We start from the raw sequence: 60948 nt of genomic DNA on the forward strand, positions 1-60948 counted from the left end.
ATGGGGTTTTTATGTTGCGCTCGCGCTGCTGTCTCGTTAAACCGAGCTGGGTGAATATCCATTATCCAACACTTCACCACGGTAAACGCTACGTTCATGTTCACTGCGTTAAAGTAAGCTACAAGCAAGTTACATGTTCACGTAATGTTACAGGCTTTACACGCTTATTTGCAGTGGCGTGCACAGACATTTTGAGGGGCAGGTGCTCAAGTAAATCATACTTTTTTTTGTTTACTTGGTCTGCTCTTTTTCCCTCTACACCTATACCTCTTTGCCAAAAATAGCCGATCTACAAGCCCACAACGCCTCGCGCTGCGAGGCGTTGCGGGCTTGTAGATCGGCTATTTTTGGCTAAAGTTCTCCTCAGAAAAGGGATGCTAGGTTTCGAGTGGTTATTGTAAAAAGAAAAATCATATCACATAAAGATTTGGCGGACCCCCTGTAGTAACTCTGAGGACCCCCTAGGGGTCCCGGACCCCCTGTTGAAGACCCCTGCTGTAAACTGAAAAATGTTGTAGTGCCCTTTTTTTCAAAAGGAAACTTCTGGTCAAGAGGGCAAAGGGCAGGTGCTCTAGCACCACCTAGAGTCTATGTGTGCACGTCCCTGCTTATTTGGTTTCCAAAATGCTTAAGTGTTGTATACTCCGTTGCGCCTCATTGTTTATGCTGCCCAAGATAACAGATCTGCAAGCTGTCGACACTCCATGACCCGGTGAGTTGATAGCTTGTATGTCTGTTCTTCTTTTTGGGTAGGCGACGCACAGACATTACGCGTCGTAGCAAATGTATCTGGGGTTGAGAAGCTATGATGTAAACTTACAGTAAACTACTAGATTATAGCTGTCAGTTGTCACAATATTATGATTATAATGATATAATGAGTATTATAATTAGGAACAAAGTCTACCGGTGCACCTCAGCCTAACGGCCAGTCCGGTGCGTCACAGGGGGGGCAGGGACAACAGATGCAGACGTCTGAGTATTATAATTCATGTTATTGTCTCCGCCAGGAGACATTGTTTTCACTTTCCACATGTCAAGCTAACATTGGTCAAGCCTCACGTGACACGTGACAATACGGTGAAATAGTGTGATCTGATTGGCTAGTGACGTATAGCGGCCTATAAATACATGTGTCACTTTGAAAGAGTCTGTGCCTCTTTCAAAGTGAGGTAAGACAGGAATAATCACGAAATGGCTGAGAAATGGCGGATACTGTAACAATTGGATAGGACACTTACACAGACAGGACAGATAGGACACTTACATGGGACACTTACATAGACAGGACGGATAGGACACTTATACAGACAGGACGGATAGGACACTTATACAGACAGGACGGATAGGACACTTATACAGACAGGACGGATAGGACACTTATACAGACGGATAGGACACTTGTGTCATGTTACTATGACACAGTAACATGTTCTATTTTTTTTAAGAATTAGAACATAAGAAGTAGAACATTCCCAACATTCCCAAGTCTGCTGGCGGAGACTTGTGCTCCGAGGAGCACTTTTTCTAGTTATTAATTGTCTCCGCCAGGAGACTATGTTTTCACTTTCCGTCCACTTTCCTTTTCCGTCCCCCCCCCCTCGGCCAAGCTAACATTGGTCAAGCCTCACGTGACACGTGACAATACGGTGAAATAGTGTGATCTGATTGGCTAGTGACGTATAGCGGCCTATAAATACATGTGTCACTTTGAAAGAGTCTTAGCCTCTTTCAAAGTGAGGTAAGACATGAATAATCACGAAATGGCTGAGAAATGGCGGAGCAATACATTATGTAGACACACTGGTGTCATCACAATATGTAATATAAATAGCTTAGACAGGATTTATCAAGAACAGTACATTCCAGTACAAACTGAGATCACAGTTAATGACACAGTTCAACTAACTCTTATTATGCAAACTGAAGAAGCTAATCATTGTCTGCAAACCGATGAACCGATTACACAGACAGGACGGATAGGACACTTACACAGACAGGACGGATAGGACACTTACACAGACAGGACGGATAGAACACTTACACAGACAGGACAGATAGGACACTTACACAGACAGGACAGATAGGACTTACATAGACAGGACGGATAGGACACTTATACAGACAGGACGGATAGGACACTTATACAGACATTGTGTCATGTTACTATGACACAGTGACATGTTCTATTTTTTGTAAGAATTAGAACATAAGAATTAGAACATTCCCAACATTCCCAACACAAGTCTGCTGGCGGAGACTTGTGCTCCGAGGAGCACTTTTTCTAGTTATTATTATTATTATTAGTAGTATTACATTAATACTGAGGGTGTCACTTTAAGGATAAATGTAAAAACTGTTCAAAAATGAAAAATGTTCGTATATTTGACTTTCCAATGAACACCCCAGGGCTAAAAAAAAAGTTTGATGACCCCCCCCCCTCTTCTGGGCCATACCAACCTCCGGTGAATAACGTCCAGTCCCTAATGACTAAATTATAACGTAACATTTTCAGTATAGATTTGAAGGTTATTTTAGTTTTTTGGATACGTCTTTTTCTCTTAAAATAATCACATTTTAAAAGGATGATATTTTCTGTTTGCTGTAATCATCTGTATGGGACCATGAATTGCTTTTGAGGTAAAGCCCTTCCGACTGTTTGAGCGTGAACCTCTCTCTACTGTGTTCCATAACCAAAGCGTGGACCTTCTCTCTCCTACCTGCGAGGCAGGTTCATCCCAGAGTCTCCTCGGTGGCTGGTCTCCCAGGGAAGAATAGAGGAGGCTGAGGCCGTACTGAGAGAAGCTGCTAAGAAGAACAACGTAGAGGCTCCACAGGTCATCCTTAAAGGTTATGATGTAAGTTGACTTTAAGTCATAGTATTTAACCTTTTAAATTACATTTATTTATAATATTATATAATTCTTCACTTGCATATTTTTCACAATAACCATTCCACATACATGTGTTGTGTGAACACTTCCCTAAACACTATAAAATACTATTTGTAATCCCAATGTTCAGGCCCCAACACTGGGAATCGCATTTCATTTTTATATATATATATATATATATTTTGTATGCCTTTATTTGACAGGACAGTAGGCTGTCAGGAAATGGGGAGAGATATGGGGGGGTGACACACAGCAAAGGTCGTCGGGATCGGGAGTCGAACCCGCGACACGCTGTCAAGCTGGATTACCAGCATATGTGGTATGTGCCTGTACCGCTAGGCCAGCAGGCACCCCCAGGAATCACATTTCTAACGGATGTTTTAATGACCACGTAGCATCTACATCTAACATTATGTTCACAAATAGACAGCGACCCTTATAATTGGCTTCACATTTGTCTTTGATGACAGCCGTAGACATAACATTTTGGCATGGAGGGAGAATACACAATGAACTGAGAGGGAGGCTGATGCTTTGTGTCCTGTAGAGCGGTGGTGTAAAGTAACTAAGTACATTTACTTAAGTACTGTACTTAAAGGGGAAGACCACTCATTGTCAACATTGAACTATGTCTTTAATACACCTTAGAGCTGTTGTGTGGAAATAAGAAAAATGAACTAAAAACTAAAAACAAAATCGCGCGCGCGCACAGGAGGTCCTCATGCACGCGCGCGTGCGCAGCGCGCACGCGTGCATGTGTCCCGCGGAACGGGTACGTCTGTCCCTCAATGGGTCTGTTTGAAGGTGGTCACCCTACGCGCAGCGGATAGCGCCCCGACCCCCCCCCCCCCGACAATTTTGAGGCATTTTTACATAACATAACAATAACCACTTAAGCTCTATATATATGTTGGCTATTTGAAAATAGCCGATCTACAAACTCACAATGCGTCGCGATGCGACGCGTTGTGAGCTTGTAGATCTGCTATTTTCCAAAGATTTTTTAAACAGACTTTTACTTGTAACAGAATATTTCTACATTGCAGTATTGATACTTTTACTTTTCCACCACTGCTGCAGAGTGACATGGCAAAGGACAGATGTGACCCAGAGAAGCGTCACAGCTTTCTAGACCTGCTAAGGTTCACCAAAACCAGAAACACAACACTCATACTCTTCCTAGTGTGGTGAGTATCCACAGGTTGTTTTGCACTCACCTTATCACACATACTGTAGAAGGGTATGTCTATAAGTATGTGCTTCTTTTGCATGTCTTAAGACACAATGCAGTGGTGTAAAGTTACATTGCAGTGTTGATACTTTTACTTAAGTAACACATTTTGATGATGGAGAGAGCCACTATATTTCCACACTCACTCCAGAGGGCCGTGCATATACTGTCTCTCCGTATTTTTACTTTTTTTCGCCATTCTATGTCATACAAAAGAAGCAAAAATAGCCGATCTACAAGCTCAAAACGCAACACGACACGTTTTGAGTTTGTAGATTTTTGAATTGGAATCCTGAAAAGTAACATTTCTATTTGATTTCAAATGCATTTAGTTATACTTATGTTAACTTACATTTAAATACAAATACATTGGACATAAAAAAAGACAGTAGAATTTGAATACTAGTCATTAAGCTACTAATATAGACTGAAGTAATTACAGCGGGTCATGTTTGCAATTGTAACAGCTGAAATCAATAATATATCAGTAATCCGATATTAACCTGCGGGCCGCATTAAGTGAAGGTGGGGGCCGCTTGTGCCCCCCGGGCCGCCATTTGCCCATGTGTGTTCTATAAGGAGAAATTCTACATCCATATCTATCCATCCATCCATCCATCGGACAGAGACTGTTGCTATGTGTGTGTCCCTCCCAGGTTCTCTATAAACAGTGGCTTCTTTGGCCTGTCCCTGAACACATCCCGTCTTCACGGCGACCGCTTTGTCAACTGTTTCTTCTCGGCAGCCGTGGGTTTACCGGCGTCCGTCTCCAGCTGGCTGGCGCTGCAGTATCTTCCCAGGCGGCTGTCTGTGGCACTCAGTATGGCTCTCGGAGGAGGAATGCTGAACTGCATTCAGCTGGTGCCACAAGGTGACAGCAGAGACTTTATCATAGGAAACTAATAAATGTTGGAAGTTACAAGACTACTCCTTCTCAGTCTAAAGATGAAACAAAATGTCATCCTTAACAGCATTCACTGCCAGGGGCTTTCTAATGCTGGCAGGTAGCTTCTGCTAGCATTTTTAAGCATTCTGACAAATTTTTCAAGAACCACAGAATATCTATCTCCAGAATGATCAGTATGACCCTGATGGTTGGTAATCACGGAGGAAATCACTGTGCTTCCGTGAAAAAGAAAAAAAGGTCATCGTGACCTCCCGTTCTCTTGTTATACCAAGTTGAAAATAGCATGTTTCGCCAAAAATACATAGTAAAACACAGGAGCTGAGATACAGGATTTTAAGTTAAGTTAACCAGGAAGTGAATGGCGCAGTAAATCTTCGGATCACGTTATCTTGGGCTCTGGACGTTTTTCCCTTAAAAAATGTATTTCATTTTTTGTATGATTTTTTTTTACAAATGACAGACATATCCATCAATGGTGGTGAACGGGTAGATTTTAAATGGCGGAGATGTCCGTCAATGGCAGTGAATGTGTTAACAGCATTCCATACAGCTTTGGGACGTAATCTTATCTAAAAGAGGAAGGCCAGGCTCCAAGAGTGGCTAACTTGGCATTAATGCCAAATAAAACCAATGCCAGTCAGAAGTGTGTGTGTGTGTGTGTGTGTGTGTGTGTGTGTGTGTGTGTGTGTGTGTGTGTGTGTGTGTGTGTGTGTGTGTGTGTGTGTGTGTGTGTGTGTGTGTGTGTGTGTGTGTGTGTGTGTGTGTGTGTGTGTGTGTGTGTGTGTGTGTGTGTACATATTCTGCTAATCATTGCAAATGTTGGATACTAGAAGTTAGCGGCCCGAACGTCTAGCGTGACGCGTCGTTCACTTTGCAGTGCCACCTTACAGGCACCTCACAGTGTGAGAGAGAGTTTTGTGCTCTCCTAAATCCACGGCAGGCTTTGAAAGTACCCACTTCAGAAAGAGGTGACGTGCATCACCTCTCCAATGACCAAAACCCACTATGGAAGCCGTCGAACTGGTGCGATCTGACGGCATCCTAGAATTTATAGGTAGGATGTGATGTCATGCGTGATGTCATGCTGTCGTGAGATTACGTCACACTGGCGTGATGTCAGATTACGTCACACTGGCTACATACATACATACAGACAACCGACATGGCGCAGGATTCAAATTGTATATATAGATACTGTACTTTCAGTAATGTGAAGCACTTGCATGCACATAATGTACACAAATACATACGTGCATAAATATATATCACAGGTGTCACAGGTAGATTGGCATTCCAGGTAGATTGGAAGTGGAGCGCTTGCTTTTAGGCTCGGGGCGGGGCTGCGATGCGAGGACGACGACTACGACAACATGGATATACATACATACATACCTGCCTCAGTGGCGCACTTCGATAATCATTGGACTCCCCATCCACGATCACTGGGAGTCTGGGTTTGACTCCCGCTTGGGATATTACTTTTTCAAACAATCGCGGACTACTTTTTTTCGCCGATAAAGTATAGTTTTGGACCATGACGGAGGCGCGCCGACTCAGCAGACCTTGAGGCCAACGAGGCGCGCCCGAGCGCCTCCAGGCGCGAGTGCCTGCGCCGACCGGCCGATGGTCTGCTAGTCGACTAAGCGCCGTCCGAGTTATGTACCGATAGGCACAGAATCGTAAATGATGTTGTGGGGACTGCGTTTGCCCCTCTATGGTTTGCCCCAACTGCCACTCGCTGCACTAACATAGCCCACCTCCTCAGGCTCGCCCCCTTGTGCTTCAACTGCATGGAATAAGGCTGTTCGTGGGTGTGTGCGCGGGCGTGCATGTGCGCGCATGCGTGTGTGCGTGCTCGTTTGTGCGCGTGTGCATGCGTGCGTGTGTGGTGTGGGACTCATGTCTGGCTTGCATTGCCCTCTGGCGTTGGTTCTACAGAATTGCCTGGGGGGCTTTTCCAATCTACCTGTAACATACACACACATACAGCATATCTAAATAGATAGATACATGCATCTATTCTACTTTATTCTCTTCTGTTCTTCTGTTTGCTTAGGTCTACCTGACCTGTCCATAGCGCTGGAGATGCTGGGTAAATTGTGCATTTCCACCAGTTTCCAAGTGATTTTTGCCTACACCGCAGAGCTGTACCCAACAGTCATCAGAAACACAGCTGTTGGCACCTGTTCCATGGTTTCCAAAGTGGGCGGTATCCTTGCTCCTTATGCCATGCAACTGAGTACGTTTCTGTCCATATAGATCTAGTCAACTTCTACTCTGTCAAAGAGTAATAACTATTACTATTAGTTGTAATAACTACTATTGCATCTGAACAGATACTTCCAAAGTGAGTTACTGGCACAGAAAAGTGTACCAATTTGACACAGTACTTGGCAAATGGTCTCACATTTCTATCAATTTTCTTATATCAATACATTCAAAAATGTATTGATATAAATGTGTGGGAACCCTGTGTAGTGCTGCTGCAGGGAGCATCCCCAAGAGTAGAACCGTACCACCAAGTCAAACTATAATTTCTATCTCCATATGTGCAATGATTACGTTACATTACATTACATTACATTACAGTCATTTAGCAGACGCTTTTATCCAAAGCGACTTACAATAAGTGCATTCAACATAGGTAGGGAACTAAACTACTAATCACCAGAAGCATTAAGTTAATTAATTAGGCGTTTCCTGACAGAAGTATGGTACTTCAACACTTGTGAACTCCCATGTACATGCTGCATACTCAACTATTAAGTCATTAAAATGTGCTCTTCTCCATATACAGGTATATACTACAAGTATCTACCATATCTATTGCTGGGTTCTCTGGCTCTTCTGTCTGCCCTGGCCACTCTCTTCCTTCCAGAGACCTTTGGTCGACCTTTGCCTGAAACTTTCCAGCAGATGCCTGTGAGAGAAAGGTATGCTCCTGGGAGAATTACCTGTGGTGATCTTGGAGATAAAGATAGGACATTTGTCCTACTACTGTTTTTAGGCCGGAAAATTATCTTTTCCTAAATGCTCAGAAAATAGCAAGAATAGCCAATCTACAAGCATGTGCATCTGCAAGTTATGCAATATTTCCTACGACGAAGTACATAGGGCTTTAGTGGTTATCTGCATTTACACACAACACTAATCCTATGCCTTTTCTTTGCCAGGATAAAGTGTGCTTGTTTAACGCCCGGAATTCAAACCCGGGTCTCCCGCGTGGAAAGCCAACATCTTAACCACCAAGCCAAAGGGAATTCTCCATGTCTCGGGGGAGATATTAGACTTTCAGGCCATCAGGCTGAGGTAGTGAACCACGCTGTTACACTCACCCATCTTTTGTCCTCCTCCAACGGGGGAAATCCGATCCGCGTCACGGCACCATCCTAGCGCCCGGGATTCGAACCCGGGTCTCCCGCGTTAAAAGACAACATCTTAACCACTAAGCCAAAGGGAATTCCCGATGGCCCAGGGGAGATATTAGACTTTCAGGCCATAGCTGAGTGGTTAGTGAGCCCGCCTAGGGAGCCAGAGGCCCTGGTTGTCCCAGGTTCGATTCCAGGCCAGGCCAGCATATGTGTCGATGAAATGAAATTTGTCCCTGAACAAGACTCTTAACCCCTAATTGCTCACAGGTTCTCATTGGAAACAAGACCGCAAGGACTTTCATGAACGACCTGTTAAAAGGAATTATCCTTATAGGCTGAGGTTGTGAACCACCCTGTTACACATGTTTCGTCATTACAGAGGATGAGACCCATCTACGACAACATTCTACAAAATATTAATGTTTGTACATTTCTGTATATTTTAAAACGTACATTTATTTTACTAGTATTAGTTTAAATGTGTCAATTAATGAAAAAATAAACATTAAAAAAGTATTTTCCAAAAAACATACAGTACTGTTATGAATCTGATTCTAATATGAGCACAGCTCCTAACTGAATGCACTGTATCGCTTTGTTATCATGAGTGGAGGAAGTAGCTAGTTGTACATATTGCATTGAATGTACAATAATGGCCTTTAAATGCACATTTTAAAGGTCTAGCATTTAAAATAATCTCTATTTGCAATGCTCTGGAATCCTTTCTATGTTAAATATTAAATTAAATGTATATTGATGATATAATCATTAGTATCTTCTGTTTATATGGCGCTTGGGTGAGTTTAGCAGGGTGGACTTCTTCCACTCCTGACACAGCCTTGAGTATGGGAAATGTTGTGGGCCGGGTGGATTTAGCTTTTCTTTTTACGACATCTTTGCTGCCTCGTCCCCGTTTAGCTTATTTTTTAAAATACAAAATAAGGTAGCACTTTACAATAATGACCCGTTATAAAGCATTTATAAACGTTTATAAGCAGTTTTCAGACTATTAACAAATCATTAACAACCTGTTTGTTGACATTTTGTAAATGATTACTAAAACCTTTATAACTACGGCTACAAATCATGTATGGTACTAGTAAGTAGTAAAACTATTCATGAATAAGCCATGTATAATACATCTGTAAATGACTATTAAATCATTTGTAACTGATTTTATATAATATATACAAGCTATTTGTAGTTAAAGAACCAATCATAGACAAACTATTATATACATTGGTTAATGACTATTAAATCATTTATAATAGCATTATAGAACATTTAAGAATCATTTAAAACACATTAAAACATTATTTATACTTGAGTTTGTTCATCATTAAATAATGCCATTTAAATTGTAGGAAATCATTATGATTAATTATGATTATGATAAATGATTTATAAAGTGGTATAACATTCGTATACGATTTTTCGTGGTTTATAGGACATGTCTTTAAACATGTATTAAGACTTCATAAATCATGTGCTAAATCTTTGTTCTGCCCAAGGCATGAACAACAAACCATTTCTAAGCAATTGTTACATATTTTATAAATGTACAAATTAAACATTTAAAAATGATCTGCAGATCATTATTTCCACATGATCAATTTTACTTGTCGGTAATTTGGGAAATGTGTTTGTTCATGTTTAACATATGCTTTGTAAAACATTCCTAAAATATCTATAAATCCTTAGTATATTTTATTATGTGCCCTATAGTAAAGTGAAGACAGTTCCTCATTTACAACTGTCTGTTAATGTGGACATTCTCCTTACCTGTTGCAAACTACCTGGCTTTCATGAATGCAGACACCAAACAATTACTAGAATTATCTTTCATTTTTACCAAATTATTCGTAAGACATTCGTAAAGAGTATGTAAACCATTTGCAAACGTTATCATGTGCCTTACAGTAAAGTGAAGACTATGCATTATTATTTCATGTTTAACAATGATTAAAACAAGTGACATCAAAAAGTGGCAGAAGTAACGTTATAGAGTATAAAAGTATAAATTAAGATATACAATCTAACAACTCTTGGACACAGCACACACACACTGACATTTAAACAAAGAAATTCATCACAACAGAATCACAGAGTAGCAGCTTGGAGCCTCTGCAGTCACCACCTCCCAGTGCAAGTTAACTTTAGCTGCTAAGCATGGAGGACATTACTAGCCTACACATCAAAACAAACATTGTGGAGACAAACGGCCACCATCAAAATACCCCCTGGTCACTTCATGTGTGTAAGATTACGATAATACGATAATACGATAATACTTTATTGTCAGTTTGCACTGAAATTTGTCTTGCGACCCAGAAACAGCCATGTATGCAACATATAACAGTACACACATTTGACATGGCACAAGAAAACAACAAAATACAAATACATACATAAAGACATGCAAAGACAAGAGCAATGTCCACCACTCAGCCTACCCCTGGCTTATAACTCCTGATTAAGCCTCAATGTCGTCTGATGGACAAAGGACCTCTTCAGTTTGACCTTATTGTATGTAGGAACACTGTATCTCCTTCCTGAAGGCAGCAACCTATATTCTCCATACAAAGCATGGCTAGTGTTTGAAGTGATATTCCTTGCCAACCTTATCATACTGTTATCATACGTAGATGTATAGAGCCTCTGAAGTGGTTGTCCAACAATCTTTGAACAGATGTTCACTTGTTGCAGCAGTTGTGACTTTAAAGCTACAGACAGACATCCATACCAGGTGGTACTACAGTACTGCAGGACACTCATAATAACAGAAGTGAAAAACACAAGAAGAATCTGTCTACTAGCACCAAAAGATCTCAGACGGCGAAGGAAATAGACTCTTTGTTTTGTCTTCTTACCCACTGATTCAATCTGGTCTTTCCATGACAAAAGGTGGTCTATTACTACTCCTAGGTATGTATACGAACATACCTGGTTGATCTGTTCACTATGAATAGTAATAGGGGATCTGTGTATCTCTAGTGGGGCACCAAAAACAATCTCTTCTGTCTTTTTTGTGTTAATGATAAGAGCGTTGTTATCACTCCATTCCACCACCTTATTTACTCTGTGTTGGTGCAGTCCAGGATCACTGGAACTATCCAAAAGATAAATCAAAACTGTATCATCAGAGTACTTTAGAATGTATTGGTCTGGCTTGTCAGTGCGACATTCAGACAGACATTTCTCAGTACTACAGCTGTCAGTATAAAGGGTGAACAATACAGCTGAGCTTACACAACCCTGGGGAGCACCAACATTAGTGGTTAATGCTGAGGAGAGGGTTTTGTTCACTTTCACCCTCTGTACTCTGTTAGTAAGGAAGGAAGCATACCAGTGAATTAAGTATGGATTCAGTTCCAACTGTACCATCTTTGACACCAGAATATCAGACTGTATTGTATTGAAGGCTGAAGAGAAGTCTAAGAACAGCACCCTTGCATGATTCTTATTAGACTTATCTAGGTGTTTTGTAATGAAGTGGACCAGTGTGACAACCGCATCCTCTGTACCGCAACCTTTCTTATAAGCAAACTGACAGGGGTCAAATTTGTCTTTAGTTATACTCACAAGATGTTGCAACAGTATTCTTTCCAGTGATTTCATGGTCACTGAAGTAAGAGCTATGGGTCTATAATCCTTATGTTCTTTTGGACATTGGATTTTGGGTAATGGTTTTATGTGTGAGGTTTTCCAACACAGAGGAATTATATGTGTGTCTACAGAGGTTTGAAATATTGGTTGCCACACAGGAGCCAACTCGGATGCAAAGTTTTTGAGGAGAAAAGCACTGCACTCGTCCGGCCCATTAGCTTTCCTTGTGTTAGTACACCGAAACACTTTCCTGACATCCTCTTCAGTGATGATAATTCTGTCTGAGGGGGCAGGTGTTACAGCCTTAAGTATTTCAGTGCACTTAGAGGAATCGCCCAATGATTCGAATCTGGCATAGAAAGTATTTAGGTCATTGGCAAAGCCAAGTTCATTGTCTGTCACAATAGGTTTGGTTGGGGCTGACATTCCTGTCATGGATTTCATAGTATCCCACGCCTTTTTGTGATTTTTAGCTTTGAACGCATCCTCTAGGTGCTGTCTATGTGCCAATTTTGCCTGCCTCATTTTTGTTTTTAGCTTATTTTCTGTCAATTTGAGTGCACCGAAATCTTTGCTTATGAAGGCTGTTTTCCTTTCATTTATTATATTCTTTATGTCCTTGGTCACATATGTTTTATTGTTCGGATAGATTTTAATTTCTTTTGTAGGAACAACCAGCTGTACACAAAAATTAATGTAATCATTTGTAACTGTGGTTATTTCGTCCAATGAACCATCTCTAAAAGTGTCCCAATCTGTACAGTCCAGGCATGCTTTTAGTTGTTCCTTGCTTTCATTTGTCCATGTCCTAACTACTTTCTTCTCCACCTTTCCTCTCTTCAGTTTTGACTTATAAACTGGAGTCATGTACACAACATTATGGTCAGAGGTCAATATAGGCGGGCCTACCTTGGCAACATATGCATCTGGAATGTTCACATAACACTTGTCCAGAATGTTATTTTTCCTAGTCGCATCCTTGACATACTGTACAAATCCTGGCAACACAGTGTCTAGATAACACTGGTTCAAGTCTCCAAGTACGATTGCTGGTGCCTCTGGGTACTGTAGTTGTAGTCCATGTACACAGTCAGCAATGGTTTTTGCTGCCTGTGCTGCTCTTCCTGGCGCTTTAGGAGGCACATAGACTATGAACAGTAGAATGCACCCAAATTCGCGGGGGAGATAGAACGGTCTTAAAGTCATGCCCAGGATTTCCACGTTGGGATCGTCGCATATCCCGAGTTTGACGGAATGGGATCGACACCAGAGATCATTAATGTACACACATACTCCACCGTAACCACTCCCTCCACCTCTGTCCAGTCGCACCAGAGTGAATCCGGGGACCTCATAGAGTGAGTCTAGTTTTGATGGTTTTAACCAGCTTTCAGTGAAACATAACAGTGATGCCTCACGAAATTCGTAGCTGTACCTTGTGTATGTTCTTATCGTGCTGATTTTGTTATCCAAGGATCGCACGTTGACCAGGACGATAAAGGGGAGCGGGGGGCGGGTGAATCTCCTCCGTAAACGGTTTCGAATTCCCCCTCTTTTTCCTCGTCTCCTCCTCCTCTTTCCTCGGATCAGTTCCACGGGTATGTCATCCAACACCGGCAAGTGGACGTGGCCCGCCGTTGTGTTCGGCTCCGGCGGCCGTAATGCCAGTAGTGCAGCTCGGCTGTACACATGGACGATCCCGGTAGCGCCGTTTTTACGCCAGATGTTTGTCTCGAGCCGAGTCCCCGGTTCTATCGACCAGCACTTTCCACAGAAGTTACTAATGACCAGGATCAGCAGAGCTACCTCTGCGGCTCTCATCTTGGCGACATTGCACATCTTTACATGTGACGACATATAGACACGGACAATACAAATAACTAAACAATAAGGCACACAAGCAAACTCTGAGGTCGCGGTGCAGCCGCCGAGCAGCGCACACGGAAGCAGCGTCACAGCGTCACAGCTTAGCCATTTTGTTACCTCGATCACCTGCAACAAGACAGTTAAAACACATAAAACATGAATTTTACATATTTCTGTCCAGTCTGCAACTGCATCACTGTTCACTTCCTCCCTAGTAGGCTGCTGCAGGTGTAATGCAGGTAATCAGTGTGTTGCCAGATTTTGCAAAAGAAACAAGCGGCCAGGTCTATGAAAACAAGCCCAAAAGAAGCAACTAGTCTCAGGCCCATGATAACGTCTGCAAATGGTTTACATACTCTTTACGAATGTCTTACACATCATTTGCTAAACATGAAAAAAAAACTCCCTAAAAAACTACATTTATACCACCATATGAATCATTTCCAAATTATGTCCTACACATAAAATGACATTATTTAATGATGAACAATAATGTTTTAGTGTGTTTTTAAATGATGTTTAAATGATTCTTAAAGGATCTACGCCATGAATTTAAAAAAAAGTTTAATATTTAATATCATATTGTTTATGTCCCTCAAACGTTTTTCAAAAGGTTTGAGCCTAAATCAAGCCTCAGATATACTCATTCCAACTAACTTCTCTCTGGCTTATAAAGCACTTTCACCTGCAATACCACATTGTCCTGTTTGGCACGGGGCGCTATTGAGACAGTTTGTATGCATGTTATCTCCTGGTTCTGTGTGGAAAAAGTAAAAAAAAAAAATCCCTCCCGTTTTTTCAGTTCCAACTATTCACCTGTTTCCTAGGCTGTGTGTTTTCCACTTCCTGTCGATTTCATTGGATATCGTTGGTCGTCTGACCAGTTTCATTGGATTTCATTGGATCAAATCGACAGGAAGTGGAAAACACACAGCCTAGGAAACAGGTGAATAGTTGGAACTGTAAAAACGGGAGGGATTGTACCAGACGTGACGTCACGTTTGGGTGAAAATCAGTTTGGTCTGTTTTGAGACCAATTTACAGAAAACCCCAGATATGCTGTGAAAGCCTGAGTATTGAAAACAATGAAATGCAGACATGTACTGCTATGTGTCTGAATGGGAAAACGACCGCATAATCCACATAAAGTGGACTGACCCTGGTATAATCCGCAAGTAGTTCCATGAGGGAGAGCAAAAAAAAGAAAGCAGCTTGTTGTCCATGTGCGAGAGGCCGTTGTGGAGAGTCATGGCAATAGCGTCATCGGTGGATCTCTTAAAGGGCCATAGAGTCAAGTGTTATATGATGCTATTGTATGAATTTAGATGAGGGGCCCCATTTAGATAAATCGGTGTAGATAACATAATGACATTATGTTACTGTTTTGCACTTGCTTTTTGGATTCCTTCCTCTGAAGTCACAGGCATCACGCGTGCACAGTGCACAGTTGCTTTCCAGGGCAAATAACAGTGAGGCAGTCACGCGGAGGCCCAAGCTCAGGGGCCCCCCTATAGCTCAGGGCTTGGGGGGGTAAATCTCTTGGGTAAATGTGTATAGTATGTTCATACTATATAAGCTGACTGGGCAAAACCCAACAAGGTGTGGCTTCACTGTTTACATACTGTCTGTTAGTCTCATCAGATCACAGAGTTTCACTTGAAATAGTTCACTGTCACAGCAGGCTGTACCACACGCTACAACACGACCCAGAGCTTTATACCTGACGACAGGTGAGTGTCTCAACTTAATTTTATTGTTGTTTTATTGTCTGTGTTGCTGTTGCTGTGAGCTTGTAGAACAAAACGAAACGGTAGATTCATGTCAGAATCAGAATACACTTAGGAACTAGAACCGGGAGACCTGGTACTGCCAGACCCCTAGTGGTTGAAATCTGAATGGCCGGACTTTGCATGACGTGTGTATCTGTCTGTGTATCTGTCTTCCCATTTATGCCATATATGGAGAAAAGAGGGACAAAAGAGGGACGAAAGAGGGACCGACAAAGCCTCATGTAGGCCGACCCTCTGGGTCTGGCAAAAACTTAGGAAAGAAACATGTCAAAAGGAAAATCGTACACATAACACATCCACCTGTCACCAGCCTGGTGACAGGTGGTGTTCATGCCTTGCTCAACAGTCTGATGGAACGGGCACGCCTCCACCCACAAATAAAGGTGTCGGCATAATGGAGAGCGGGTTTAGCATGTGCAGAATAGCGTTTAGAGACGGCGCCAGCTCCCTTATCCGTATGGGTAAAGAATCACGGGTAGAGGTTAACGGGTAGGGGTATAGCGTACCACAGAATAGTGCCCTTAGTGTCAGCCAGAAGAGGAGATTCTTGAATCTTGATTCTCTTCATTCTCAGACTCCTGGGTGTTTGGCCATGAAGGACTACGAGGAGACCACAGCCTTCCTTGGACAGTGGGGACGCTTCCAGCAGATCGTGTTCTTCCTGCTCTGTGCCAGCACCATTCCCAATGGCTTCACTGCGTTCTCTGTCATCTTCCTGGCTGACACCCCCCGCCACCACTGCCTGGTTCCAGATGTCAACCTAACTGCAGAGTGGCGCAAGGCCATCATCCCAGTAGAGGTGAGCTCCTGACGCCAGTGTGTTGTTCTTTACGACAGTGGTTCTCAAACTTTTTCATGTCAAGGAACCCCAAAATGACATGTACTGTATTTGGCCGCGGACCCCCATCTCAAAATATTTTGTTCCAGGGACCCCTAGAAGCAAAGATTTGAGTACAAATGTTCGCTTTAAAAAATAAATATTCATAGATTTGCAATGTTCACGATTTTAAAAAATTGCAGATCTACAAGCGCTATGAGCTTGTATATCTGCTGAATAGCCAAAGTATAGAATATTGATGAAGGGGTTAAAGTGATTGTAACGCTTTATTAACTAATTTTGCTGGGGACCCTCTGGTACCCCCCCCCCCCCCCCCCAACGCGAACCAATGCTTTACAACATGTTTCCATACGTTAATATACATCGGTATCGGCTATCTGTTATCGGTCAAATTGTTCATTATAAACATGGGTATCGGTAGAGGTCCAGGATTTCCATATCGGTGCATCCCTAGTCACCATACATACCATACATAGGGCTTATTGCACTGTAATAGAGGTTATTATATTTGACAAGGTGGTGAACGGACAGGAGGAGCAGAGCCGATGCCACCGGTACAGACTGGACGAGGTCAGGAACCTGTCTGCTCTGGGCTACATCCCCGGTCGGGACGTGAACCTCACTGAACTGAGACAGGAGAGTTGTGTGGACGGATGGAGCTACAGCCAAGACATCTACCAGTCCACCATCGTCACGGAGGTCAGTGCGTGCGTGCGTCCGTGGTGGAAAAACTACTCACATTTTTTACTTAAGTAAAAGTATCAATACTGCAATATAGAAATACTCTGTTAGTAAAAGTCCAAAAGTATTGTTATCAAATTACACTTAAAGTACAAAAGTAGAAAGTACTCATTTTGCAGAATGTCCCATTTCACAAGTTTTCAAATGTATAAAATGTATACAAATCTTTTGAAAATATTAGATCTACAAGCTCACAATGCGTCGCATCGCATTGTAGGGTGACCACCTTCAAACAGACCCATTGAGGGACAGAGGTACCCGTTGCGCGGGACACATCCCGTGCGCGCGCGAAGCGCGATTTTTTTTTCGCGGTTCTGGGCGGGTTGGGTTCGTTTTTTTCCAGTTTCTGGTTTCTTTATTTCGGTTTTAGGGTTAAGATTAGGGTTAGGTTAGGGTTATGTTATTTCATTCTTATTTTTGCCTGATTTTACCGATTATCAAAAAAGAATCTTTTTTTTTTTTTTCATATCTTTGATTTTCGGGACATTGCTCTGCTTGTGCGGGACGCGGGACAGAGGGTCCAATTTTGGGACTGTCCCGCGAATTTCGCATTGTGAGCTTGTAGATCGGCTATTTTCAAATGGCCGAAATGTATATAGGGCTTAATTGGTTTATATATATATATGTTTTGTAATAATAATCAAAATCTACAAAGTAACTAGTAACTAAAGTTTTCAAATAATTGTAGTGGAGTAAAAGTACAATATTTGCCTCTGAGATGTACTGGAGTACAAGTAAAAGTATTGAAAATTGGAAATAATCCAGTAAAGTACAAATACCTCAACATTGTACTTAAGTACAGTACTTAAATAAATGTACCTAGTTACTTTTCACCACTGGCGTGCATGCATGTGTTTACACTTTCACGTTAACGAAGGTGCACCCGGAAGTGTCAATCTTTCTTTACTGTAAATTCTCAACCTGCAGTTTGACCTGGTATGCAGCAACCAGTGGAAGCAACCGTTCACCTCCTCAGTGTACTTACTGGGAGTTCTGTGTGGATCCTTCTTCTCTGGACAGATCTCAGACAGGTATTTGAAACCCATGACATGATTATTTAACACATCGGGTGCCAGCATTTTTTCATAACAACTTACCGTGGGTGCCAGCATTCTCCCCATTGACTGCGCTTTGCTGTTTAAAGCTTCCGCGTGCGTTACAAGCAAATCCACTTAAAAAAAAGCATCGATTCATGTTGTGCCATGAGCCTGGCTACAGCCTGGAACCATAACATTTCCCTCGCGGGTTACAACGGGGGGGGGGATCGCACCGTTTTTCCCCACAGGAAACAGATTCGGAGATATAGGCGTTTCAAAGTAGGAAATAGACAGGAAGCGGATGGGAAAAAAAAAATTGTTTCCGGTGAGCGATCTGGCACTTCCTTCGCAGGATTACAATGGGTGCTCCCAGAGCTGCTCTAGCCCCGCCCGCGCGGAGAAAAACAAAAAAAAACAAAAAGACTAAACTCACGGTTCAGACCGTGTTCGGCACCGAAGCGCCACTATGTAAACACACGGTTCAGACCGTGTTCGGCACCCGATGTGTTAATAATGACCCATGACCCTCCGTCTCTTCAGGCTTGTGGGGAAATGGCCTGAAATGAATGAGTACTTCCAGTGTTGCAATGCTGATTTGGTACGTGGTTGCACTCTATTGTAATGACGTGACGTGCACGTCGCTTAACACCTACACTACAGGTCACACAATGGACTTATTGATATGCATCTAGGCTCATTCATTCCTATGTTAATCCTAATTCATGCTGGTGTGACAACCGGCGGTCGGCAGCCTTTGTTAACTTTTTTGAGGTGTGAATTTTAAGTTGTTTTAAATCTATGCATGTGCCTGCGCGTGTTCCTGTTCAAATAAGTTCCTGCGCGGCGTGCAAGGCCGTCTCATGAGCAATGCAACCCTGAGTACTTCACAGCCTTCCTAGAGTTGCAGTGGAGTCAAAAGTAAAATATTTGTCTTTGAAATGTAGTGGATTGAAAGTAATCAAAAAAGTGTACCAAAAAGATTCTCATAGATGCAGATACTCATAAAATGTACTTAAGTGCAGTACTCAAGTAAATATACACCGTTACTGTCCTCCACTGCCATGTGTGACATAAGGATTCATGGTCATGTGACTGCACCCTTTGACCTTCAGTTATCCTGTGTTATCATTGGTCTATCTGGTTTATAATCCACCAATAATAACTAACAGTTTGACCCTTTGTCCAGATGTGTATGGCTGGCCTATTAACAAGAAGAGAACTTATTGTCTCCGCCAGGCCGAATGGCGAGAGAGTATGTTTTACCCCCCATCCGTCCGTCCGTGTGTCCGTCCGTCCGTGTGTGTGTGTCAACTTCGTTGGCCCGCTCGCTCCGAAACTGTGCACACACACTCCCTGGATGCCAATTCAGAACCTCTGCCCCGAATTTTTCACATAGCCCTGTTATAGCGCCACCAGGAGGCCGATTTGTACAAAACCCATTTACTTCTACAGATTTTATCCAAACATCATGCAAATCGGTACTCATTATCTCTATAGTCATGTGATCAACACGGATAGGTCCGATTTTCCATATTCCATCCTCATTGGCTAAGGTTGGCTTCCAAAGTTTGCAGGATTGGTCCGTTTTGAACAAAATGCCTCAAATCATGAACGCATAGTAACTAACATACAGGAACCAAGAACCTATCATCAGCCTACATTGAAACAATACACACTATAGGATGCCAGGTCAACAATGACCTGGCATCTCTCCACATAACATGCTATCTAAGTAACTAGTAACTAAAGTTTTAAAATAATTGTAGTGGAGTAAACTGAGAATGTAGTGGAGTAGAAGTAAAAGTATAGACATTTGGAAATAATCCAGTAAACATATAAATTGCAAAGGAAAGAGAAACAAAACACATGGTGGCTAATTTTGTCTCCTTTTTTCTTTTAAGGTTTGGAAGAAAGCCCGTTATGTTTGCAAGCATGGCAGTCCAGACACTTTTTACCTTTGTCGAAATCTTCTCTCCCTCGTGGACGGTGTTCTCTATCCTCTTCTTCATCGTTGCTTTGGGCCAGCTCTCCAACAATATGGCTGCTTTTGTCTTAGGTATGCAACAACTACTCATATGTATAGCCTGATTATCAGCCTGAAGCTGCGTGGAGCTTCAGTGTTGGCGATTACAAGGGGGAGGGGACTGGAATTCCCCTAAACATATCACAAGAGATCCACGGATCCGCCTATATCTGACGTCATCGCACAGCTTGCCATAGACATTTAAAGGTAGACGCCTCCTCTGGCTCTGAAGCGTCTGTATGGCGGGCGCGCTTCCGCTTCCGGGGGGGGGGGGGGGCAGCTGGAAATGTCCACGTGCGTCACAGAAGGGGGGCGTTCAGTAGGCCAATCAGAGGCAGGTGGGGGCGGGACAACTAGATTCTGACAAGTCCTGGGAAAGACGCGCTGTGATTGGCCAGTAGTCAACACGCTGTGATTGGCCAGTGCCCGTTCCCCCCGGAAATATGGCGGCCACCATACGAAACAGGTCGCTCCAACGAACTGCAGAGGCCAATGAGGTATCTAGGTTTCTATATCTATGCAACTTGCTTTAGCAGATATTCGCTGATTGGCTTGTCGTTAGACCCACCCCCACCTCCGACTCTCATTGGACGGTACTTTTTGTACCGTCCAATGTTCACATTACAACACCAGACCAAGAGGGGCGGTCCACTCAGAGAGTAGGCGGGGTCTATGGTCTGAATGTAACATGTAGCCTGCTATTTAAGCCTGATTTATTCTTTGTTGTGCGACGGAGTCAAGGCTGAAAATAACTGATCAACAAGCTCACAACACTTGTAGATCTGCTATTTTCGGCCTGCGACTCCAGCATTAGGAATGCAATGAAATGATATATTAGACATACTGTGCATATCGATATTATTGCAAAATACAGTGTTTAGGTCAGGAGTGGGTATCTTTGATTATGGAGAGGGCCACTATATTTCCCTACACACTCCAGAGGGCCACAATGTATATACTGTCGGTCAGACACCTCTTATCTCCGTATTTTAACTTTTTTCGTAAATTAATGCCGTACTTTGCCATTCCATGTCACGCAAAAGTAGAAAAATGAACGATCTACAAGCTCAATACGCGTCGCATTGCGACACGTTTTCAGCTTGTAGATTGGCTATTTTTGATATTTCTGAATTGGAATCCTGAAAAGTTACATTTTTGTTTAATTTGAAATGCATGTTTTATGAACTTAAATACAAATACATTGGACATAAAAAGACATGTAATACTAGCCATTAAGCTACTAATATAGAGTGAAGTAATTAAAGTGGGTCATGTTTGCATGTTTGGAATAGTAACAGCTGAAATCAATAATATACCAGTATTCCGATATTAACCTGCGGGCCTTAAGTGAAGGTGGCCACGGGGGCCGCATTTGGCCCCCGGGCCGCCAGTTGCCCATGTATGGTCTAGGTTTATGGAAATCTGTGGAACGGAGGAGCTCTAGCCGTTAAACGTGTTTTATTTCGGTGTATTTCTCTCCCTCTGCTTCCCTCCAGGTGCTGAGATCTTGACAGGAAAAGTACGTGTCCTGTTTGTGACCCTGGGAATGAATCTGTTCTTTACTTCTGGCTACATGATGCTGCCTCTCTTTGCTTATTTCATAAGGGACTGGAAGTATCTTCTGCTGGCTATATCTCTGCCTTGCCTGCTCTACATACCCCTCTGGTGGTGAGTTGCAGTCATTGTAGAAGAACCATCACTTCTGAGTCCGTTTTTTTCACTCATAATATTGGGGACTTAATATTATCACTATTACATGTGACAGCTCACTGTAGTATAGATGCTAATAGTTTTTTTCATTATTTTATGAATTCAAATTCTAAAGGGTTTATCTTTTATTTGTTTATTTATTTTATAACTTTGTATTTCATTTTACAGGAGAAAAAGAACAGGTACTGAATCCTTAAAGGGATATTTCACTTTCAAACGTGTTTGGGGTCATTTTTACATCTACTCAGGCTTTTGTGAGCACCCCAGAAGTTGCTTGATTCAGTATTTAGATATTTGATATTCATTTTATCTGACTGCATTTTATTCCTATACAAACCCATTTTAACCATGATGGATTAATTGAAAACACCTGTCCTTGGTTCTGCTGACTGATTGTCCTTCTAATGTGTGAGAGGCCGTGGTTTTTCAATTACTTACTTTTCATTTATTTTATGTTATTTTATTTTATTTATTTGTTTATTTTCCAAAACAATTATTACAGAAAAAAAGAAAAAAAAAGAAAAAAAGAAAACACGGCCCCCGCCACGTGTTAGAAAAACAATATCAGCCACGTTTAACTGGTATCCTTCTTTGAAGCACTACATTGAAACTGAATACACACTTCCTCTGGATATGAGCATCTGCTTAATGACTAAATTACATTATCAGTACAGATTTAAAGGTTATTTCAGTTTTTTGGAGACGTCTTTTTCTCTTAAAATTATTACATTTTAAAAGGATGATATTTTCTTTTCTCTGTAATCACCTGTATGGGACCATGAATTGCTTTTGAGGTAAAGCCCTTCCGACTGTTTGAGCGTGAACCTCTCTCTACTGTGTTCAAGGGCGCCGATAGTGTGGGTGCCTTGGGGCTAAAGCACCCACTGTGGGTGAGGAGCACCCACTGGGTGCTGGTCAAAAAAAAAAAAAAAGTTTTTATTTTTATTTTTTCAAAATCAGATCGCCTGGCTCAGATCGCCACTGAATAAACCGAATTAACCGAAATAAAGTTACAAAACCCCCCCAAAAAAGTTAATTGTCCGGCCAAAACCCGCAAAATTTTTCGCGCGGGCGCAAACGGGGCACACAGCGCGCGTGCATGTGTGCCAGGTTGGGCACCCGCTAGAGCTTATAAATATCGGCGCCCCTGACTGTGTTCCATAACCAAAGCGTGGACCTTCTCTCTCCTACCTGCGAGGCAGGTTCATCCCAGAGTCTCCTCGGTGGCTGATCTCCCAGGGAAGAATAGAGGAGGCTGAGGCCGTACTGAGAGAAGCTGCTAAGAAGAACAACGTAGAGGCTCCGCAGGTCATCCTTGAAGGTTATGATGTAAGTTGACTTTAAGTCATACTATTAAACCTTTTAAATTACACTTATTTCTAATATATATAATTCTTCACTTGCATATTTTTTCACAATAACCATTCCACATAAATGTGTTGTGTGAACACTTCCCTAAACACTATAAAATACTATTTGTAATCCCAATGTTCTGGCCCCAACACTGGGAATCACATTTTTCTAACAGATGCTGTAATGACTACGTAGCTACCAGAGGTGTCATCAAAAACACTTCAAAAAGCATTGTGCACAGACGTTTTGGAGTGCAAGGCATGAAGCCTAATAGACACAGTATAAAGGGCCCTGCTACATCTAACATTATGTTCACAAATAGATACAGTATAAAGGGCCCTGCTACATCTAACATTATGTTCACAAATAGATACAGTATAAAGGGCCCTGCTACATCTAACATTATGTTCACAAATAGACACAGTATAAAGGGCCCTGCTACATCTAACATTATGTTCACAAATAGACACAGTATAAAGGGCCCTGCTACATCTAACATTATGTTCACAAATAGACACAGTATAAAGGGCCCTGCTACATCTAACATTATGTTCACAAATAGATACAGTATAAAGGGCCCTGCTACATCTAACATTATGTTCACAAATAGACACAGTATAAAGGGCCCTGCTACATCTAACATTATGTTCACAAATAGACAGCGACCATTATAATTGACTTCACATTTGTCTTTGATGACAGCCGTAGACACATAACATTTTGGCATGGAGGGAGAATACACAATGAACTGAGAGGGAGGCTGATGCTTTGTGTCCTGCAGAGCATTGGTGGAAAGTAACTAAGTCTGTATAGGATTCCAGACTTTTACTTGTAACAGGGTATTTCTTTATTGCAGTATTGATACTTTTACTTAAGTAAAACATTTGAGTACTTTTTCCACCACTGCTGCAGAGTGACATGGCAAAGGACAGATGTGACCCAGAGAAGCGTCACAGCGTTCTAGACCTGCTAAGGTTCACCAAAACCAGAACCACAACACTCATACTCTTCCTAGTGTGGTGAGTATGTGGTGAGTACTCACCACACGTTGTTTTGCACTCACCTTATCACACATACTGTAGAAGGGTATGTCTATAAGTATGTGCTTCTTTTGAATGTCTTAAGACACATAGACTAAGTACATTTACTCAATAACAGTACTTAAGTACAATTTTGAGGTACTTTTACTTTACTGGAGTATTTCCAATGTTCAGTACTTTTACTTCTACTCCACTACATCTCAGAGGCAAATATTGTACGTTTACTCCACTACAGTTAATTGATAACTTTAGTTACTAGTTTAGTTACTTTTTAGATGTAGATTATTATTAAAAAACAACATACATTACCCACAGCCTTATATCAATTTCGACCATTTAAAAATAGCCGATCTACAAGCTCACAATGCGTTGTGATGCGACGCATTGTGAGCTTGTAAATCTGCTATTTTCAAAATATTTTTGTACATTTTGAAAACTTTAAATGGGACATTCTGCATAATGAGTACTTTCTACTTTTGGTAATTTAAGTACATTTTGATACCAATACCTTTGTACTTGCACTCAAGTAAATTTGTAATTCCGAACTTATACTTGTAACGGAGTATTTATACATTGAATTTGCAGTATTGATACTTTTACTTAAGTAAGGGCCCCTACACACTGCCCGACATTTGAAATGGTCGGCGAGAAAACCGATCGTTAAGCATTTCACATTGCACAAGTTTGTCTCTTGAAATCGGGCTATATATATCGTTGTGGTTCTCGCACGATTGATTGGTCGGCGACAGGGGATCACTCATTGCAAGATATTTCACCACGATGTGATCCCGACCCAATACATACATTTGTTTTTTATTCCAAACGTCCCACGAAAACGTGAAAGGCTCCCGTGATATATGCGCGAGACCGAGACAGGACACTAATGATTGACATTAAATCATTCTCTATTTCTCTGTATGTCTCTCTCTCTCTCTCTGAAACAAACGTTACTTTCAAAAAGTCAACCACGGTGCAATTCAGATCAGCAGCAGGGTTGCCGTGTCCGCTTATTATAAGCGAGTTGCTTGTAAAAATATTGGTGGTTGCGTTTTTTTAGCTTATTTCCAAAGTGTAGTTGCTTATTTGGCCGTGTTTCTTAATGTTGTTTTTTTTCATTGAAAATAGCTGTGACGCGTTGTGAGCTTGTAGATCGGCTATTTTATTTGTATATAAGTTTAAAGTGCTCATGCGGCCTAGTCGCTTTTGTTGGGCTGGTTTTCATAGACCTGGTTGCTTATTTCTCTCGCAAAATCTGGCAATATACTGTTCAGAGATACATACGTGCGTCTCTCTCTCACACACACACACACACACACACACACACACACACACACACAGCTCTCTCTCTCTGTCTGTCTGCAAGCCCTATTCCTCTCAAATAATAAACAGCCCTGTGGCTCTAGATCGGGTCCGACAGCCCCAAATATGTTGGTGGATCTTCTCGTGGTACCTTACACACCTCGCCAAGGAACGGCCGATCTTGACTGAGATCGGTGGTTTTGTCGGCGAACAAAATATCCACGACAGTGAAATTGGGTCAAATATCGTACAGTGTGTCGGGGTCTTAACACATTTTGAGTATTTTTCCACCACTGAGTATGTGTCACCTGTCTCAGAGTGGGTCACTGTGTGTGTGTGTGTGTGTGTGTGTGTGTGTGTGTGTGTGTGTGTGTGTGTGTGTGTGTGTGTGTGTGTGTGTGTGTGTGTGTGTGTGTGTGTGTGTGTGTGTGTGTGTGTGTGTGTGTGTGTGTGTGTGTGTGTGTGTGTGTTTTTTAAGTTAAAAGAATAGCAACTAAAAACAAAAGCTGAAGGGGTTGGCAAAGAGTCTCATTATTGGGAATCTGTGGAAATTCAGTAATAACAGTCAGTTATGAGTGTGTGCTTCAAAACAATGTACAGTTTTGGTCTGTATTCTAGTGAATATTCTGAATCTATAGGGAGAAATTAAACACACACATCTGTGTGTCCCTCCCAGGTTCTCTATAAACACTGGCTACTTTGCTCTGTCCCTGAACACATCCCGTCTTCACGGCGACCGCTTTCTCAACTGTTTCATCTCGGCAGCCACGGGGGTGCCGGCGTCCTTCTCCAGCTGGCTTGCGCTGCAGTATCTTCCCAGGCGGGTGTCTGTGGCACTCAGTATGGCTCTCGGAGGAGGAATGCTGTACTGCATTCAGCTGGTGCCACAAGGTGACTGTTGGGACTTTATCATAGGAAACTAATGCATGTTGGAAGTTACTATCTATCTAAAATAGGAAGGCCAGGCTCCAAGAGTGGCTAACTTGGCGTTAATGCCAAATAAAACCAATGCCAGTCAGAAGTGTGTTTGTGCGTGCGTTCGTTGTGTGTGCGTAGATATTCTGCTAATCATTGCACATTTTGGATATACTGTACATTCAGTAATGTGAAGCACTTGCATGCACATATAAATACATACATAGTAGGGGGAATTAAGCTAAAAAAATGGCCAAATCGTTACGCGGCGGATAAAAACATGACATTTGATACAGATGTCCCTTGGGTCATCCTAAGACATCCTAGAAGGGGTGCCCAAAAAAATCTTAAACAGGAAGTGAGTTATTGACTAAATTATAAATGGCCGTGTACAGTGTTGACAGATGATGCAAAAGACACTCATAAAAAAAAAGAATCTCATAAAAGCATCACATTTGGTACAATTGTCCCATGGGTGATCGGAATGCATCCTAAGGGGTGCCAAAGAAAGTTTTAAATGTCTCTCAATGGAAAACACATCCAAAAATATGGATGGATTAAAGTCGCTGATTCGTGGCCACCTTTATGGACAATCTTGCCAGAGGCTGCCAAAGTTTGTAGAGAACTCAAGTGTGACTGCAAAGCTGAGCCCTTCTGTTCGAGAAAGTGTAGATGCCGGGATGCTGGGTTACCTTGCAGAGCATTGTGCCAATGTGCTGGTGATTAAGAAATGGCACACATGAATACATGTAGTTACTAAACACTAATCACAAAAAAAAAACAGTAATGATCAAGAAGAAAATACATGAGAAGATAGAGTGAAAAACAAGCAAGAAGATGTAGAGTGCAAAATAAATAAGATGCAGAGAGTAAAATAAGAATATGCAGAGTAAGATAAGATGCAGAGTAAAATAAATAAGAATATGCAGAGAGTTAGATAAATAAAGAAGATTCAAAGAGTAAAATAAGAAAATAATGCAGAAAGTAAAATAAATAAGATGATGTAGAATGTAAATGAAAACAGAAGGTAGACTACAAAATACGTCAGGTTATGCACTGCATAGCCTGCCGTATTGAGACTGCCGTGGTCAACTGTTTAAACAGCCATTTAGAATTTCTTCAACATGGTCCCTTCCTAAAAAGTTTCATGAACAAGCAAACAAACAAATAAATAACCCTTTCTAGGATATATTAAGAAGCACTCAATGTACGTACCAAATTATACACTTTTATGTTTTCTATTGTGTCAACTGCTTTAGGCGGTCACTTCCTGTTTAAAACCTTTTTTTGGCACCCCTTGTAGGATGCGTTCAGATCACCCAAGGGACATTTGTACCACATTTCATGCTTTTATGTGATTCTTTAGGTATCTTGCATAATCTTTCAACACTGTAGGTGGCCATTTTCAATTTAGTCAATAACTCACTTCCTGTTTCAGATTATTCCTGTTGAAGAATTTTTTGGCACCCCTTCTACGATGACCCAAGGGACATCTGTATCAAATTTCATGCTTATATCCGCGGCGTAACAATTTTTCACATAATGCCCCCTACTAACATGCATAAATATATACACACATACAAGATATCTAAATAGATACATGCATCTATTCTACTTTATTCTCTTCTATTCTTCTGTTTGCTTAGGTCTACCTGACCTGTCCATAACACTGGAGATGCTGGGTAAATTGTGCATTTCCAACAGTTTCCAACTGATTTTTGCTTACACCGGAGAGCTGTACCCAACAGTCATCAGAAACACAGCTGTTGGCACCTGTTCCATGGTTTCCAAAGTGGGCGGTATCCTTGCTCCTTACGTCATGCAACTGAGTACGTTTGTGTCCATATAGATCTGCAATGTCAACTTCTACTCTGTCAAAGAGTAATAACTATTACTATTAGTAGTAATAACTACTATTGCATCTGAACAGATACTTCCGAAGTGAGTTACTGGCACAGAAAAGTGTAACAATATGACACAGTACTTGGCAAATGGTCTCGCATTTCTATAGCGCCTTTATCCAAGTTGCTTTACAAAGTGTGTTACTTTCACCCATTCCACACCGATGGTGCAGACAACCATCTAATGACACAGGTCTACGGTTGGGATTTTTAAGATCTACATAGATTCTTGAATCTATGTAGATCTATGTAGGGGGGGGGGGGTATATTATTGATATAAATGTGTGGGAACCCTGTGTAGTGCTGCTGCAGGGAGCATCCCCAAGAGTAGAAGCGTACCACCAAGTCAAACTATAATTGCTATCTCCATATGCAATAATTAGTTAATTCATTAGGCGTTTCCTGACAGAAGTATGGTACTTCAACACTTGTGAACTCCCATGCACATGCTGCATACTAAACTATTAAAGACAGGGTGCCGTGATTTTCAGTGATTACCCCCCCCCCCCTAAAACATAATCATTAGGTATTATGGTTATACTAGGAGGAAGATTGTTTTCAAAAAAGTTTACAGAAAGTGTTAAAATTATGTTTTTATGTGGACATGCCTCCAGTTCATTAAGTATACCTGGTTCTCACCTTAGTACCTCCTCCACCACCTTAGCACCACCCGCCTGTCCTAGTCCCTCCTCCTCCTCATGCCCACACCTGTTTGTTATGATAATGAGGGGGAGGGTATAATTTTACAGTGTCATTAAAGTGCTGTTTTTCTATTGGCACGTTTGACCCCCAAGGTTTCAGCCTCCAGGAAGAAACTCAAAATAGTCAGAGAAGACATAAAACACCATAAAAACACCACCAGGGGGCTTAATGAAGTTCTATCAACCTCATAGACACATGAAAAACAGAAAAGGTGCAAAACCATGACACCACCTCTTTAAGTCATTAAAATGTGCTCTTCTCCATATGCAGGTATATACTACAAGTATCTACCATATCTATTGCTGGGTTCTCTGGCTCTTCTGTCTGCCCTGGCCACTCTCTTCCTTCCAGAGACCTTTGGTCGACCTTTGCCTGAAACTTTCCAGCAGATGCCTGTGAGAGAAAGGTATGCTCCTGGGAGAATTACCAGTCGTGATCTTGGAGATAAAGATAGGACATCACATTTGTCCTATTTTTTGGGGCATGCTTTTAGGCCGTATTTTTTTTTCTTCCTAAATGTTCAAAAAAATAGCAACAATAGCCAATCTGCAAGTTATGCTATTTGTCCTACGACAAAGTATATAGGGCTTTAGTGGTTATCTGCATTTATACACAACACTAATCCTATGCCTTTTCTTTGCCAGGATAAAGTGTGCATGTTTCGCCAATACAGAGGATGAGACCCCATCTGTGCCCCATGTACAATATCGACAAAATGCTACAAAATGTTAATGTGTTGTACATTTCTGTATATTTTCAAACATACATGTATTTGACTAGTAGTGGTTGAAATGTGTCAATTCATTACTTTAACATAAACAACATTAAAAAAGTATTTTCCAAAAAAACATACAGTAATGTTATTAATCTGAGTCTAATATGAGCACAGCTCCTAACTGAATGCACTGTATCGCAGAAGAAGTCTTGCTTTCACAATGTCTCGTCATGCACGTGCACGCATAGACATGAAAGGGGGCTTGAGCTCCTGCCCTTTTACCCGTCGCTAAAAAAGTGCCCTCTCCAGACTGAAAAAAATACATCAAATATTTCAACTGCCCCTAGCAGCCTAACGGTAAGGCCGACGGAAATGGCAGTGGATGTGCTGGATGCAGCTCAAAGTTATCTTTACTCAGGTATCTAGTTTGTCACCATACAACCTTCCTAGCCCGTGTTATCAAAGAATAACGGGCGACAATGGCCAAAACTCAATCGAAAATCGGCAATCGAAAACCGTTTTCAAGATGTTTTGGCCATTATCTCTGGAACAGAAGGTCCAGTCTGCTCAGTTCAAAGCTTGTTGGGTGTTCAAAGCTTGTTCGGATTTGTCGGGTTTTCAGGCCTAAAAGGATGGTAATTGTTTGTTTTTAAAAAATCCAATAGGTGCCCTTTTGGAATTCCACCCCTTGCCTCTCCAAATCCATCTGCACGTCACTGCGTCACGTTGATGCTTTCTTCTTCTCCTGTAGTCTGAGGGAGTTTGTAACGTTTCCTTTTACAACACCTGAGGGAAACAAAAGACAGTGAGCCGCCATGTCTGGGTCAAATGTTTATACATCATTCTTCAACATGATCTTAATAATAATAATAATACCTGGAATTTATATAGCGCTTTTCTGAGTACTCAAAGTCGCTTTACAAGGCTAAACTAAGTGGAACACAATCGAAACAAAACAACTTTAATGAGAAAATACAGAGAATAAAAAGTTAAAAAGGCTACAGAAGGCCAGGGAATAAAACCCAAGTTGAGACTAGGGTGGTAGGAGATCAGCTAGGTGGGGAAAGCAGTTCTGAAGAGGTGGGTTTTGAGGGAGGTTTTGAACACGGCAAGGGTGGGGGCGGTTTTGATGTGAGGTGGGAGTGGGTTCCAGAGGGTGGGTGCTGCAACGGAGAATGCCCTATCACCCCAGGTGCGCTTCGTTTTTTTGGTGGGGAATTTGAGGAGGTTGGCATCGCTGGATCTGAGGGAACGGGTGGGGACGTGGTTGTGAAGGAGGTCGGAAATGTATTGAGGTGCCTGGTGGTTGAGGGCTTTGTAGGTGGTGATGAGGATTTTGAAGTTGATTCTGTGTTTGACCGGGAGCCAGTGGAGGTCATGGAGGACTGGTGTGATGTGGTCTCTGGAGCGGGTGTGGGTGAGCAGGCGGGCGGCTGAGTTCTGTACATAATAATAATTAATAAATAATAATATAATATTATTATAAAAATAATAAATAAATAGTAATCTTACTCCCTGAACCACATGAACCCTAGATTCCCTATTCTGGGGGGCGAACATTCGGTGAAAGCGGATCTACAAGTTCACAACGCATTGTGTTGCGTAGAGTTGTGAGCTTGTAGAACGGTTATTTCAGGTAAAGAGATCTGGTGTAGAGGGAAAAAAGGAGGGGGCCTGATATAGACCTTGGGGGACTCGGGTCAACTATTCAGGCTTAAGTGGTTAATGTAAATCGGCCCTGTTGCAATAGAGTTGAAAGGAAATCATGGAGAATGATCGGATTACCGGTAATTGATGTTATTGACTTTATTTAATGATTTAATAGATTCATTTAGTGAACTAATGGTACGATGTGATGTTATTGTCGTTATTTAATGATTTAATAGATTATTTTAGTGACAGTTTGTCCACGAGTTGAACATCATTATTCAGTATTCACACAGCTCTGTTAAGATGAACTGTCATGATGGCTGTTTGTTACAATATCAGACAATGAGTGCATGTATACAGTATGTGTTTGTCAGTTGTCAGTTACTTAAATGTCATGATAAATAGTTTACAGCAGGTCTCCAACGTTTTTCAGGCCAAGGACCCCTTAATTGAGACATTTAGACAAACAGGACCCCCCCCCATACAAATTGTTGATCTTTGAGAGATTGAATTGAGACTAACAGTAGCTTGGAAGTTTTCCACTGCGGGTTTAGTAAAGTGGCTCCAAGTTATGCAACAGTTTTGATGGCTTCATAGGTGTGTTTGACAGCACTATCATCAGTATTGTGTAAATTACATGCATTTTTGTTTGTTTGTTGTTTACACATTATCTATGCTAATAATATGTTGGATTCATTCATTGTTTTTTGGAGGGACACAACCTTCCTGTCACATACACATTTGACTTTCTTGATCACCTTTCACTTTTCACCCCTCAGTTTGTTGTCAAAAATACAGCCCAAATAGTTAACCTTGAAGATTACTATGATTGTCAACTCTGACCTCATAATCATTTGCATTGTTAAGGGTTTGGACCCAAAAAGAATGATGAAAGATCTCAAAAGTTAAAGTAATATGAAGTGTTATTTTAGTAAATAATGTCAATAAAGGCAGTAGTGTTGATTTTGACAGCACGTTTCGATTTAGTCTTTTGAATAAAATTCCATTTAGTTTTAGTCATATTTTAGTCATCTGAAATGTTTTACTTCGACTAAATATCATACGATTTTAGTCGACTAAATCTACAGTTGATTTAGTCAACTAAAATGTATTTTGATGGTGCCTTGATGGCTGATTTTACACTTGGTTGCATGCTGAAAATAGCCGATCTACAAGCTTGAAGATCAGCTATTTTCAGAGCTATTTTCTGAGATTTTTTTGTCATAGTTTTAGTCGACAAAATCAACACTGCTGTATTAGTTGTTCTTTTCATGTAATGATGGGGAACTATTTGTTTTTAGCTCACAATGTGTCGTGATGCGACGCATTGTGAGCTTGTAGATCGTCTATTTTCAAAAGATTTTATACATTTTAAAACTTGTGAAATGGGACATTCTGCATAATGAGTACTTTCTACTCTTGGTACTTTAAGTACATTTTTATGCCGATTACTTTTGTACTTTTACTCAACTAAATTTTGAATTCCGAACTTTTGCTTAACAGAATGTTTCTACATTGCAGTATTGATGTATTCTTTTTGAACACATGGTGGCAGTCATTGGCTGCACAGGGGGTTGTATATGTAGGGACACAGGTGACAGTAGAGTGAGGTCACACAGTTTTGTCACCTGACCAGCACAGAGCAACATGCTACAACATAACCTGGTATGTTCATCTATTTGTACAACTATGTCAACAAACAACAACAAACTAAACTGTAAATAAAGACTTTGATGTACTGGGTCTGTGTAAGATGACCTGTGCATTAATGACAATGGGGAAAAGGAAGGACATTGTAAAAAGTAGAGAAATCACCATCACACACCAGTAAGTCTACCTTGGACTTCTTACAGGATAACTGCAGGATCAGCTAGGCCTACAGGTAGGATTATTCCATGAAATAGACCTGAATTTGATACATAATTACACTGTCAGCAATTTAGAGTAAAGTCCAATTATTTCAAGTTTTAAATGCACATTGTCCCTGTCATATAAACTGTCAAACTTGTAACGGTCAGATACTAATATTTGACTGTTACTATTTTTTAAATCACGGGTATTGAATGATCTCTTTAAAGATACAATTGATTATGTTGAGAGCAGTGCACTTAAACAAATAAACAACAAATAAACACAGCCAGAAATAAAGCACGAAAGTTTGTGGTCAAGTTAACCCTTTTATCTAAATCAAATGACAGGAAAATAATACATGCATTGCAAAAGTAGCAGATCGTGAAGCCCGACGGTAAAGTCCGCGGCTCGCGCGCACTCGCTTATTGTTCCAATATTGTTCCTTGTGGCGTCTCCCAAACGCTCCCCCAACACAGCACGAAAAAAGTTAATCCAAAAGAAATCCAAAAGTAAAAGTAATCCTCTCCAGAAGCGGAATAATCCCAAGAAACGGCAGATCTCCACGGAGAAAAGAAACGTAAATCCACGCTGGATACAAACACAAAATAAACGGTCTCACCAATAGAAGAATGTCCTCAGCGTCTCTTCTCTTTAACGGTGAGTATTGACAGATAATGTGGCCTTTGCTATATTCCACTGATAGCTTAGAGGAACCGACAAATACTTAATCAAACTAACCAGGTCTCCCGTGGACTCCCTGACGGTTTGTCTCTGTCATTTCTTTTCCCCCTCAAGGGCCGGCAAAGCAAAGCAAAGCAAAGCAAAGCAAAGCAAAGCAAAAGCAAAGTTTGTTGTTTACCCAGGGTGTCGGACTAAGCACGAAGCTTGTTTCCAGCCGGACCCTGCATGGAAGCCTTGCTCAAGGGCTATTCAGCGGTGATTCATGATTGATGTGATGAATTGGGGAATCGAACTAGGGACCTTCCGGTATCAAGGCCGCCCCTCTAACCACTAGGCCACCGCTGCCACCAAGCAACTTCAGCAACTTCCGCACACTATATGGTGCGTGCCTCATTCACAGACCCATCAATCAATGTCAATCAATCCATCACAATACATCAAAATGAAAGCATAAACATATAAACCCCCCAAACAATAACAAAATGAAAACATAAACATCACAAAAGATAGGACCTTACCCTTAAAGGATGGCGTTAATTTAAGGGATATTTTAATTCATAGGCATAAACTTTTAAATGCCATTATAAAACTAAATCCTCTTTTACACATGTGTGGCAGTGCTACAAACTAAATGTACCAACAGTAGATGTCTGTGTTTACAGATGTCTTACTTTAAAGCATGGTGTCAGAGAAAAAGATAGATCCTCTTCCAAAATATACGGTCACTGCTGACAATCTGATGGGTCACTGTTAAGTATGATGACATTTAATGTATAATTCTTCCTATACAATACAATGATATGACTGTCCATTAATTTGGAGACTGATATGCTTAAAAGTATATTTGATCTATAGGTGACAAGCTGCCCCCCTTTTCCTGGTGCATCAACAAAGTTAAAGTCCAATTAGGACATGGTGGTACTCACTGCTTGTGAGTATTGATAATAATTTATGAACTATGTTAATGATTTATTCGGTGTATGCAACATGAAAGTAGTTTAAGCCTCATTTATGTGTTTCAGGCTCTGAAAATTCAGCCTAGTCAGCCCGGTTGAGCGTGCTGGCAGAACACAGGGCTGGGAAACGTCTGCACCCAGTGAGTATTGATCACATCAAACCAGTCACCTTATAGCTCAAGAATCAACCATGTTAAGTCTAAGAACATTCTTTGTATGTTTTTCAGACTCTTGACATACAAACCTATAGGCTCTCTGGGAAGGGAAAAGTCTGCATCCAGTGAGTATTGATCACATTAAACCACTCACCTTTTAGTTTAAGAATCAGCCATGTTAAATCTAAGAACTGTCTTTTTATGTTTTTCAGATGACATGTTGAAATGTAACCCAAAGTAAAGCTGAGGTCCTACATCCAGCCACGGTTGTGCTGTGAAGAAGAGTAGCCTAGTATTGTTACATGCAATGATATAATTGTCTGCCATCCAATGATGCTACGACAAAACACACTATCGATACTTTTCTCATAGTACAGATTGTAATCAACGCAATCCTGCCTTGATCTACCCTATCTTTTTTTTTATTGTATTTGCCAGACCCAAGGTCATGAGGCTTTGTATCTGTTTTGTCCATACATGGTATGTCACTTTGTCCCCCGGCCCCAGCCAAAAAAGTCTGTCCCCCTTTCAGGGGCGCCGATATTTATAAGCTCTAGCGGGTGCCCAACAAGGCACACATGCACGCGCGCGCAGGGTTTTGGCCGGATAATTTACTTTTTTGGGTTTTTTTTGTAACTTTATTTCGGTTAATTCGGTTGTTCAGTGGCGATCTGAACCAGGCGATCTGATTTTGAACCAGCACCCAGTGGGTGCTCCTTACCATAGACTGTAAAAAAGAATGGACAAAGCCACTCCCCTGCTTTCTACAGAACGAAAATGAAGCCGATAGTTCAGAAACGTGCATTCCGCCATCGTTAATATATACAGTTGGCCACGCCGGAACTCAAACGCTATTGGTTGAGACCAGACACGTGACCAGCGAACCAGAAAACAACCCCCAAAAATGCTATTGGTTGGGTAGCTTGTCAATCAAGAGTAGGGCGGGGAATGAATGCTATTGTTTGTGTAGGTTGTCAATCAATCATCCCGCCCCTCCTGGAGCATAGCCTACTTTATCGTCAATTTTAGAATAAATGGGACCATAATTTAGCAAAACGCATATCATGATGATTGAAAGGAGACTTTAAACTAGCGACTGGAAGCATATAGAATTTATGACAATTTTTATTACGGTGAGAAAATCTAGTCTAAAGTTTGTCAAAAACCCATTCACTTGCGTTAAAATAAATTATTTCTGACACTGCAGGTCGGCGCAGGGTAAAACAGTGCCTCACTCTGGCCATTCATAAGCTTCCGTGTTGGCCTCATTGTAAATATCCAAGCCTTGCCCCTTGCTCCTTACCCACAGTGGGTGCTTTAGCCCCGGGGCACCCACGGTATCGGCGCCCTTGCCCCCTTTCGTCATAGAAGGGACATAGAAGGGACACACGTCATGCGAAGCCCGGCCATTCAGTTTTCAACCACTAGGGGTCTGGCAGTACCAGGTCTCCTGGTTCTAGTTATTTATTTAGAGTAGCCGATTACTTTTTTCCAACTCCCCCCCCCCCAATTTAGTGCTTGTGCCAATTGATTCCTTCCCACACACACATGTCTGTGTTGTCACTGCTGTTCCTACTGACTCAACTGCCAGTGAGGAGCCCCCAGCGGGAGGACGTAGACCCTTCGTCCTAGTCCCGCCCAACGCTCCCCGCTGACAGGTGCCGCACCCCAGCCCATAGGAGTACATGCAATGACCAATATCACCCTCCCCGCCAGGCTTCCCTCCCCCGAACGCTACTACCAATTGTGTTCGCATAGACGCCCGACAAAGCTGGTTGCACCACGGTGGTTTCAAAGCCACAACCTCCTTGGTGGTGGGCAGGGACTTCACCACTGCGCCACCTGAGCGCCCTTACCCAGTCATTTTAACCACACTAGTGCTTGCGTCCAACACCATACATGCTTTCTGAGCTGATGCAGTGGCACACATCGTTGGCAGCTGATTCTAATTAATGATCAATGCTTATCAATCGCTGAAGTCACTTAACGAGCACCATGTAATCCCCATGCAGAGATTCAGCAGTGACAGCAGCCAGTAGGCTACTGCTAAGAGCAAGTGTCTCTGCTGAAACTGTTGCCCCTGCGACCCGACTCCGGATAAGCGGTTGAAGATGGATGGATGGATGGATCACTGAAATGAATTGAACGACTGACAACAGGAAGTGATGGCCATCATTCACGCAGGGCCTCATGGGACACTGGGAACTGGTGGATAAGGTCAGTGTTATGCAGCCTGCCATGTTTTTACCCTGAAGTGGAAAACAAACTACAGAATCAGGCTCTAGGGTGTCAGACCCCGAGTTTCTGAACCAGTAGACAGAGACAGATTAGATTGGCACAGAATAGAGCGGTAAATGTTTTACTTCTAGCAGGAGAAGGAACACTGGTCATGGTCAAAGTATTTTGTTTATCTTATCTCCAGATTTCAGCGGTTGGTGTGACATCAAAGCCGACTCACTGCTGTGAGCAGCATATTTCTCTTTCAACTTTAATTCATTTTCCACATGCAGAGGCCTCCAAGACCCTGTGTAGTATGTGTCAAAGATGAGCCTTATCTTTCCATTATCGCAAATAGATTAATTCTGTGTGTGTGTGTGTGTGTGTGTGTGTGTGTGTGTGTGTGTGTGTGTGTGTGTGTGTGGGTGTGTGTGGGTCAGTGCGAAATATTAAAACCATGTTGTTTTTAAGAAAGAATCCTTAACATTTGACATTTTGGACTAGTGGCCTGACCCCTGCATGTGGTTGTTGTGTACTGCATCCAAAGCAGAAGTGAGAGACATCTATACAAACCTGTCATTGTAAAACTGGGGGTGGGGGGTTTGTGTTTACCTGCCATGGTAGCCAGCTGTCCAAATGGAGGGTCAGATATGAGGGGCTGGGCTGCACTGCGGCGCCCCCTGGAGGGAGACAAGAGTTGTTGCGAACGCGGAAGGAAAAGTGGAGCTTACTATGAAAGTCTGCTCGGCTTGTGTGTGTGTGTGTGTGTCTGTGTGCAGTGCACTGCCTGGGTGCGGCCGACAGAGTGCGCCAGAGTGCAGCTACAGTCAAAACACACACACACACACACACACACACACACACACACACACACACACACACACACACACACACACAAAGTCCGTAAATACACAATATTTTCGAGCTGCGTTCGCTTCCAGCGTTCGTGCGTCTTACTTGTTGATCAACAGCACAACAAGACAATGCTGCAACAGGTGTTGGAGCAAACAGTGTCATGCTGGTAGACATCTATCAGTGTTTTAACCTCTCTCTCTCACGCACGCACGCACGCGCGCGCGCGCACGCGCACACACACACACACACACACACACACACACACACACACACACACACACACACACACACACACACACACACACACACACACACACACACACACACACACACACACACACACAGAAGGGAAGAAGGGACATACTGACACAGTTCTACCAAGTGGCAACATGAAAAGGCAGAGAGAGAGAGAGAGATGAGTCTGTCAGTGGCATGGAGCATGGCATGGCATGTGGAATATGGCATGTGCCATGACATGGCATGTAGTATGTGGCACGGCTTGCAAGTGATATGTGGCATGACATGTGATATGTGTAAATAAGGGTTTTGCACTTTATTACACAATGGTGACTATTGTGTTCTATTGAAATTCAGACCGGGTCCGTGTATGTGGACATCATTTTTCTCAAAAATACATTATTTCAAAAGATGATGCATAGTTTTTATACTCCAGGTCCCAATAAGTCCACATAGCAAAGAGAAATACAAAATGCATACCAAACAAGAGCTTGGGTATTAAAAGAGGATATACATTACATTTTTTTCAACAAACTGTTAAAAAAGTACTCTTCTATAAGTGTATTTATGCATAAGCTGGTGTGTGATGATATTACATTTTTATGAACCCTCTCCTTCTTTTTTAATCCTTAAATAATTAAACCCTATATGTTAGCCGGGGTCCCCCAGGGGTCTATACAAGGCTCCCTCGTTTTTACCTCAACACTAAATATATTTGCATAAAAGTGCCAATGTACAAGCTTATTACATTCCTACATTCCTGGGCCTGGCACTAAGAGGGATTATGAGGAGGTCTTGGACAGTGGGGGATCAGTGGGGGGGCTTGTATTTTGTGTGCCCATTGTTGACACATCACCTGACTTGATGAGGTATTTAGTGTCAGCCAGAAGAGGAGATTCTTGAATCTTGATTCTCAGACTCCTGGGTCTTTGGCCATGAAGGACTACGAGGAGACCACATCCTTCCTTGGACAGTGGGGACGCTTCCAGCAGATCGTGTTCTTCCTGCTCTGTGCCAGCACCATTCCCAATGGCTTCACTGCGTTCTCTGTCATCTTCCTGGCTGACACCCCCCGCCACCACTGCCTGGTTCCAGATGTCAACCTAACTGCAGAGTGGCGCAAGGCCATCATCCCAGTAGAGGTGAGCACCTGACGCCAGTGTATTGTTCTTTATGACGGTGGTTCTCAAACTTTTTCATGTCAAGGACCCCCAAAATGACATGTACTGTATTTGGCCACAGATCCCCATCTCAAAATATTTTGTTCCAGGGACCCCTAGAAGCAAAGATTTGAGTACAAATGTTTGCTTTAAAAATATGTATTATAGATTTGCACAATTATTCACGATTTAAAAATAAATGAGCAGATCTACAAGCTCATAGTGCGGCTATGATCTTGTACCCCCCCCCCCCCCCCCAAAGGACCCCATGGGCCCCCCCGGACCGCACTTTGAGAACCAATGCTTTATGACATGTTTCCATATGTTAATATACATCGGTATCGGCTATCTGTTATCGGTCAAATTGTTATTTATAAACATGGGTATCGGTAGGGGCCCAGGATTTCCATATCGGTGCATCCCTAGTCACCATACATACCATACATACGGCTTATTGCACTGTAATAGAGGTTATTATATTTGACTAGGTGGTGAACGGACAGGAGGAGCAGAGCCGATGCCACCGGTACAGACTGGACGAGGTCAGGAACCTGTCTGCTCTGGGCTACATCCCCGGTCGGGACGTGAACCTCACTGAACTGAGACAGGAGAGCTGTGTGGACGGATGGAGCTACAGCCAAGACATCTACCAGTCCACCATCGTCACGGAGGTCAGTGTGTGCGTGCGTCCGTGGTGGAAAAAGTACTCACATTTTTTACTTAAGTAAAAGTATCAATACTGCAATATAGAACTACTCTGTTACAAGTAAAAGTCCAAAAAGTCCAAAAGTATTGGTATCAAAATACACTTAAAGTACAAAAGTTGAAAGTACTCATTATGCAGAACGTCCCATAAAAATCTTTTAAAAATAGCAAATCTACAATATCACAATGTGTCGCATCGCAACGCATTGTGAGCTTGTAGATCGGCTATTATCAAATGGCCGAAATGGTTAATGTATGTTTTGTAATAATAATTAAAATCTACGAAGTAACTAACTAAAGTTTTCAAATAATTGTAGTGGAGTAAAAGTACAATATTTGCCTCTGAGATGTAGTGGAGTAGAAGTAATAGTATTGAAAATTGGAAAGACTCCAGTAAAGTACAAATACTTCAGCATTGTACTTAAGTACAGTACTTAAGTAAATGTACTTACTTACTTTCCACCACTAGCGTGCGTGCATGTGTTTACACTTTCAAGTTAACGCTACACAATCCATAACTTAAGTGAATACAAATGTATTTTAACCAAAGGTGCATCCGCAAGTGTCAATCTTTCTTTACTGTAAATTCTCAACCTGCAGTTTGACCTGGTATGCAGCAACCAGTGGAAGCAACCGTTCACCTCCTCAGTGTACTTACTGGGACTTTTGTGTGGATGCTTCTTCTCTGGACAGATCTCAGACAGGTATTTGAAACCCATGGCATGAGGATTTAATAATGACCCATGACACTCCGTCTTTTCAGGCTTGTGGGGAAATGGCCTGAAATTATTGAGTACTTCACAGCCTTCCTAGAGTTGCAGTGGAGTCAAAAGTAAAATATTTGTCTTTGAAATGTAGTGGAGTGAAAGTATTCAAAAAGGTTTATCAAAAAAATACTCATAGATACAGATACTCATAAAATGTACTTAAGTGCAGTACTCAAGTAAGTGTACACCGTTACTGTCCTCCAATGCCAATGTGTGACATGAGGAGAAAGTCATGGTCATGTGACTGCACCCTTTGACCTTCAGGATGGTCAGTTATCCTGTGTTATCGTTGGTCTATCTGGTTTATAATTCACCAATAATAACTAACAGTTTGACCCTTTGTCCAGATGTGTATGGACATATAAATTCCAAAGGAAAGAGAAACAAAACACATGGTGGCTAATTTTGTCTCTTTTTTTTTTTTTTTTTTAAGGTTTGGAAGAAAGCCTGTTATGTTTGCAACCATGGCAGTCCAGACCCTTTTTACCTTTGTCGAAATCTTCTCTCCCTCGTGGACGGTGTTCTCTATCCTCTTCTTCATCGTTGCTTTGGGCCAGAACTCCAACAATATGGCTGCCTTTGTCATAGGTACGCAACAACTACTCCCATGTAGCCTGATTATCAGACTGAAGCTCAGTGTCGGCGATTACAAGGGGGAGGGGATTCGACTTTCCCTAAACCAATCACAAGAAATCCACGGATCCGCCTACATCTGACGTCATCGCACAGCTTGCTTTAGCAGATATTCGCTGATTGGCTTGTCGTTAGACTCACCCCCACCTCCAACTCTCATTGGACGGTACTTTTTGTACCGAATAAATCCTAGGTTCACATTACAACACCAGACCAAGAGGGGCAGTCCACTCAGAGGTCTATGGTCTGGAACCATGCTAACTCACATGTTGAGAATGGATGGGAATGTGCTGAATGTAACATGTAGCCTACTATTTAAACCTGATTTATACTTTGTTGTGCGACCGAGTCATGGCTGAAAATAACTGATCAACAAGCTCACAACACGGCACGGTAGCTTGTACATCTGCTATTTTTGGCCTGCGACTCCAGCATTAGTTATGCAATGAAATGATACATAAGACATACTTTGCATATCAATATTATTGCAAAATACAGTGTCTAGGTCAGGAGTGGGCAACTTTGATTATGGAGAGGGCCACTATATTTCCACTCTCACTCCAGAGGGCCACATTGCATCGGTCAGACACCTCTTATCCCCGTATTTTATCTTTTTTTTTTCGTAAATGAATGCCATACTAAGCCATTCTATGTCACACAAAAGTAGAAAAGTTGTCGATCTACAAGCTCAAAACGCGTCGCATTGCGACACGTGTTGAGCTTGTAGATTGGCTATTTTTGCTATTTCTAATTGGACTCCTGAAAAGTAATATTCTTATTTAACTTCAAATGCATTTAGTTATACTTATGTTAACCGTATGAACTTAAATATATATTGGACATAAAAAAGACAATAGAAATGTAATACTAGCCATTAAAGGTGTACTGAAATGAAAAATATGTTTTTCACACTTTTAGAGCATATCCGTGGTCATCATATGGGCATACCTTACAATAGATGCCAAAAAAAATGAAAAAAAAACATTTTTGTGTATTTTTACATCTAAAGTCCCTAAAAAGCCAATCTTAATTACTTCCTGTAAACGAAAACGTGCTGCGTGATGACATAATACAGCCTTCACGAATATAAATGAATCTTGATTACATGCACCTGTTTGATTCCCATAGCTGCACGTTCTTCAAACACAGCTGATTTTAATTACAGAGATACTCCGTTTTGAATCTCATTGAAGATGAGTGTATTACTCATTTTAAACTTCATCTGCACACTAAAATATGTATCTGAAAACATTATAGGTTAGAAATAAGCCAGGTAGTAGCAAACGTGCTTCACTGGCCGTCTCTCTCTCACTTGTAAACAAACACTAGCCGTGTGCCAGCACGGCTGAAGTGATTGAGATCCAACGTCCCATAGCCTGAAGGGATGGGACCTTCTGATTGGTTTAGAGTCGTTGAGCCGACGTTTCGGGCTGAACCTTCAGAATAAAATGACCGAAAATGTCACTTCAGTGCGTCTTTAAGCTACTAATATAGACTGAAGTAATTAAAGCGGGTCATGTTTGGAATAGTAACAGATGAAATCAATAATATACCACTATTCCAATATTAACCTGCGGGCCACATTAAGTGAAGGTGGGGGCCGCATTTCCCCCAGGGCCGCCAGTTGCCCATGTATGGTCTAGGTTTATGGAAATCTGTGGAACGGAGGAGCTCTAGCCGATAAACGTGTTTTATTTTAGTGTTTTTCTCTCCCTCTGCTTCCTTCCAGGTTCTGAGATCTTGACAGGAAACGTACGTGTCCTGTTTGTGTCTCTGGGAATGAATCTGTTCTTTACTTCTGGCTACATGATGCTGCCTCTCTTTGCTTATTTCATAAGGGACTGGAAGTATCTTCTGCTGGCTATATCTCTGCCTTGCCTGCTCTACATACCCCTCTGGTGGTGAGTTACAGTCATTGTAGAAGAACCATCACTACTGAGCCAGTAGTAGTGTTTTACTCATAATATTGGGGACTTAATATTATCACTATTACCTGTGACAGCTCACTGTAGTATAGATGCTAATATTTTTTTCATTCTTTTATGAATTCAAATTCTAAAGGGTTTTTCTTTTATTTATTTATTGTATAACTTTTTAATTCATTTTACAGGAGAGAAATAACAGGTACTGAATCCTTAAAGGGATAAATTTCACTTTTCAAACATGTTTGGGGTCATTTTTACGTCTACTCAGGCTTTTGTGAGCACCCCAGAAGTTGCTTGATTCAGTATTTAGATATTTGATATTCATTTTATCTGACACGCCCCCTTCCTATACAAACCCATTGTAACTCCATTTCAACCATGATGGATTCATTGGTTTTGGTGACAGATTCTCCTTCTAATATGTGAGGGGCCGTGTTTTTTCAATGACTTACTTTTCATTTATTTTATTTTATTTTATTTATTTGTTCATTTTCAAAAATATTTTTTACAGATTATTTTTTTTAACACGGTCCCCTCACGCGTTTGAAGTACAATATCAGTCACGTTTAACTTGTATCCTTCTTTGAAGCACTACATTGAAACTGAATACACATTTCCTCTGGATAAGAGCATCTGCTTAATGACTAAATTATAACGTAACATTTTCAGTATAGATTTGAAGGTTATTTTCTTTTTTTGGAGACTTATTTTTCTCTTAAAAGTATTACATTTTGAAAGGATGTTATTTTCTGTTCTCTGTAATCACCTGTATGGGACCATGAATTGCTTTTGAGATAAAGCCCTTCTGACTGTTTGAGCGTGAACCTCTCTCTACTGTGTTCCATAACCAAAGCGTGGACCTTCTCTCTCCTACCTGCGAGGCAGGTTCATCCCAGAGTCTCCTCGGTGGCTGATCTCCCAGGGAAGAATAGAGGAGGCTGAGGCCGTACTGAGAGAAGCTGCTAAGAAGAACAACGTAGAGGCTCCGCAGGTCATCCTTGAAGATTATGATGTAAGTTGACTTTAAGTCATACTGTTTAACCTTTTCAATTACATTTATTTCTAATATATATAATTCTTCACTTGCATATTTTTCACAATAACCATTCCACATTACATGTGTTGTGTGACCACTTCCCTAAACACTATAAAATACTATTTGTAATCCCAATGTTCTGGCCCCAACACTGGGAATCACATTTCTAACAGATGCTGTAATGACCACGTACTGTAGCTACCACTGGAGATGTCACTAAAAACCCTTCAAAAAGCATTGTGCACAGACGTTTTGGAGTTCAAGACATGAAGCCTAATATACACAGTATAAAGGGCCCTGCTACATCTAACATTATGTTCACAAATAGACACAGTATAAAGGGCCCTGCTACATCTAACATTATGTTCACAAATAGACAGCCACCATTATAATTGACTTCACATTTGTCTTTGATGACAGCGTAGACACATAACATTTTGGCATGGAGGGAGAATACACAATGAACTGAGAGGGAGGCTGATGCTTTGTGTCCTGCAGAGCAGTGCCGTAAAGTAACTAAGTCCGTATAGGATTCCAGACTTTTACTTGTAACAGGGTATTTCTTTATTGCAGTATTGATACTGTTTACTTAAGTAAAACATTTGAGTACTTTTTCTACCACTGCTGCAGAGTGACATGGCAAAGGACAGATGTGACCCAGAGAAGCGTCACAGCGTTCTAGACCTGCTAAGGTTCACCAAAACCAGAACCACAACACTCATACTCTTCCTAGTGTGGTGAGTATCCACAGGTTGTTTTGCACTCACCTTATCACACATACTGTAGAAGGGTATGTCTATAAGTATGTGCTTCTTTTGCATGTCTTAAGACACATAGACGTAGTATATGCAGTGGTGTAAAGTAACTAAGTACATTTACTCAAGTACAGTACTAAAGTACAATTTTGAGGTACTTTTACTTTACTGGATTATATAGGCTAACCCTGGTGCTAGCCTATAGGGCAGTGAAAGGAACAGCTCCTTCTTACCTCCGGGCTATGGTCGATGCTTACACCCCTGCCCGACCACTTCGGTCTGCCACCAGGGTCCTTCTGGTCGATCGACACGGTCATGACTTTTTTCTGTTCTGGCCCCACAGTGGTGGAATGAACTTCCCACTGATTTCAGGACAGAGTCACTGCCCATCTTTCACCGCAGGCTGAAAACCCACCTCTTCAGGAAACACTACCCTTCCTCTTTGCCTGGCCTACTTGTTGTTAACTAGTTGTACGAACTCTTGTTTTATTGTTGTATTGTTTTATTTTGATCTTGTTTAGTCGATACACTTATTTGTTTTTGCTCGTGCTCATTTGATTTTGCTATTTTGTCTCATCTGTTTAAGAAAGTAGGTAGCTGATATATTGCACTTATACCATAGCGGTAGGTATGCTCTTAGTTGCTTGTTTTTGCAGGAAATGCACTTCAGACTTCTGGTGATTAGTAGTTTCGTTCCCTACCTATGTTGAATACACTTATTGTAAGTCGCTTTGGATAAAAGCGTCTGCTAAATGACTGTAATGTAATGTATTTCCAATGTTCAGTACTTATAGTTCTACTCCACTACTTCAAATATTGTTTTTACTACACTACGATTATTTGAAAACGTAAGTTACTAGTTACTTTTTAGATTTAGATTATTATTTAAAAGAGAACATACATTACCCACAGCCCTATAACAATTTCAGCCATTTGAAAATAGCCGATCTACAAGCTCTCAATGCGTTGCGATGCGACCCATTGTGAGCTTGTAAATCTGCTATTTTCAAAATATTTTTATATATTTGTCTCCACCAGGCCGAAAGGCGAGAGAGTATGTTTTTCCCCTTGTCCGTCCGTCCGTCCGTGTGTCCGTGTGTCCGTCCGTCTGTGACCAGCTAATCTCCGGCACCGTTGGCTTGATCGCAGCGAAACTGTGCGCACACACTCCCTGGATGCCAATTCAGAACCTCTACCTCTGTCGGTCTACACATCGGTACACATGATCTCTATAGTCATGTGATCAAGACGGATGTGTTTGATTTTTCATATTCCATCCTGATTGGCTAAGATTGACATCTAAAGTTTGCATTATTGGCTTGTTTTGAACAAAATTCTGCAAATCCTGAACGCACCGTCCGATTGCGGTGAAACTTTGCACGCACATTCACACTATGTTGAGGAACAAATGCCACCCTTTTAACATTGGCCTGTTATAGCGCCACCAGCAGGTCCAATTTAGCAAAACAAATGTTTTTAACAAAATGCCTCAAATCATGATTGCAGTGTCCGATTGTCGTAAGAAGAAATGGCACCCTTTTCACATTGGCCTATTATAGCGCCACCAGGAGGCCACAATAGCCTACCTGACCTGGCGGAGACCTGTGCTCCGAGGAGCACTTTTTCTAGTTTTTATTTATTCCTATATGCATGCTTATCTATCTATCTATCTGCCAATCCATCTAGCCATCCATCTGTCATCATTGATCAGTACTTACTGCTGGGACAAAGACTGTTACTGTGTGTGTCCCTCCCAGGTTCACTATAAACACTGGCTACTTTGCTCTGTCCCTGAACACATCCCGTCTTCACGGCGACCGCTTTCTCAACTGTTTCATCTCGGCAGCCGTGGGTTTACCGGCGTCCTTCTCCAGCTGGCTGGCGCTGCAGTATCTTCCCAGGCGGCTGTCTGTGGCACTCAGTATGGCTCTCGGAGGAGGAATGCTGTACTGCATTCAGCTGGTGCCACAAGGTGACTGTAGGGACTTTATCATAGGAAACTAATGAATGTTGGAAGTTAAAAGACTACTCCTTCTCAGTCTAAAGATAAAACAAAATGTCATCCTTAACAGCATTCCATACAGCTTTGGAACGTAATCTTATCTAAACGAGGAAGGCCAAGTTCCAAGAGTGGCTAACTTGGCCTTAATGCCAAATAAAACCAATGCCATTCAGAATTGTGTGTGTGTGTGTGCGTGCGTGCGTGCGTGCGTGTGTACATATTCTGCTAATCATTGTAATTGTTGGATATACAGTACATTCAGTAATGTTAAGCACTTGCATGCACATACTGTACACAAATACATACATACATAAATATAATACACACATACAGCATATCTAAATAGATAGATACATGCATCTATTCTACTTTGTTCTCTTCTATTCTTCTGTATTGCTTAGGTCTACCATACCTGTCCATAGCACTGGAGATGCTGGGTAAATTGTGCATTTCCACCAGTTTCCAAGTGATTTTTGCCTACACCGGAGAGCTGTACCCAACAGTCATCAGAAACACAGCTGTTGGCACCTGTTCCATGGTTTCCAAAGTGGGCGGTATCCTTGCTCCTTATGCCATGCAACTGAGTACGTTTATGTTTATATAGATCTGCAATGTCAACTTCTACTCTGTCAAAGAGTAATAACTATTACTATTAGTAGTAATAACTACTATTGCATCTGAACAGATACTTCCAAAGTGAGTTACTGGCACAGAAAAGTGTACACATTTGACACAGTACTTGGCAAATGGTCTCGCATTTCTATAGCGCCTTTATCCACATAGCTTTACAAAGTGCGTTACATTCACCCATTCACACACCGATGGTGCAGACAACCATCAAATGACACAGGTCTACGGTTGGGATTTTTAAGATCTACATAGATTCTTGAATAGTTTGACTTATACTTGATGGCAGTGAAGCTTATCCCATCGTTCCTGACCCATCAAATCTACTGCTGCTGCTGCTGCTACTATGGGAAAAGATCTCCTCCGACCCCAGCCTCCAGCTGTGTAGATTCTGCTCTATCTCAGTGGGGGGGGGGGGTTAGAAAATGTATTGATATAAATGTGTGTACACCCTGTGTAGTGCTGCTGCAGGGAGCATCCCCAAGAGTGGAAGCGTACCACCAAGTCAAACTATAATTGCTATCTCCATATATGCAATAATGAGTTAATTAATTAGGCGTTTCCTGACAGAAATATTGGTACTTCAACACTTGTGAACTCCCATGCACATGCTGCATACACACACAGTCTAAACTATTAAAGGGTCTACACCATGAATTTTAACTTTTTTTTCATTTTTGTGTGTTTTTGGTCTCCCCCACCTCTCTTCTGTTCCAACAAATACCCGACTTTGAGCATGCAGGCTTTCATAGGCTATCTGTGGTTTTCATGTAAATTGGTCTGAAAACAGTCCGTCAGATTTGTTCCCCCACCCTACGTCACGTCTGGGAACAATTCCTCCCGTTTTTCAGTTCTAACAAAAAAAAAAAAATCCAAACATTTTTTTTTTGGATTTTTAAAATGTATAAAAAAAAATTATAAATTTTTTCTTATTTTTTTTTTTTACTTTTTCCACACAGAACCAGGACATGACATGCATACAAACTGGCTCAATAGCGCCCCGTGCCAAACAGGACAATGTGGTATTGCAGGTGAAAGTGCTTTATAAGCCAGAGAGAAGTTAGTTGGAATGAGTATATCTGAGGCTTGATTTAGGCTCAAACCTTTTGAAAAACGTTTGAGGGACATAAACAATATGATATCAAATATTATTATTATTTTTAAAAAATCATGGTGTAGCTCCTTTAAGTTATTAAAATGTGCTCTTCTCCATATGCAGGTATATACTACAAGTATCTACCATATCTATTGCTGGGTTCTCTGGCTCTTCTGTCTGCCCTGGCCACTCTCTTCCTTCCAGAGACCTTTGGTCGACCTTTGCCTGAAACTATCCAGCAGATGCCTGTGAGAGAAAGGTATGCTCCTGGTAGAATTACCAGTCGTGATCTTGGAAATAAAGATAGGACATTTGATATGCTATTTTTCCTACGAGGAAGTATATAGGGCTTTAGTGGTTATCTGCATTTATATACAACACTAATCCTTTGCCTTTTCTTTACCAGGATAAAGTGTGCATGTTTCGTCATTACAGAAGACAAGACCCCATCTGTGCCCCATCTACAACTAAATTCTACAAATCTTTAATGTTTGTACATTTCTGTATATTTTCAAACGTACATTTATTTTACTAGTATTGGTTTAAATGTGTCAATTTATTATGTTAAAATAAACGACATAAACAAAAATCCATAGATGCCAGTTTACCACTGTCTTTTCCCCAAAACATAGAGTACTGTTATGAATGTGAGTCTAATATGAGCACAGCTCCTAACTGAATGCACTGTATCGCAGAAGAAGTCTTGCTTTCACAATGTCTCGTTGATGCTTTCTTCTTCTCCTGTAGTCTGAGGGAGTTTGTAACGTTTCCTTTTACAACACCTGAGGGAAACAAAAGACAGTGAGCCGCCATGTCTGGGTCAAATGTTTATACATCATTCTTCAACATGATCTTACTCCCTGAACCACATGAACCCAAGATTCCCTATTCTGGGGGGCGAACATTCGGTGAAAGCAGATCTACAAGTTCACAACGTATTGTGTTGCGTAGTGTTGTGAGCTTGTAGAACGGTTATTTTAGGTAAATTTGGGCCCCTATTTTTACCACTGCTATACCCACACCCGCGGCCCACTACCCGTGATTTACTTCCCACTACCCGTGAATTAGGGGTAAGGGAGCTGGCACTGTCCATAAACGCTATTTTGCTTTTTCTATACCCACTATTCATTATGCCGACTCCACTATTTGCGACTGGAGGTGTGGCCGTGGGCGTGTTGTTGCATTATCCCCAAAATTGCTATTTTACCCACACACGTTTGGGACAAGGCATGGTGGAATCTAAAATCACCCGCAATGCCAACTTGGTTTGGTAGGGCGCGCCTGCAATGGACAGACGGCCAGGGCGCACAACGGCACAACATTAGAGGTCTCCCTCTCACCTAATTCTCAACAAATCTCTGAAGTGCAGAGGTGAGAGTGTCAATTCCTTATGTCAATTGTGTTTATATAAGATGATAGTCATAGCAATGCTCTCCAAATTACACACTTGAGTTTTATTCATCGATTATTCAGGAAATAATGAACTGATTACAAAAATATAAAATTCTCTCTAATCAGTAACATTTAGGTGATACGTATGTCTATCAAATGTGCTTTTATTGAAAGGCAATCAAAGGCTAGAGCTTATAAAGCAAACGTCGGTTGTATGGTTTACATGTAAAATCCCCACAGTGATTAATATCAAGACTGATTGATGTTTAAGTGGGGGAAAGGACAGTTTATTTTTTATTGATATTGGATGAGGGTTATTCAGGCCTCATCAGTCCCAGTGGATGTATGGCTTATATTTCTCTATACGTGACTCCTTGATGTGTTTTCTTCAGACTGTGACAGATCTGTGTGGTTGTGGTGGGATTGGCGATTTATTTGATTTTGTTGATTATTTGTTTCTGTTTTCCCCAGATAACCCTGTGGTTAGCTTACCATACTGTTTTGGTGAGGTGGAGATCGATGGCATCAGGGTGTGTGGTGATCACTGGGATGACAAACATTCACAAATACAGCTCTCTGCAAACTGTAGTTTGCAGAGAGCTGGGCTGTGGCAATGGTGTTCTTTAAAAAACATGGAAGAACTGGGTCAGAAGTTTACCAGTCCGTTGCCCAGGGCTCTGAGTCCAGTCTTGGGCAGTGTGAGACGGTCCTGGGCCAGTGTGTTGGAGGACTGGTGTCTGTCTACTGTACAGGTGAATGTTGTTGTATATTTAATAGACACTCTTCTGTATTCTTTGTAAAGAAGATCTGCTGGAGAAAAGGCTGAGTGATTTTTTTCTGCAGTTTTGAGTCTACACTTTGCATTTTGTATTTTATATAGTAACTACTGTATATAAGATTATTTAAGAATTTACTCCATATTTTACTTCGGTCTTTGTTACTCATGTATCATTTTCTAATGGGGAAAAAAATTAATGTTAATATGAGACTGCAATGACATCCATTTACTGTAAAACCAGCATTCTGGACATTGAAGTGGATAAAGACCTCTATAGGAACTCAATTTTATATTAATTTAACCCATGAACCTATTTCCACATTTCTAGACATAATGGACAATGAATTGGAATTGAGATCAGATCAGTTTTTTATTTTATTGGAAACTGTCAATGGAGTAATTTTCTGTACTTGTTTTAGTGGTTGAATAATCTTCCCAGTTTTCCTCTACTGTATTTCCTAATTCCATATCCTAATTCATTCCTATTATATGCTACTAATATTTATCCATTCAAAAGTTTGAATGTAACACCATTTCCACATGACAGGGAATAAAGCAGACGGTTTTCACTTCACTTGTTACAGATGGCTTCAGATTCAGAACTACAAAGAGGAGCGGAGGCACACTTAGAGTCATGGAGAACAAGAAGACAGATGTGAAATCTACAGAGGAGGTAAACAACTGTTTTGTTTGCTTTGTCTTTAAGTCACATTGACACCATAAGACATCTCGTCACTCCAGTCTCTTCTGCACATTATTTTGTATTTAAGATGTTTTTGTATGACATTCCTGATTGAAAATAGTGTAGTAAACCTCGTCTCAGGTATGAGGAATGTAAAGAGCCCGCCCACATAATATTTCTACTGTAAACATTACTAACGGAGGCAGAACTTCCAATGTCACGTTAACAGGATACTTTATTTATTTAAATAGTAGTAGTCGTAGTAGTCTCCGTTGACCGTAGGAGACAACTGCAAAACTGAAGAGCGGAAAAGCACTCCTATTTAGTCCCCCGCTATACTAATGTCTCGCCCTGCCTAACACGGCAACCTGGCCCTAGCCCTCCTATCTATCTTCACCGCCGGCAGCCCTACACGGCACGCGAGCGGCACTCACCCCCCAACAGTGAGTGCAAGACAGATAGCTCAGCTGGCTTCGCCTGTATAGCGTGGACTGAGCTCCGCTCTCCGGAAATCCCTGTCTCTTCTGAGTTCACACTTTTATAGTGTCCCACAGGGACGTGCACAGATAGACTCTCAGTGGTGCTAGAGCACCTGCCCTTTGCCCTCTTGACCAGAAGTGCCCTTTTGAAAAAAAGGGGAAAAAAACTTTTTTTTTTCAGTTTACAGCAGGGGTCTTCAACAGGGGGTCCGGGATCCCTAGGGGGTCCTCAGAGTTACTACAGGGGGTCCGCCAATTCTTTATGTGATATGATTTTTCTTTTTACCATAACCACTCGAAATGTACTCGAGCACCTGCCCCTCAAAATGTCTGTGCACGCCACTGGTGTCCCTTCACCTTCAAAACAATCATGTCCAGCCGCGATTGATCAGCGCTCCGTCTGTCAGTCACAATCAGATGAGCCATCAGTCTGTGATTGACACACGTCATTGTCAGCGTCACCCATAGTGCAGGTTCACTGCAATAGTGAGGAAACAAACTCTCAAACACTAAAGTAAGTTTTGATTATGATTGTAGGACCTGGAAATGACTCTGGTTTGCACAAAAGATCATTTGAACATCAGAGACTGTGTCCACCGGAAGTCTTAAGAAAGTCAAACCAGCTGAAATCTATTGTAAAGGTAACACTAACACACCTACTTTCACTGATCATGTGAAACTAAATGTGTTGTTAGTTGTTGTGATTTTACCTAGACGCTGATGAGTGAACCAATTCTGATGATTTTTTTAAATGATGATGATGGCGATGATCTCATTTGCTTTCAATTTCTATTCAACCAACAAAGTCAACAGCACAAAGTGATGTATCGTTTTGGATTGGATTGTCACAGTCCTTGTGATTGTGCTGCTGCTGATTCTCCTCAGCCTGTGTGTGAGAACACCTGCTACTGTTAATAGTGAGTAACGTTATATTCATGTATTCTATTTAAGTGGTTGTAGTTATAGGATAATGATTCTCTTTTATGTGAACCTTGTGAATAGGAGTCTCGAATCATGTAAATAATCTGTTATGCCAATCATGTAAATCCACTGTTACATGTTTTAATATTTATCCAGTCATTTGACACAAACACAGCCTGATTGTACTCATGTAGGTCTAGAGAAAATAATACTACTACCTGGTCACAAGAGGCCAGTATTTGGACACATACCTTAAGTATCATGTTGGTTCTAGTAGTTACAAATTAAAATTAAAATGTTTTCAATGTTTTTTTATCGTTGCCCGAGAGAGAGAGGACAGTGGAACAGTGAGGATGCAAGTAGAGCAGAGTAGAGGTGACAAAGGTTAAGGAGGTTAAATACCTGGGGTCAACTATCCAAAGTAATGGGGGGTGCAGAGGAGAGGTGAAGAAGAGAGTAGAGTACAGGCAGGGTGGAACGGATGGAGGAAAAGCGTCAGGAGTTATCTGTGACAGAAGGGAACCAGCGAGAGTGAGATGTATAGGACGGTAGTGAGACCAGCCATGCTGTACGGCTTGGAAGAGGTGGCTCTGACCAAAAGACAGGAGGCGCAGCTGGAGGTGACAGGATTAAGGATGCTATGATTCTCATTAGGAGTGACAAGGAAGGACATGATCAGAAATGACTACTTTAGAGGTTCAGCCCTCTAATGTACTGATGCAGTTTGAAAAACACACACCAGAAGCAGTGGGAGGCGTCTAATAGCCTGTACTAGGTGCAATAGAGCGTCGCAGTTCCCGCCCACTTCCAGTTGCCGGAAGTAAATACTCAATGCATTTTTCCCATTGACTTTTCCGAAAATATTTATATAAATTAATTTAAGCCAAGAATCAAGCTATCCAGGATGCTGGTGAATCATGACCATAAAACGTTTGATTCTGTGAAAAAAAATTTTTGAAAACGGCAAAACAAAGGGTATTTATTAAACATAGTATATCATATCATTAATTATAAAATTTTAAAAAATCACAGAAAAAAAGGTTTTATGGTCATGATTCACCAGCATCCTGGATGGCTTGATTCTAGGCTTAAATTCATTGATATAAATATTTTTGGAAAAGTCAATGGGAAAAATGCATTGAGTATTTACTTCCGGCACCCGGATTCTGTGCAACTGCGATGCTCTATATGGATCCAAATAAATAAAAACAACTTTGGGAAATAATAAAACAGGAATACAATAACATATGACCCACATTAAGGCGTAGAGCCAGCGACAGGGGAGGAGCTGATAGGCTGCGATCCACGGCCAATATGAAACCCCAGCAAAGGAAGTTGTAGCAGTAATATAAACTAGACCATACCCGGTCGACGCAGCCGTGGGGGGATATGCGCACATGATCTGGCAACCCGGGAGGCGACATTGTTTGACACATAAACGCTAATAAGAAGCTGAGATTTGATGAAATTGAAAAACGGGCTTCACAGTTGCGTTCAGATGGTAATGGTCAATGGATGTGTGTCCAAATCAGAGGGTTGTGGGTTGTGACACCACTACGGGTTGTGACACCACTACAGACGGACAGAGGTTACTAGAATTATAGTAGGATAGTAGGATAAGGCAAAGCAGCAGTGGTGTCACCGGGCGGAATGCACAGTAGCACTGCCCGCAGAGGAGGAAACCGGGTATTGATCACATCGATACCCGGTTTCCCAATGCGCGAGACTTCGTCCTTAAAGTACCAGCGTGACGCCGGCAGTAGCAGCCCCTTGCTAGCTGGGAAGCTCAGATCTATATTGTCACTATTTTTTTGAAAGCTTACTAAATAAATAAATAGTTTGAGTTTGAGTAATTTAGAAAAACTTTCAGCTATAATGACATGTTCAAAATAGGGATGCCAGGTTGAAAGAAGTTAACCCACAAGTGCTTGTGTAGTAGATTGAAATATTATTGATTTATGCAAAAAAAAAAACTGTTCTATAAGATGTTCTTGGTCAAAAGTATTGTATTTAATGTCTTTATTTTGGTCCAGCTATTTTGAGTAGTTTCCTTTATTTTAAGTTTAACATTGTGGGTTCGTTTAGCACAGTTTAACATGATGTTATAGACCCCTTAACAGACGACGTCACACTGATAAGAATAAGTATGCATAGAATGCGGAAGTGCTCTGTCTATCCTGTAAGAATGGAATGCGGAGGTGCTCTGTCTATCCTGTAAGAATGGAATGCGGACGTGCTCTGTCTCAATGAGACAATTCCAATGTTTAGAAAATTAAAAAAACATAGATTTTACAATATAAATTGGGGTCCCAGAGATAGAAATGCCATTAAATGGGGGTCCGTAGCCCTAATGCATGTCAAACTGGGGGTCATTGAAATTAGAATGGTTGAGAATCACTGCTAGAGAGCCGTAAAAAATCTTCTCTTATGGGAGTCCCTGGCATATCTTTTCAAAAGGAGGTCCGCGGGCTGATAAGTGTCAATTTGGGGGTCCTTGACATGAAAAAGTTTGAGAACCACTAGCACACTAGTGGCCCAGGACCCTGCTGTACGCCTTTCCCCCACTGTCCCTCATAGATCCCACACTCGCGAGAGTGAGGGACGGGAAGCAGAGTGTGATATTGGTGGCCCCAAATGATTTGATAGTTAGGAACCAAATGGACCCTTATGGGTCCATTTGGTTCCATTTGTACACTCTCAGAGTTATGGTGGTCTGTGGTCTAATGCAGGGGTTCTCATAGTGGGGTCCGGGGACCCCCAGGGGTCCTTGAGTGGGTTTCCCCAGCAAAAAATGTGATATGTCAAAATCAGTTTAACCCTATATCGGCTATTTAAAAACAAATCATGACATATTTTGAAAAATGTTTTTTTTTTTTACATTTGTAACACCAGAAATGTGGTATGGGGGTCCCATATTTTCAGATGGGTGTCCGCGGCTAAATTAATGTAGGGGTCCTTGACATGAAACAGTTTGAGAAGCACTGGTGGATAAGCTCCTCTCTGTAACCACACCACATCCACCTGCACCAACACACAGCTTCACAGGAAACACTCCTAAAATAGACTGAGGTACTCTCACATGGTTTGACTCACTTTAATTTACACTATTTGTTCACTTAGTGTTCTATTGAAATTCAGACCGGGTCCGTGTATGTGGACATCATTTTTCTCAAAAAGACATTATTTAAAAAGATGATGCTTAGTTTTTAGACTCCAGGTCCCAATAAGTCCAAATAGCAAAGAGAAATAGAAAATGCATACCAAACAAGAGCTTGGGTCTTAAGAGGATATACAAACTGTTGAAAAAAGTACTCTTCCTATTTGAGAAGTTTATTATGTATAAGCTTGGTGCGTGTGATGATATTACATTTTTATGAACCCTCTCCTTCTTTTTAATCCTTAAGTAATTAAACCCTATATGTGTACTGGGGTCCCCCAGGGGTCTAAACTAGGCTCCCTCGTTTTTCCACAACACTAAATATATTTCCATTAAAGTGCCAATGTACACGCTTATTACATTCCTACATTCCTGAGCCTGGCACTAAGAGGGATTATGAGGAGGTCTTGGACATCGGGGAGGGCAGTGCCCCCACGAAATACAAGCACCCACCGGCTCGTATTTCGTGGCGTCATTGTTCCCTGACGCGTCTGACACATCACCTGACTTGATGAGGTATTTAGTTTCAGCAAGAAGAGGAGATTCTTGAATCTTGATTCTCTTGATTCTCTTGATTCTCAGACTCCTGGGTCTTTGGCCATGAAGGACTACGAGGAGACCACAGCCTTCCTTGGACAGTGGGGACGCTTCCAGCAGATCGTGTTCTTCCTGCTCTGTGCCAGCACCATTCCCAATGGCTTCAGTGCGTTCTCTGTCATCTTCCTGGCTGACACCCCCCGCCACCACTGCCTGGTTCCAGATGTCAACCTAACTGCAGAGTGGCGCAAGGCCATCATCCCAGTAGAGGTGAGCACCTGACGCCAGTGTATTGTTCTTTACGATATGTTTCCATATGTTAATATACAGTATGGTTTAATGCATTGGTTCTCAAGGGAGAGGTTTGTAGAAATCCAGGGGTCCTTGAGGGGGTTCTGGGGGTCCCCAGCTAAATGACGGATATGAAGCAAAAGGACACTTAAGGGGTCTATAACTCTGAGAGTGTACAAAATGGAATTTGTGATTTTCATCATGATTTATGATGATTTATTTGCTTTTTAAAAAATGTATATAACAATTAATTAATAACAACCAAAGCAAAATCGGTATCGGCTATCTGTTATCGGTCAAATTGTTATTTATAAACATCGGTATCGGTAGAGGACCAGGATTTCCATATCGGTGCATCCCTAGTCACCATACATACCATACATACAGCTTATTGCACTGTAATAGAGGTTATTATATTTGACAAGGTGGTGAACGGACAGGAGGAGCAGAGCCGATGCCACCGGTACAGACTGGACGAGGTCAGGAACCTGTCTGCTCTGGGCTACATCCCCGGTCGGGACGTGAACCTCACTGAACTGAGACAGGAGAGCTGTGTGGACGGATGGAGCTACAGCCAAGACATCTACCAGTCCACCATCGTCACGGAGGTCAGTGCGTGCGTGCGTGCGTGCGTCAGTGGTGGTTGGTCAATCTTTCTTTACTGTAAATTCTCAACCTGCAGTTTGACCTGGTATGCAGCAACCGGTGGAAGCAACCGTTCACCTCCTCAGTGTACTATCTGGGAGTTATGTGTGGATCCTTCTTCTCTGGACAGATCTCAGACAGGTATTTGAAACCCAAGGCATGATTATTTATTTTATTTTTATAACAGTATTTTCATATTGTGGTTTTGCTACTTTTACTTAAGTAAAACATTTGAGTACTTTTTCCACCACTGCTAACATGTAAATTGTAAATTGCAAAAGAAAGAGAAAATAAAACACATGTTGACAAATATTGTCTCCTTCCCTAGGTTTGGAAGAAAGCCTGTTATGTTTGCAACCATGGCAGTCCAGATGCTTTTTACCTTTGTCCAAATCTTCTCTCCCTCGTGGACGGTGTTCTCTATTCTCTTCTTCGTCGTTGCTTTGGGACAGAACTCCAACCATATTGCTGCTTTTGTATTAGGTATGCAACAACTACTGGCTGAAAATAACTGATCAACAAGCTCACAACACGGCACGGTAGCTTGTAGATCTGCTATTTTCGTCCTGCAACTCCAGCTTAAGGAATGCAATGAAACGATACATTAGACATACTGTGCATATCGATATGATTGCAAAATACAGTGTCTAGGTCAGGAGTGGGCAACTTTGATTATGGAGAGGGCCACTATATTTCCACTCTCACTCCAGAGGGCCACAATGTATATACTGTCGAGCAGACACCTCTTATCTCTTTTTTCGTACATGAATGCCGTACTTCGCCATTCTATGTCACACAAAAGTAACAAAAATCCAGATTTTTTTTTTTGTTGATGTTTTTGAATTGGAATCCTGAAAAGTAACCTTTTTATTTAATTTCAAATGCATTTAGTTGTACTTATGTTAACTTTATGAACTTAATTACAAATGCATTTGACATAAAGACAGTAGAATTTTAATACTAGTCATTAAGCTACTAATATAGACTGAAGTAATTAAAGCCGGTGCATGTTTGCATGTTTGGAATTGTAACAGCTGAAATCAATAATATACCAGTATTCCGATATTAACCTTCAGGCCGCATTAAGTGAAGGTGGGGCTGCATTTGGCCCCCGGGCCGCCAGTTGCCCATGTATGGTCTAGGTTTATGGAAAGCTGTGGAACGGAGGAGCTCTAGCCGATAAACGTGTTTTATTTTGGTGTATTTCTCTCCCTCTGCTTCCCTCCAGGTACTGAGATCTTGACAGGAAACGTACGTTACCTGTTTTTGTCTCTGGGAATGAATCTGTTCTTTACTTCTGGCTACATGATGCTGCCTCTCTTTGCTTATTTCATACGGGACTGGAAGTATCTTCTGCTGGCTTTATCTCTGCCTGCCCTGCTCTACACACCCCTCTGGTGGTGAGTTGCAGTCATTGTAGACGAACCATCACTACTGAGCCATTTTTTTCTACTTTTTTCCTATAATATCGGGGACATAACATTATTTATCACTTTTACCTGTGACAGCTCACTGTTGTATATATGCTAATAGTTTCTTTCATTCTTTTATGAATTCAAATTCTAAAATATTTTTCTTGTATTTATTTATTTATTTTATAACTTTTTCTTTCATTTTACAGGAGAAAAAGAACAAGTACTGAATCCTTAAAGGGATATTTCACTTTCAAACATGTTTGGGGTCATTTTTACGTCTACTCAGGCTTTTGTGAGCACCCCAAAAGCTGCTTGATTCAGTATTTAGATATTTGATATTCATTTTATCTGACACGCCCCCTTCATATACAAACACAGTGTCACTACATTTTAACCATGATGGATTCATTGAAAACACCGGTCTTTGGTTCTGGTGACTTATTGTCCTTCTAATGGGCCCCTCACTTGTTAGAAGTACAATATCAGTCACGTTTTACTGGTAAGCACTACGTTGAAATTGCATACACTTGTGCACTTCCTCTGGATAAGAGCATCTGCGTAACATTTTCAGTATAGATTTTTCAGTTTTTTTGGAGGCGTCTTTTTCTCTTAAAATTATTACATTTTAAAAGGATGATATTTTCTGTTCTCTGTAATCACCTGTATGGGACCATGAATTGCTTTTGAGGTAAAGCCCTTCCGAATGTTTGAGCGTGAACCTCTCTCTACTGTGTTCCATAACCAAAGCGTGGACCTTCTCTCTCCTACCTGTGAGGCAGGTTCATCCCAGAGTCTCCTCGGTGGCTGATCTCCCAGGGAAGAATAGAGGAGGCTGAGGCCGTACTGAGAGAAGCTGCTAAGAAGAACAACGTAGAGGCTCCGCAGGTCATCCTTGAAGGTTATGATGTAAGTTGACTTTAAGTCATACTGTTAAACCTTTTCAATTACATTTATTTCTAATATATATAATTCTTCACTAGCATATTTTTCACAATAACCATTCCACATACATGTGTTGTGTGAACACTTCCCTAAACACTATAAAATACTATTTGTAATCCCAATTTTCTGGCCCCAACACTGGGAATCACATTTCTTTAAAATTGTATTCCGCGATTTTGTAATCCCATTTTATCACCCAGTGCCAATTGTCTAAGTAATCCTGGGCGCTACTCTCCGTCTGCCAACCCAGGGAGAACCCAGAGCTGAACTCATGCCTCCTTCAATGCATGAGGGCTAACAAGCCTGTGTATCACCTGACAGGGGGGAGTTTCCCCGGTTGGACGTAGCGCGTGGAAGGAACACGTTATTCCAACCAGTTCCTTTCCCCTCCATCAGGCGCCCCGGCTGACCAGGGGGAGGCAGTATAGAGACCTGGATTACTGCATGTTTTTTTTTAGGGTA

General features: G+C 41.5%; 3 protein-coding genes across 3 annotated transcripts in view; all 3 read left to right on the forward strand.

Annotated features, from left to right (window-relative positions):
- Positions 1-8456, forward strand: part of LOC311038379 (organic cation/carnitine transporter 2-like) — a gene marked incomplete at its 5' end in the record, with an annotated part of 15388 nt that extends 6932 nt beyond the window's left edge. The window contains 6 exons of the mRNA XM_084047873.1: positions 2732-2858; positions 3975-4081; positions 4782-4996; positions 7089-7271; positions 7830-7965; positions 8206-8456. Coding sequence (XP_083903999.1) covers positions 2732-2858; positions 3975-4081; positions 4782-4996; positions 7089-7271; positions 7830-7965; positions 8206-8425 — 988 coding nt within the window. The 3' untranslated portion in view covers positions 8426-8456. The remainder of the gene's footprint in view (positions 1-2731; positions 2859-3974; positions 4082-4781; positions 4997-7088; positions 7272-7829; positions 7966-8205) is intronic.
- Positions 8457-16257: 7801 nt separating this feature from the next.
- On the forward strand, positions 16258-51038 carry LOC311037212 (uncharacterized protein; the record flags this gene model as incomplete). The annotated part of the gene is made up of 24 exons (XM_084046332.1): positions 16258-16464; positions 17020-17202; positions 18172-18275; positions 20183-20337; positions 21801-21972; positions 23217-23343; positions 24280-24386; positions 26383-26597; positions 28268-28450; positions 29495-29630; positions 29869-29923; positions 31167-31356; positions 36949-37091; positions 39459-39683; positions 40190-40372; positions 41007-41110; positions 41607-41761; positions 43536-43707; positions 44617-44743; positions 45398-45504; positions 47280-47494; positions 47926-48108; positions 49371-49506; positions 51032-51038. 24 exons carry the CDS (start codon positions 16258-16260, stop codon positions 51036-51038), a joined length of 3591 nt encoding a protein of 1196 aa, XP_083902458.1.
- A 6218-nt stretch (positions 51039-57256) lies between these two features.
- Positions 57257-60459, forward strand: LOC311037213 (solute carrier family 22 member 4-like; the record flags this gene model as incomplete). Its single annotated transcript, XM_084046333.1, has 6 exons — positions 57257-57463; positions 57910-58092; positions 58167-58270; positions 58458-58612; positions 59358-59529; positions 60324-60459. 6 exons carry the CDS (start codon positions 57257-57259, stop codon positions 60457-60459), a joined length of 957 nt encoding a protein of 318 aa, XP_083902459.1.
- Between the last annotated feature and the right edge of the window lie 489 nt (positions 60460-60948).

This window comes from Gymnoscopelus microlampas, assembly GCF_963454915.1.
Source record: "Gymnoscopelus microlampas genome assembly, chromosome: 21".
NCBI classification, from domain to species: domain Eukaryota; kingdom Metazoa; phylum Chordata; class Actinopteri; order Myctophiformes; family Myctophidae; genus Gymnoscopelus; species Gymnoscopelus microlampas.